The following is a 72089-nucleotide window of genomic DNA, read 5'->3' as shown; positions in this document are numbered from 1 at the left end:
TTACTTTTCTGAACAAGTATTATTTCTTATAAACACTCTCTTTGACAGATTTTTAACATTTCTTGAATGAGTATTTCAAATAGATGGTTTTATAAAGAAATTGCCATTTTTTAAAGCCGATTTTTTTATTTTACAAACAAATAAAAAAATGGTCTGTTTTTTAACTTAGAAAATTTGAAATGAGCTGTAGATAAACCATCTTACTTGCTTAGGGTAAATAAATTAGTTAATCAACTTGTTCCTAGAATTTCAGTATTTTTTTTTTAATTATTTATTGCCTTCAATGAGTAAACTGTAATTTAAAAAATGTCAAATATATAATTTAATGGGTTATATTTATGTAAGTATTTAATACGTTATATTTATATAGGTAGCTCATCTTTCAAAGGTTGGTGGGATTTCTTTAAAAGATAATCTTAAAAACATAATGGAAAGGTAATTTTAAAGTTGTTTACTTAAATGATTTAGCTTACTTCATGTAATAATGCTGTGTTATAGCCATTATTATTTCCACATGTTGTAGCCATTATTAGTTCCATATATAAGTAGACCAGATAATAGAAGATTTATTGGTCTATAAAGCAATTTTTATTTAACTTGTTGTGTACATTAACCTGTAAGCATGTTTTTTTCCATAGTGTGACGTCATACAAAGTGGTGATGAGATTCAACATGAAAGGGACCAACTGCAATGATAAGAAAAAAGAGTGACAGTAACAAAAAAGCAAAGCTTTGAAAATTTAAATCTTCTCGAACTTATTGTAGGTAAAAAAAATTTCCTAATTTTAAAAGAAAATTGACATTTGAAAATGATCACTACAAAGAACGTTGATCACTACAACTGACAAAGTTGACGTTGAAGAGGGTGGACGTCATTTAAAAATAGGAAGTTTTTAAAAATATAATTTCCTTATAATTGTTTGTTATTCTTTCTAATTTATCCCTACATATTCATATATCGCTCTATCAAAATATTAATTCGTACACATTTATATTTTGATAGAGCGATATGAATATATAAGAATTAACGATAATACTCAAAATAAACCTGCATGTATCTATGTATGTATGTGTATACAAAAGATTTTTCCCTAAATTTAACAAAAAATTAAATAAAGTTGAATAAACATCGCTCGAAGGTGACATCGTATTTACATCGAAATGTTGACGTCGTTTTAACTTAATTAGTTAGACGTCGACCAACATTTCCATTTCCAACCTAAATCCAAAATCATTTTAACGTTAAAGTCAACGTTGATCCAACGTTGTTCCGACGTAACTTTGCCCACTGGGATACCTCAAAAAAATTTCAGCGATTTTTGATGAAAAATGGTTTGCGGATTTGATTTTAAAGATTATTGCAATTTTACGAAAAACGCTATAAAAAGCGCGATAAGCGGAAATTAAAATTTTCAATTTTGAGAATATGTTAAAAAGTTTTCTAAACACCTTTTTTATAATCTATGATTCTAAATTTATAAAAAGTTGTTTATCTAATTAAGTAACTTTTTGAATTTATTCAAAAATATCATCAGATTAATTGGAATAATATCCTTTTGAAATAAATGCTTGACGCATCTTTCTGCTAAGCAATTTTGTCATGATGCAGCTATGCCGGTTCTCAAACCCGTAAACGTAATGGGATGCTTCCGATACTAGTTTAACAGTTCGCTCTACACTCAGGGAGTGAGATGGGAAGTCCGGATTATCTGGCTTAACAGAATTGTCGTATTGAGTTTCTTGAATTGTAAAATGTTGCGTAGTAGGAGGTTCCGTAACGTCTGGAGCAGTGAGGTCTATCAACTCATACCAGTAATTGGCATTAAAGTTTATTACAGGAATTTTTTTCAATTTATTTTGAAAACTGGTCAAGTTCATTTAGTTACTAAGTCAATCAAGTAGTTTAAAAAGATACCTTTCTCTAAGACTCAGTATTTATTGAAAACCATGATTTCATCACTTTTAATCATGGCATAGAGAATGTTTTCAGGTCTTAGGCAGAATGCATTATATTTTTAATGTTCTGCTTCACAATATGTATCACATCATTAAATGGGAGAATATTTAGTCGAACAATAGCAGAAAAAAGAAGACGAGGAGAGTCGTGCAGCTTAGTTATTTTAAAGACTGGTTTGGTTGATTACCTCTAGTATATAAACAGAAAATGCGAATAGCTAGAGTTTACCACATTGCATGGTTAAGTGAACCAATCTTATAAGCAGCCTATTTATCAGCAACTTTACCAGACCCTACTCCTTTGCAATACTCAAATAAAAGTCTTTGTTACTACTAAGGTCTTTTAGTACTTCTTTTGGAATATACCCATTAACTATAGGATTTGTGACAGGTTCAAACAAAACTTGATGTGAATCCTGAAAATTTTTAGCATAGCTTTTGCCAAGAAGGCCACTAAAGCTTCCTGGTCCAGTTGTTACACCATCTCGTTTTTTAAAAAGAGCTCTTAAACGAAGTTCATTTTAATGTAGCGCGCAACCAATGAGGTGCAGTTTTCGTTTTAACAACACATCAAGCTTTACCACGAAACCACTTTTGGGCCAGTATTTGTAGCAGTATTATCAAGAAGAACTGCCTGAATATTTTCAACACAGTTAAATTCTTGTTGAACACTGAACATCTCTTTTGCAAGTACTAAACCAGTTGCGCCAATTAAAGGAATTGTTCTATGAGCCAAATAGGTTCCAGTAGATTTTCCATCTTCATTAGCAAATGTGGGATGATGTTCAGGTTCAATATATTTTTTGAGGAATTCCCCTTCAGGTTAGTTTATTAGGCAAGAAGTTCGAGTGGTCTGATCAAGTTTTCTATCCACATCAAGGCAAATTAACTAATTTTTTTTTTCTAAATCTTTACCTTCACTATCTTTACTTGTGCTTTAGCCCCACCTAATTTGCACTTGTCAATCAAGATGTGATTGGTATCAACATCTTTTCTCAAAATATGTTTAATGCCATTTAGTAAAGCATTTGCAAGAGCTGCACCTAAGTTTGACGAAGACTCATTTCTGCCTAATTCCATAGCAAACCTGGGAAGTTTAATTAAGTTGTTGTCTCCAGGAAATTTCTTTATTTGTTCCCATTCAGCTTCTTCCTGAAAGAAATTTCAGCATACAAAATTTGTATGTACTTAAAATATATCAATAAAGTTACAATAAGTTTACCTCAGTTTTAGTTGAACAACTAGCTTCATCAGATGACATTGTTGTATGAGAGATTCTGCTTTATCAACTGCCCTTTGAGTTTTTGTGGCTCATTATCAATCCTCTTGTTTCTTTTGAAAGCTACTTTATCAACTGAAGAAAGTTGATAAGCTCCTTTTGGACCAGTTTTCTGCCTCTGATCTCGAAGATAAACTCTATCTTCAAGAGGTACTTTCACGTTTTGAGGGCAAATACATATAATATGTTCTTCTGAGCAATTTGCTTCATTGCATGATACTTTTCTTTCACTGCAAGGTAGCACATCCAATGAGCAAGAACAAGCAGAAATATTGAAAAGCTTATCCACACTTGCATCAAGATTTCGTTAGGTACTTGCTCTACCATGCTTGCGATTAATGTTTTTCACTAGAATGAGAAGATCCTTTACCTTTCTAGCAATAGATTTGTCTGTTATTAGATTAGGATTCACATTAGGATTCACTGCAGCCCAAGTTGGTTTTAAATTATCTTTAATTTGCTCAGTAACTTCTATGATACCTGAAGTAGGCTTTACGTGAATAAGTTTGTAGTAGTATTAATAACCTGTCTGGAAGTACTTGGCATTAATAATTCACATGGACCACCACCATACTTTTTTCCACTTGTTTTTCGTGTAATAGGTGTAACTATAATTTATGGCTTTTTTTTTTTGTTGATAATATTTGTAATTCTTGTTTAAGTTTTTGTTCACTATTTTATATTTATCTGTTTATACATTAAACAATTGCCAGATGCAATAAATTTGATTGGCTGCTGTAACTTAACAAACATTTTTATTGATTGCATTATATATTCAAAACGAGATATTTTGAAACGAAATATTTTAGAAACTTAAAAATTTAAGGCATAACTGAAAACTTTAAATACAAATCCATTTTAAATGCAGTATTCCTGAAATTTGGTGGAGTTGTTGTTATAACCTAGTTATAGTAACTGCATAATTACTTAATTTGATAATCGAAAAAAATGGTAAAATTGCCCTACCCCAATATATATATATATATATATATATATATATATATATATATATATATATATATATATATATATATATATATATATATATATATATATATATATATATATATATATATATATATATATATATATATATATATATATATATATATATATATATATATATATGTATGTATGTATATATGTATATATATATATATGTATATATGTATATATATATATATATATATATATATATATATATATATATATATATATATATATATATATATATATATATATATGTGTGTGTGTGTATATGTATATGTGTATATATGTATACATATATATGTATATATGTATACATGTATAAATGTATATATATATAAACACACACACTGTGTCAAAAAAGTTTTCATCCACCTGTCCTGTTCATTTTTCAGACGCGATAACGTTTTATTGAACAAAGATATAAGCAAAACTTCAACTAAATGATATCAGTTAACCATTTCACTCCCTGTGACCCGCACAGCGGGTCATAACAAACCTCGCGACTTTCGTCTTAAAATTGTGATAAATAATTTTTTTTTAGTTATTTTGTTAGATCAATGTATTAATAAAAAAGAGGCCAAGTTTTAGAGAGATTGGTTTATTATTTTAGTCACTACAAGGTCTCAAAGTTTTTGAGTCAGAATCAGGAGTTTTGACTCTGGGAATATTGGGGGAGAGAAAGGGTTAACCATTTAAGAAATATTGTAAAAAACGTTTTTACAAAATATAGAATAGAAAATTAAATATTGCATTTTAAACTACACAATGCCTGTTTTTTGCGCAAAAAAAGTTTTCATCCACCCTGCACTCCAACCACAATTTGTTATGTTATCAGTATTAAAGTAACATTTTTAAAATATAAATTAGATTTAGTAAGATTTTTGTATTATTTTTTCTTTAAATCTTTTATATTTTTCATTTTTGTTAGAATTATTAATAAAAATGAGAGTTGAAGAGGAAATTCGATCACTTATTGTTAGAATATGGAAGGAGGGAAAATCACAGCGAAATATAGAAAAAATAGTTAAGAAACCACGTTCAACTGTGCAGTCCATTATCAAGAAATACAAAACCAACAGAAAAATTGCTGATAAGCCACGTACAGGACGTCCAAAAAGATTCAAGTATTGCATCGACGAGCTATTCTGAGAACAGTCATCCAGAATCCTAAAGTAAGTGCTCCAAAACTTGCTGGGTTGCTGCAAAATGATTACAATTTAAAAGTGGATTCTGAAACTATTAGAATAACCTTAATAAGAGCTGGATACAATGGTAGAGTACCATTAAAAATGTCCTACATCAGCAAAGTAAACAAAGCTAAACGACTACACTTTGCAAAGCTTTATATTAATGAACCATAAATATTCCGGGAATCTGTCCTTTTCACTGATGAGTCAAAATTTAAGGTGTTTTTATCAGATGGAAGAGTTAAATTTTGGAGAAAACCAAATAAAGCATTTAAAAAACAAAGCTTGTGACCAAAGGTGAAGCACGGTAGAGGAAGTATTTAAATGTAGGGGTGTATGAGTGCTTCAGTTGTAGGAAACTTGGTTTTCATTGATGGAAATATGGATCAAAATGTGTATTCAAACATTCTAAAAAATAATCTGGAAGAAAGTGCCCACAAATTGGGATTTACTAAGTCATTTATTTTTCAGCAAGATAACGATCCAAAACATACAGCCAAACGTGTCAAGGAAAGGCTTACATTTAAAATAGCTAAGCAACTTCATACACCCCAACAATCTCCAGATTTAAATCCTATCGAACATCTGTGGGATGAATTGGGTAGAAGAATTAGGAACCATGGTGAGAGGAATCGGCAACAACTCCAATCAGAAATTATAACAGAGTGGGGCTCAATCACTCCAGAAAGTAACCAAAAAAATAGTTAATACTATGAAAAACAGACTGCATGAGGTAATAAAAGCTCGTGGTGGAAACACAAGATATTAAAACACTAGCAATTTGAGTTTGCAAAACAATTTTATTTGATTTTTGTAAAGTGGATGAAAACTTTTTTGGCGCAAAAAAAAAGCATTGTGTAGTTTAAAATGTGATATTTAATTTTCTATTCTGTATTTTTTAAAATCTTTTTTTGCAATATTTCATGAATGGTTAACTGATATCATTTAGTTGAAGATTTGCTTATATCTTTGTTCAATAAAATGTTATCGGGTCTGAAAAATTAACAGGACAGGTGGATGAAAACTTTTTTGACACAGTGTATATATATGTATGTATGTATGTATGTATGTATGTATGTATGTATGTATGTATGTATGTATGTATGTATGTATGTATGTATGTATGTATGTATGTATGTATGTATGTATGTATGTATGTATGTATGTATGTATGTATGTATGTATGTATGTATGTATGTATGTATGTATGTATGTATGTATGTATGTATGTATGTATGTATGTATGTATGTATGTATGTATGTATGTATGTATGTATGTATGTATGTATGTATGTATGTATGTATGTATGTATGTATGTATGTATGTATGTATGTATGTATTAATGTATGTATTTGTATATAGCAAAATAATGTTTTATACCATCTTGATGAAAAATTACTGAAAGCTTTTTCCAAGAGTTAACTTTTTTAACTCTATTTTTATATCCTTTTCAATTTGTGTCCCAGAGACGCCGAAATTGGCGAACAGCCTCAATAAACCTTTCTTTTTTAAATCCACCTCTATTTTGATCTTCATTTGGTTCGTTTTCTTTTTATTCTATCAATTCTATATCAGAAGTATCCATCTTTATTTTTATAATTTTTCATTTAAGTAATGTGATTGGTTTGTTTTAAAACGATAAATAGTGGAGGAGCAAAATGTCAACAAACTTTCGAAATTTGCGTAGCGGGTTTTTCCGCAGCGAAATTGTTGTCTCTATTGTTTATTAATCTGCGCTTGTGACTACAAGGGATTGCCGATTCTGGCCCATGAACCATCTGCCAACCTTGAATATTTTTTTTCCGTTTATGGAGCGTAAGCCAGCCATAATTTTTTTTATCCCCATGCAGGATTTCGTTCCGTGACGTAATGAAAAAGTAACACCTTTTTTTAGATTTTTCGCGTCTTCTTAATGATGTAATTTTTTTTTCAGTTTAACTCAATTTTTTTTTCTTCATCGTGCGCATCGTCATCAAGCTAATCATGCTCGTCATCGTGCGTGTGTGATCTGAAGCGCGCGAGTTGAATTTATTTTTTCAATTTGTAATGTCCGTAAGCAAGCATGTGTATTCCATCTTCCAAGATGATTCTTTTATTGTCATCGGCGCTGAGTGCGACTTTGTTTATTTCTTCTGTGTAAACTTCGTGTAAATTAGATCTAATCACGTTCATGCTCCTGACCTGCTCTTTTTTACTTACCAAACAGTTTATGTAATCTTCATGCGTGATGTATTTTTTAACAACATTCTTTTTCACTCCTTTGCATTTTTTGTAATCTTTTTCATGCAGTTTGTAAGAATATAATTTTGTACGGAGTCCAACAAATTCCTCAATTTGTTTTCCCGAGATTTCGTCTTTAAACAATCCAATCACCTTTTTGTTCACACCTACCTTGAACTCAACACTCTTAATGGCTGGATGGTTTTTATCAAATTCGCTCGTGCCGAATCTGCTCTCAAAGTCATTTGAAATGTCTTGGTAAAAATCATCCGTCTTGATTTCGTAAATCAACGACTCCATATCAGCCAACAACAGCTTTGCCCGATCAAAATACATTTTCCTTATGTAATCATAATGAAATTCAACCATTAAAATTTTGCTCAAATCCAAAATGCTCATTCCCAAGTAAGTCGGTTTGTCGTAAATTAATTTTGTTCTTTTCATGCGAATGGCGATCAAGTTTTCATCAAATATCGTGTGTCGGTCATAATTTGGTTTCAAAGACAATATCATGGGTTCATCTCTTTTTGTAACCAGTCTCATGTCCACTCGATTTTCAATGTTTTTCAAGGTTTTTTTAAACACCGTATTGTTCATCAGCTTGAAAAAATCTTTATTAAATTCGTTTGTGGCTTGAGTTCTTAAATTTGTGTTGAGATCGATGCTCTTTCAGCCAATCTCGCTCCTCAAATTTGATGCCTCTGTGCTCCTTTGCAACTTTTAATCCCAATCGCTCATACAATTTTAGATTCTCGCAAAGAACGACATAATTATTCTTATCGTTCAAGTTTTGAACGAGCTTGTCCACTTTGTTTATGGTCATTCTTTCAGGCGCCAGCGGGTAATTGTTGTGTACGTCATGAAGACTTTTCGGGTAAACCAAATCCTTTTCTAAAATGCATGACGAAGAATTCCAATGGGAAAGCTCATCTTCATTCATCTACCCAAACCTGCGTGTTGAGAGATGTTTGATCATGGCCCATCCGTACAAGTTGCTGGCATTCAAGTACTGGATGAATGTCGACTCTGCTTTGATCAAACGAATCTCCAATGTATTTATAGTTTGAATTTCCAAATCGGTTTGAACACATGCTAATTCCTCCACGTATCCCATTTTTAGCCATCAACATAATGTTGAAATCGCTCAACAGCTCCATTTTTATTTTTGTCACCTTGAGCGCAGCGTCCCATGCCAATCGTGGAGACGTGTAGAACCAGGCATAATTGAGCTGGTAATTTTTCATGCAAACGTTTCTAAAATTTTCAAACACATCAGTTAGCATCAGCACGTCGGACACATTGTAAAAGTCGTCACAAACCGTTTTGGCTTGCAAATAATTTTCATCGTTTATCCCCACGTCGTTGAGTTTGGAGAAGAACGACTCTTTGGATGGCCATTTTGTTTCAGAAAGTTTTTCAATTGAGTCCATCCAATCGTAAGGGTGAACACCTTTTTTGAGCAAGAAATCAAACTGCTTGCCGGAATGGTAATTGCCAATGTTTTTGCATTGGTCTTTTGTCAGATTTTTGGACAAGCTGTCCAAACTGCCATCAATTTGAAGCTGTCGATTAATCTCAGCTCTCGTTTAATTTTAGCGACCTTTTCCTCTTTTTTAAACTCTCCCACTTTGATCTCTTTGGTGAAGTTGATGTATTTTTCATCGTTGTTGGGGATGCAGCTTAATTTTCCACTTGACAATTTCTTGACGAACAAGTGGCTGTCATACCCTAGCAAGTTGTGAAAAACGACAGGGAAGAATTTAGGAACTTTAAAATTGCAGTTTTTATGAACGGCGCTCCTGTACTCTCCTGTAATTTTACAGTGGTCGCGCACTTTATCATTCCCGAGACTTTCTTCGCAAATGTGACACACTGTCGCCGAGTTGAAATCTTTTTTGTTGTCAAAAGTTCTCATTTTTCGGAAATTTAGTCATTTCGTAAATCTCCTTTATGTCTTTTTCGAGCATTTCCACAAATATTTTGGCGACGTCTTCTGCTTCGCTTGATGCCGTAAACGTGACCAGCTTTCTTTCATAAATTTTTTCATCAAAGCATTTGGTGAAGAAACAGTACGAACTCAGAGTGTGCTTTTGGTACTGCTTGGTGTAAGATTGGTTCGGATCAGGGTCGCACTTGTCGATCGGAGTGATGAAACTTTCAAAATCGGCATAAAACACAAACGGAACTCTCGTCGACCTCACTTTATGGTAAAACTTCATGGATGAATTTTTTTCAGGAAGCTTGATTCTGGCAGAACTATGCTTTTTGCAATATGACAAATGTTTGGAAAGCTCTTCCTCGCTGCTTATTTCCTGCAAGCAATTTCTGCAATAAAATGATTTGTACTGATGCGCGGATGCTTGCGAAGCGATAAACCGACTAAAACTTTTAATTAGACATAAATGGGAAGTCTCCTCGTCTGATATGAGCAGTTAGTCGATTTAATGCTTTCGATCCAAACATTTCGATATTCTCAAAAGATAAATGGACTCATTTTCACATCGAAAGACATTCACGCTAATGTCTTGATTACTTTTCTCAAATTTTTTAATTTGTGGCAAAAAGACTGGGATTTTTATCACTTCCCAATTCAACTCTTTTGAATTTTCAATGAGCTCTTGGTCAATCCTCTTGCAGTTTTTATTTTTCATACACAGCGCCCTGGTGACACACCACTTGAAGCACTCGTTGTCTTTGATGATCATGTTGATGATCGCTTTTTTGCTCGATAAAAAGGACCCGGAGGGATGTACAACCTAGCGGCGATGGGATTGTAATTAATCATGTTTATGTCCATCTTGACGATCGCAGAAACTCTGCAATTTGAGCCCATCTTGTTGTACTTGACCATGTTTTCCAGGATTTCTTCTTTCGCTCTGTCATAAAACTCTCTCAAATCCGTAGCCTCCAGCACAATTTCAGAGTTGGATGAAAAAGGGACAATTCGAGCTGTTTCTTCTCCAGTGGTGATGCTCATACATTTCATCTCACATGTCAAATTAATGCAAACATTTTTATTTCTGTTTTCTCCAATTATTCTTATCGCTTCCTCTCTCGCCAAGTTTAAGAATTCAGAGGCGTCTTGATGATTTCCTCTATTGCCGAGCGAAAATTGCTTGGCGACGCGATCCACCGCATGCTTGGTTAACTTAAAATAAATTTTTTTTTTTGTAAACTGGTGAGCGCACGATCGATTTGAGAGAGTATTTTTTTTTTGCAATTCGCTCTTAACGTCGCTCACTTTTTTATTCACGGGATCTGGGATGTAAGGTAATGAACATGTTTCGGAACATGTCTCGGACGGGACATATTTCTTCCTGTGGTATGCTTTGGACCACTTTTTTTTAATTGGTTTTTGTATTCCTGTGGCTTTTTTTTGACGTGCAGAATGAATTCAAATAAATTTCTCGAGTTAGTCGGTTTTGGAGGACGCGGAGTGGTAACCGGACTTTAAGATGATTCAGCACTTAATTCATGTGAGTGGAAATCACTTAACGCTCGCACAAGATCAGCCTAGCGCATCCTGTGATAATATTTTATCTTCACGCAATTCTTTAACCGTTGATTTCACGCAATTCTTTAACAATTTTGTTTTCCGTTCTATTTATTTAGCAAGATTTTATTTTAAGTCATTTCAATTTTTTAAATTTTCTTGTTAAAAAATTCATTTTGAAGTTTTCGACTTTGCTGTTTTTTTCACGTCATCGTTTTTTCACGTCAGAGTTTTCGACTTTGCCGTTTTTCAGAATTAAAAATTTCTACTTTAAAACCGTTGTCCACCTTTCCATCTCGATTCTCCAAGTAATTCCATCCGTGTCTTGTCTCTCTGATTGCTTTGTAAAGAGAGTTGTACTCTTTCACCTCACCAGTTTCAACATAGATCAGTCTCACAGTTACAGGCTTTTTTCTAATAAATTTTAACCCATCATACTTGGGGTCAATTTGTTTTTTTTTGTTTTACGCTTTTTTCATCTCTTTTCGGTCGACCCACAAGTCTATTTTCTTTTGAGTCTTTCAAAAGTAAATCTTTACTTATGAGATCGTTCTCAACCGCAATAATCACTAACTTCATAAAATTGTTTGACGTTTCAGAAACAACAATTTCTTTCAGCAACTTTTTTAAATATTTTTTTGTATATCTCATGATTTTCTTATGCTGAGAAAAAAAATTATTTAATTCATTTTTTGTCAAGATTTAATAAAGAGTATTCATAGTTGTTCCATTTGACGCGAATTTCATCAGACGGTCGGATATGACCACTGCAAATATGACGACATTTGCAGGCGTTGGTGTTCGGAATTGAACATTCACTAACAATGCAGCCGTCTCAGCAACTACCCTCTCCTTTTCCTTGCTAATGTCGACAAATAATAATGGGTATAACTTTGCGTAGTCCAGCAAAGACAATCTAGATTGACAAACAAATTCGTTTGAACCGTAATATTTTTCATCAATTGAGAATGCGTCTGAATGAGCCATTGTAATCTTCTTTTTTCCAAAATTCAAGTTGTAATTGTAGTTTGAATACTTTATTCCATTGACGGTTACGTAAAAATTGCTTTCATCGCAATGGTCGAATATGGATGGATCGACAGTTTGACAGATGGTTGGCAGGTTACTCCAGATGGAATAACCTGCCTTTCACACCTGTTTGATTTAAATGCTACTTCAACCCGCAACTTAACCTGCAAATCTACATTAATTTTTTTTTCTGCTCCAAATGGGGTAGTTATTGTGACACTTTTCACTTCTAGAGGCTCTTGGTTTGTTTGGATTTGCTTCAGATCCAATTGCACCCGTGTCTATAAGTATTTTTTTGAAATTTTTAAGATCTTCATCCGTATACTTCACTCAACATCTTCATATCGATTTATATGAAAAAAATTAATTTCCCCTTTTATCTTTTTTGCCAGCCGTAATTAGAAATAACAGAAAAATGCGCGCGCAAAAAAAGTACAAGCCAAGTAAAATTAAATTAGATTATCATTTTAAAGAACGCATATCCCACTTTCGTACACATACAGTCCTTCAAAACCCAAAACCCATTACGAAAGCCTTATAAAAAGAAGATGAGAAAAATATATATTCGAAAAAAGGAAAAAGAGAAGTCACACAAATATATTGTTCGAGTCGCTTATTTCGCATAAATAGAGAGAATAAGAGAGGTCAAATACATAAACATTTATATTCTGTTCAATTTGAGAGAAAAGTTAAAAATTTCAGTATATGAAAAAACATAAGATAAAATGCGAGTGGCTAAACAAAATACAAAATTTTAATGAAGAAATTTGGAAAAGAAATTAAAGACGAAAGGAAACGAAAATATGAAAAGGCGAATTTTTTTATATTTGATTATAAAAAAATTTATATAAAAAGTTTAAAGAACAAAATTTTATGAAAATAGTTTACAGAAAAATCAATTATAAGAAATATTAACCAGAAAATAAAAATAGAAAGTTATATGAGAAAATCAAATAAGTAGTTTTAATTGAAATTTTGAATTAAAAGTATAAATTAGCAGCTTAAACCAAGCTAAAAGTTAAATAAAAAATTTAACAAGGAAATTTAAATTAAAAATTTAAAGTTGAGTGTAAAAACTAAATTTAAAAGAGAAATTTAAAGAAATAATCTATAGCAGATATTTAGAGAAGAAATATAAATTATAAACTTCAATAAGAAAATCGATAAACTTTAATTAGAAACTCGATAAAAAATTTATAATTACTTAACTTAAACATTTCATCTTTTTACAATGTTTATTTAAATTAAAAAATTGAAACAGAAATTATGAAAAGATTAAATGTTTAATTCAAGCAATTAGAGCTTTTTTAATTAGAAATTTTAATTAGAAAATTTAACTAGAAATTTACTTTAGAAATTTAAACTAGAAAGTCAAAGAATTTTAAATCAAAAACTTAAATTCAAAGTTCTTGTTAGAAATTTTAAATTAGGACTTAAAATAAAAAAGTTATATTAGAAATTTAAACTTTGTATAATAATTATAAACTAGAGTAAAAAAAAAAATTATTAGAAAGTCGAATTATAAGTTTAATATTATAATATTAAATTTGAAAGTAAATTTTAAGCAATAATTTTAAATTAGAAATTTAAATAACAATGTTAAGTTTGAATTTCAAATTAGAAATTTTAATTTCAAGTCAAAATTTAAATTAGAAAATTAAATTAAAAATTTAAGTTTAAAATTTAAAATAAAAGTTTTTATAACAATGAGTTTAAAAATTATTATAGAAAATAAAAGAAATTTAATTTAGAAACTTAATGTAAAATAAGAAAGAAGAATTTTAAAGGTTAAATTCATGTTAGAAATTTAAGTTAGAGATTAAAACTATAATGCTAAATTAGATATCAAAATTAGAAATTTAAATTTTGAGACAATCCCCTCCCCGTAGAACATAGTTTCTAAAAACACTGTTTTGTTTTTTTACTTTCAGCTAAATAAATATTCATCGACAGAATTCAAATTTCTTTAAAAAAGATTTACTCGCCTAAAAGTTACAACCTCTTAAATTACTTTAGGGGGTGGGAATTTTAAACTTTTAATGGTCAAATCGGTATCTGTTGAGGTATTTGAATATTGTTTATGAAAGAAAAAAAAATTGATTTCAATAGGCGTTCTAAGTTGAGGGGAGTTTGAAGTGGAGGCGCGGTAGGGTTAGCTCCAATTGCCTTAATTTTTTGCAAGTCATTCTTATTCCGCACCTGTTTTGTTTATCCAAAAACTCTTCAACCAAAAAGATTCTGTCTCTTTCTAAAAGCTCTTCTTAAAAAACCGTTAAAGATTCCTTTTAAAATTTCAAAGTCTTGCTTCTGTAGAACTCCATCTCCCTTATTAGAAAGTTAAAAAACTATTAGGACCTTGAATAAGTTTTTGCCACTTTTTTGACAAAACAAGTACTTTATTTAAAATATAAAATGCATACCATTTTATTCGAAGTACTGCCCTTCATTTGACACTACTTTACCCCATCTTTCAAGTAGCATTTGAATCCCACGCCAATAAAATGATACCTCTTTTGATGATGTTCACGTATTGATCCAGCTTTTAGTGTCTGCATATGTTTGGAAGTGTTGTTTAGCCAGGCCATGTGCCATCGAACGAAATAAGTTGTAATCACTTAGAGCTATGCCTGGTGAATATGGCAGGTGGGGTAAGGCTTCCTCATTCGCCGTAGTTTTTTGAGTGATTCCAAATAACTTTTTACATATTTTGAAACATGTGGCCGAGCAATATTGTGAAATAAAATTACCTTATCATGTCTACGTTGCTATTCCGGCCGTTTATCCCTTAGAGCTTAACTCAAATGCTCTAATCGGTAAAGATCTGCCGGAATGGTTTCATTTGGTTTTAGAAGCTTGAAATGAATTTCACCCTGGTGATCTCACCAATTACACAAAAGAACCATCGGTATTCGGTTTTGCTTAAGATGTCAATGCATGACCTGGCTTACTCCACTTTCATCTCCAGTGACTATCCGATGCAAAAAACCTTTCTTTTTTGCATCAGTTCACTCATTTAGTGTCGCCGTTCAAAGTCTCTTTGCTTTAACTAGTAGGGCACCCTATGACCTTGCTTTTGGGCCATCCCTATAGCTTTTAAACGTTTCGAAACTGTTCTATCATCAACTTTTAACAATTTTCCAAATTCAGTTAATGTCTGACAAGGATCTTCATCAAGCAACTCCTGCAACTCCTTATCTTCAAACCTTTTTGGTGCCCCAGAACGTTCTATACTGTCCAGATCAAAATCATTAGTTTTGAAGCATCAAAACCAGTTTCTGCGTGACTTTTACGATAGAGAATGCTAACCATACGTCTCAACAAGAATTCAGTGCACATTTGAAACTTGAAGCCGTGTTATTTATTTATGCTATTTATATGCGCATATTTAAAAATTAAAACTGCAACCCAAAAAAAAAATTTCCAAGATAAAATACTGCATTGATTGGGTTATTACAACACAACTAAAATCTGACTTTGATTTACGTTCAGATAAAAAAAAAAGTTTGAATGAAGTTTACCCATAGTAATAGTTATCATTATTAGGACGAGAGAAATATCACTCTTAAAGATTTAAAAAAAAAAATTGATCATGGATGACAAAAGACTTCAGTTGTGCAAAAACCAAATTTGTACTTTTACGAGTACAAGTAATAATTCACTTGTGAGTTCGACAGAAGTAAAGAAAATGTACGAAGCTTTGAAAGTGATATTTTATAGAGAGTGTTAAAATGAAAGTTTGTTTTGTGCAAATGTAACTGCATTTTTAACGTTACGCAATATTCGATATTCAGGTTGTTTGAGAAAAATGAATGAAATTAATGCTTTAACGAATAATTTTTGTTTGTAAACTATTCTTTAGCACTTTGTTTTCCCTTAGATCTCATAAAGTTACTAAGTCTCAGGATTCACTGCTTTTTTTTTCTTTGAGACATTAAGTTTAACATCCTTAGCATTGATATGAAATGAAAAAAATGAGATTTGTGTAACGTAAAGGTAATCTAGATCGATAACCTAAAAGTTGCTTTCTTTATCGAAAAAAAATTGTTTCTAAAATTTAAGAAAAATGAGTTTTTATTTTATGAAAGTTCAAAACTATCCGAAATATTTTACGGTAATTTTAAGGAATGTAATATAAATAAAAAAAAACTACATTTTTATATATAGAGGTGACCCTGTTCGCAGAAAACTTGGCTGCACCCTTTTCTTTAATAGGAATAATTTATCAAAATTACTAAAACACTATTTTTAAATTTTTTTACTTTTTTACATTATATATTTCTAAAGTCGATTGAAATCAAAGCAAAATCAATCTTTGTCTGAAATATAATAATAAAATGGCAGATAAGTGAATTAAATATTTTTAAAAACTAGGACTAATATAGAACTCTTGGTAATATAAAGATAAAACAAAGGAAAGAGAAAATTTATAAATTTAAGGATGTGAAGTAAAGCAGAAATGAAAAATATCAGAGTAATTTTTAACATTAAACTTTAACAAGTTTTAATATTTTAAAATATATCTAAAAGAGTATTATTTGAATTAAATTTAAATAATTATTTTTAAATTGTTTTGTATTTTTAATCTCGGGTATATCAAAAATAATTGTCAAATTTCCTTTCAAGTTTTAAGAATAATATTTTCATCATATACAGGGCGATCAGACCAAGTGTAGACAATTTTTTTAAAAGTTTGTTATCTAATAAATCTTATAAAATTTCTAGTCATATTTTGTTGAATAAAACTTCACAACCATGTTTTATTTTTTTATATGTTTTGCAGATCTAATTTACAAAACATAATCCACTAATGAATGAAAAAGTTCGACAGTGTCTGAGCTGTTTAAAACTGGAAAAACGCCCTTTTTAAAGATTTTGAAACCTCGTTTAGTCAATCTAAAAAATCTTAAAGCGTCACAGAGAAACTAGATCATCTTCTAATGGTAGGAATCTCTGATTCACTCCGATTAATAAAAAAGCCCGAACACTCAGCTTCATCAAGAACATTTGAAAAAAGAAATCTAAGTGAATGAGCGAATGAGCACCAAAAACCAACATCTCTAATGGTTTGGGTAGCTGTAACTACAAAAGGTGAAAAATCACCCCTTATCTTTTTTGAAGAGATAGTTATAGTAAACCAACATATTTACTTGAAATTTTTAAAGAGGAAATGATTCCTAGGATCATTAAGACGTTTAAAGAGACCGGCATCACTCTCTAACAAGGCAGAGCCACATCTCATACTGCAAACATTGTTCAAGATTGGTGCAAGGAGAAGATGGCAAGATTCTGGGAAAAGAATTTAAGGCCTCCCTCTTACCAGATTTAAATCCAATGGATTTTGTAATTTGGATTATTTTGAAAAGCAATCTATGTTTATCATCTCACCAAAGTGCAACATCGCTGAAAGCTAAATTAAGGGATTGCTAGGACAAAATTTCAGCGGAAGCCATCCGTGCTTCATGTGATCAGATTACTGATAGATTAAGGCAAGTTGTTAAAACTAAAGCAGGTTACATTTAAAAATGACTTGTCTTTTGGATTTATATTTTTTGATAAAATGAAATTTTGTCGACACTTGTTCTGTATATATGATGAAAATGTTACTCTTAAAACTTGAACCACTAAACTGGTGTTCGTATACGAATGTCCGAAGTTTGGCAAAAATTTAAAAGTTTAAAATTTTAAAGTTAATACTTTTTTTCTTCTGTACTTTTTAAGCGTTAACCAAAGGGAAAGACTGGGGCACTACAATCTTAAAATGTTAGCTGTAAAAAATCGATTCCCACATGGAATTAATTAGTAATGCTCTTACCAACAATGAATATAGTTCCAAAAATGACGAAAAGTATTACTACTTTTCGCCAGCAGGTCAACCGGACTTGGTGAATTGCATATTTATGGGAATAATTACAAAAGTGGATTAGGTTCGGGTAAGGAAAGATAAATCTATAAAGATTATACTCAACTAATATTCTTCAACTCTGTAAAATCTAAAAAAATTTAAAAAAACACTTTTCGTTTCTGAATAAAATGAAAAAAACTTTTCAAGGTTTTCTTCAACTAAAAGTTACATAAGGTCAGCTTAGTGCCAAGCATAACTTATGAATTTTTTTTTTTTTTAGAATTTGTAGCAAACGAAAAAGAGGAATTTTTTTTTAAAAGTCTATAAATATAGTTAACTCTCATTAGACTCTAAATTTTCGTAACTTTTTGTCGAGTTCGGCTTTAAAGTACTCTCACACAAGTATTTGTCACGGAAATCTTTAGGATATTTGATATTTTTCCTTTTAGCAGAGAAAGTATCAACTTTAAAATTAAAGTCTGCAGTAGGTAAATGTTGTGCGGAAACTAAAAAATTAGACCGTTTTCAGTTTTAAAGTGAAATCAAAATCATGTTTTTTTAGGGAACTAAAAATTTTGGACTATTATACCCCATTCACACAAACATAACGAGTTTTAGCAACACTCGCTTTTATAACGGTGTTCAGTTAAAAACTTTTTTAATTATTACCCATGTCAAAGCAGAATAAATCAGGATTATTGTAATGAAACCGAATAAAACTTAAATTTGCTAATTCAAGTAAATATTCTTTTATAAAATACTTCGGTCACGTCTACTTTGAAGTATTTTTTAAAAACAAAAAGAAATGGAAAATTTACAAAACGAAGAGATATCAATTTTCGAAGATATTGAAGAAAGAGTTGCTTTTTAAACACAAATCATATTACTTTTATTCATAATACATATAAATATATCCTTAAATGCATCATATATGACGTAAGAGAGATAAAAGAGAAATTGTTAATATAATACGTATATAAACAATTTCTTTCGATTTATATATATATATATATATATATATATATATATATATATATATATATATATATATATTATTCTCAATTTTTGATTACAACTTGTTATTCTTCGGAGACTTATAAAACCACTCGGCTTCTAAACCAAATTTTTTAATAAAATAACCTCGCGATGTTATCTTATTTAGCTACAGTTTTTAAAACTCATTTATTTGAAATAAGGTTTTAAAAAGCAGTGTGAATAGAAAAATGCGTCACTAGTTTAAATTAACACGGTTAAAACAGGTTTCATTATTGGTGTGAATGGGTTATAAGATGACGCATTTTAAACGAATTTAAATCAGTCTACACTAGGTTGGCTTCACTAACAGTGAAACCATCGAGCGCAAACTTCGTATATGCGCAACATTTCAGAGAACTATAGTAAACTCGATTCAACGAAGATAAGAAGTATAAACTTTACATGAGTTAAAATCGAGTTTAAATATTTCTCTCACAGACTCAAACAAGCTAATTTTATAAACAGTCTATCAAAACTAGTAAAAACGAAATTTTAAAACATTATATTATTATATCAAAACATTATAAAGCATGTTACCTACCATTCCAATTTCAATACAAAAAAGTTATGATTTAGATATTAAAAAGAGATTACATAGCAAAAAAAAAAAAAAAAAAAAAAAAAAAAAAACTTTGCAAGAAAAAATAAATTATCGTTTCAATTCCAAAATCAATGAAGCTTTTCAGATTAAGTAATCAAATAATGTTAGATGAGTAATTGACGTTGTAGCATTGTTCTTAGGGCATTGTTGCCAGCCCATTTGCCGAGATCTCGACGTCGTCCTTTTTCAACTTAATTTTATTTTGCGTTTATATGAGTAAACGAACTAGCGCGGATCGCTATCCGGGCCAGTTTGTTTATTCACGTAAACCCAAAATAAAATTAAGTTAAAATATTGATGACGTCGATATCTCGGTAAACGGGATATCAATATTTTAACTTTACTCTATTTTGCGTTTATATAAATAAACGAGCTAGCCCGGATAGCGAGATCTCACTGTTTTTTGCCGAGATCTTAGCAAACGGGCTGGTTAATTTCTTATATAAATTTGTGCGCATGCGTACAAATTCTTACATTTTTTAAATTTGAAAGCTTCCGCGTAAAATAACAAATTTAATAATAAAACTGGCAACTTACTTGTACTTAAAATTTTAGTTGTTTTGCTGTTATAATTTACCAAAGATCCAGTATTTTTTAAGTAATATAAAGTAATAGCTTCTTTTTTATCTGCTGATAAAACTCTAGAGTTAGGCGAAAAAGGGTCAGGAGATAAATAAAGGCTTAACTCTGAAACCAAATTCATGAAAAGAGACTGTGAAAGCCTTCAATTTGTTTTCCATACATCAAGCGGAGCTACACCAGTTATTATATTATGCCACCATAAATCAGTTCTGCCAGTTTTAAACCAGCAACTACGATTTTTTCTTTTAAGGCGCCTCTCTCTTGCTTGTTTCATCTTTTGAAGTGATTGTGATCGTTTTCGTAAAAGAATAATATTTAAAAAGTTATCAAATTTAAATTGAGAAGCTTATATAATACAATTAGGCTTTTAAGAAGCATTATTTGTGTTGTAACCCTAACCCTAACCCTAACCAGTTAAACATATTGTTAAAGTGCAATGTGTATTTTTGTCGCTAGCCGCCATCTTTAAAGTTATTACTTTACCGATGAAGAGGCCAGCCCTGCTAGAAAAAGCCAGGCTGAAAAAGCCAGGCTATCATTTTTTATTTTTTTGGCAAAAATTCATATAAACGCAATTTAAAAACTGGCTCGTTTTCCGGGCTAGCTCGGCAAACAGACTAGCCCTTGTCCAGATAAACAGGCTCTTATTTCTACTACGCAGAAATAAGGCTGACAAGCAACGAAAACACATTGGAATCAACTTCTAAGAAGCCTAGTGCTGCTTTTTTACTCTTCCCTGGGGCCCTAACCCTTATTCCTGGAACAAAAAAACCTGTAAATGTAGTTACTGGTTTTTAGAGTTGCAGTTTTCTATGTACCTGCAATTTAAAACAATGCATTTATTTGTTGTTGTGTAAATCAATTCCTTTAAATAAATTATGTTATCTGATTTTTTTAGGATTTAAAACATACTTAAAAAACTTATACAAAGAAATGAGTACTGATTGATGTTGTAAATCCTTGATACATTCTATGACAAAATTTTACTATAAACTACTTAAAGATTTAACTTTTTTTAATTTAGTAGGCTTTCGTTTTATTATTTTATCTGCTCGTGTTTTAAAAATATCAGTCAAAAATAGCAATTTGAAAGCATTCAGGACTATAATCTTTTAACCCTAACCGCAACCTTAAATTCAAGTGTTTGAATGTCTCAGAACGAACATACAAAATATTTCAATTATAACTACACTTAGATAAATTTACATTATATTTTCGCTACGATAAGTTTCTTCCATCGCTCGCATGTTATTGATCGCTCAACCTCAGCAATTCTGCATATAATTAAATCCATAAACTTCGATGAGCTTATATAATATTGAATGCAGCGCTAAAGTGTAGTTAGAGTTGCTGGTACAGTTTTATATGTTTATAAAATTTTGAAGTATTAATTTGATGCTATGCAACTAAGTTTCTTTCAAAAAACTAAGTTTGCAGATTACTTTTAGGACTTCTTATGCACATATTAAAAAATTGTTTTAAGAAAAATAAATGTTGATTGACGTCATGTATAATCTTAAACTTCCGAAACATTCTTGCAATAAACCCTTTATACATTCTACAATACAAGTATTTTAACTCTAAGCAGTTGTCATTAGCAATAAATTATATTTGAGTAGTATTTCAAAATTGATTCACTACGCGCAATAATACATCTGAACTTTTGCCATTTATGGGAAAAGTGTGGGTAGTTTTAAATTTCCTCGTAGCACAGACATGGCAAGGATTAGTAAATTATGAAAGTTGATTTGGAACTTTTTGCTTGAAAAGATTACAAAGTCAAGTGTAAAATCTCCAGGGAAAAGTGATTTAAAATGTATTCGGTAGGTAAATATAAAAAATCTATGAGATAAACAACAATTTAGCTGATTATAATATTAAAACTTTTACTGTTAGTTTATTGCGTGTTTAGAGACTTACTTGTCATATGGATAATATAAATTGTTGGCACTTCGGACACAATCTATACTATAAACAATTTGATTAACTTTATTAGTTAGCTCTGAGCACTTTATCAAAATAATGTTAATGGAAATATAAATAATGAATATTTTAGTTTGTTTTTGAAAAAACTGCACACAGATTAAAAGAACTGCCGCCACAAAAAACTATTCTGTTGATATAATTAACTTTTATATTAATTCTTTTTCCAGTTTCTTTTTTTTCTTTGTCGTAATCATAAAATGAAATAATAAATAAACATCGTTAGCTTTCCCAAAAATTTTTAGGAATTATTTAGATTCAAAGTTGAATAGCAAAGTTGCTTAACTTAAAGATTATACCAAATAGGAAGAATGGGCGACATATATTCTGGCAGCATTACAAAATGCTGCGAAAAACAATGACTAACTTTAATTAAGCAATTAAAGATATTTGGAAAAGGCGAAGGTGTGGCTACGCAAGAAGAACAGTTGACATTGAGGCTAAATAAATGGTTTAATAACAGATTACAATTGATCTATTGTGTTTCAATATTGAACTGTAAACAGCATCTAAGAGTCGAAAAAATCCCGTTCCTCTCTGGATGAATAATTATTCTATTAAGACAATTAGAACTATCTATTCGTGAGCCAGACGCTGTTTCAATTAAGGACACTTTAAAGCTTAATAAGGCCAAAGTTCAAAAGTATTACGATGCACTGCCATCAACATTGTTTGATAACAATGGAGTGCGAAAGATCCCAGCCGTTAACATTTATAAGGTTAATGACAATGTGAATGGCAGTTGTACAAACGACAAAGAAAATTATTTCAAAGAAATTAAAGAAGTACAAGAAATATAGTAAGTACATTTTAACATATATCTGCCTCCAATGTCGATATTTCCACATCAAAAGCTGACCAAAAGTTTTAGAACAAAACACCTGACGGATAAAAAGGAGTTAGTTCATCGACGTGATAAGTGTGTAGCTGTTTATTGATCAGATTCACTTTCTTTACTAAAGGACGCTCATAAAAATTAAACCAGGATTCTAGGCTCCATTCTTCTTCTATAATTAAAAAAATGAAGCTCTTAACTTTTTTAAGCCATTTCAGTGATATGCTGAAACCAACTGAAGTTTTTGTGTTTCCTTAACTTAAATTCAAATTATAATTAGGAGACAAACGTGATGTAAATTAAATTGGTGTAGCTGAGCTCTTTGTGAATTCATATACAGTGAAGAAAATAGAATTAGCCTCACCATGTACTGATCCGATATTTTGTAAATCTGTAGACAAGTTTGTACGGTGCATCTTTTGTATCCACACACATATAACTATTGTTACAAACAACAACTTTATAGATTATAATATAGCATAATTAAATTGCGGTACATTTAATAAAATCATAAAATGTATAATACTTGAAATTTGCAGTAAAAATAGAATTAGCTTCATCAATATTTATTTTCAGTTTACTTGTATATTTTGATCTGGTGATACGCATTTGTGACTTAGTTTTTTATTATTATTTGTAAGTTAAACAAAGACTGTGAAATCAGTGCTCATAATGTTTTTAAAATTTGGTTTTTGATACCTTAATTTGAAATGGGACTTGGTAAGCGTTTAACGAAGGAAGAATTAGCAGTTATCAAAACATTCAAAGATACAAGCTTATCTAATCGGGAAATTGCAAAGAAAATTAAAAGATCTCCAAAAGTGGTTAATAATTACTTCAAGATTGGCGTTAATAATGCAGCTTATAAGGGAAGTGGTGGCAAACGTAAATTTGATAATCGTACTAAACGAGTTATTGTACATCGTGCTGCTGCTCAGCACATGACTACATCTCAAACTCGTGCTGATTTACAATTACCTGCATCTGTTCAACGTGTGAGACAAATCTTACATGAAGATCCAAACACAGTTTGGAAAAAGCGTAAACCAAAATCAAAACTTACTGCTCATCATAGAGAAGTTAGATTACAATTTTCAAAAGAATACATGTCTTGGCAAGAAGAGTGGCATCAGGTTCTCTTTAGTGATGAAAAAAAGTTCAATCTAGATGGTCCTGATGGCTATCAATATTACTGGCACGATCCTCAAAAAGAGAAAGAAACTCGAATGAGTCGTAACTTTGGTGGTGGAAATGTTATGGTTTGGGGGGCTTTTTCCTTTGCTGGAAAACATCAACTGGCATGGATTTAAACAAAATTGAATTCACAGGACTATATTGACTTATTAGAATTAAGTTTGCTTGAACATGGTAGGAAATGGATGGGTGAAAATTTCACTTTCCATCAAGATAATGCTATTATCCATAATTCAAAGCTTACAAAAGCTTGGTTTAGAGAGAAAAATATTCACGTAATGGAATGGGCCGCATGTAGTCCAGATCTTAACCCAGTTGAAAATCTATGGGGAATACTTTCTAGAAAAGTTTATGAAAATGGTAAGCAATTTGAATACACCTTGGAGCTGAAAACTCGTATCAGAGAAGCTTGGAATGAAATATCTATAGAAACTATCCATAATCTTGTGACTTGTATGTCAAGTCGCATGTTTGAAGTCATTAAAAATTCAGGAAGCAATGCTAAATATTTAATGAGCGTAAAAACAAAATATTTTCTTAATTTTTTTGTATATAACGTTAATGAGACTAATTCAATTTTCTCCTCAAATTGAATACTTTTAATTTTTTTTCCATTTGTAATTAGTTAAACATACCAATTTATAAACTTTTTAGTTCTAGAAGAAGATAATAAGAAATAAAGTAGATTTAGTAATTGTTTTACTGCGATTTTTGTAAAATTAGAACAAAAAGTAAAGGTGAGGCTATTTCTATTTTCTCCGCTGTAATAAGACGGAAAATTTACAATGAAAACAGACAATTGTTCATTCAAAACTGATACTATTTTAGCGGAAGGTTTAATGATTGTAGCTGCAATTAGTTGTGACTTACTTGTACCAGTGGCTACTGCTGTACTATTGATCACTAAAAGAGGACTAGTAAATTTGACGTAGCAAAACAGTGAAACAACATGATATTGCATAATTGGTTAGCATCTGCAAGATTTAAAGGAAAGTTAGGCCTTGTAGATGTCTACTATGAAAAAATAGAAGATCATGCTCCTTGTGATGGATGTGAAGATTGTTGGGTAATAAAAAGTGTTTCTATAAAAACTGAAGAATAGCTGTGTCTCTTGTGATCAATGGTTTTATGAGAGCTGTGCTAAAGAAAATGGGAATGTCTATGAAGAGGATATATTTACATGTAAAGACTGTGTTGAGCAATATTGCATTTTTTAACTAATGCTACTAACAGTAGCTTGTTAATCAATTGTCGGTGCTGTTTTAATCGCAAAAAAAGTAACTTTTTTTGTTTTGGTTTTGTCAAATAAATCATGAAATGTCTTATTTTCACAAAACTCATCTGGCTTAATATGATTTATACTTGTCTATATCTGTAAACTATTATTATGAAACTTGCATTCACTATGCTTCAAAAAAATATATTTGGGTGTCCATTTCAGGCCCACTTTCCCTTTTATTAAAGCATGACCCAGCAGGCAAAAGACGTCTATAGATCATTTAAAACTACTCTAATTTGCATCTTTCGTAGATGCGTATATTTTAGACGTATATTATTCATCGAAAAAAGGTCTAATTTCAGTGATTCTATTTTTTTCCAATTGTAGACGCATATTAGATGTATAAACGAGATTAAAGCATAGATATCTCTTTTCGGTTACATATAGATGCATTTAAAATGTCTTCTATAGATCAGTTGAAGAAAAAGAAGAAATTTTAACTGAAGACAGTCGATTTTACAGAACGGTTATTATAAATGACCGCCATTAAAGAAATGTGCATGGCGGAAACTTGTTTCTAGAAAGGAAGAAAAATTTATACGTTGCTAAGTTTATACTAAACTATGAAGAACATAAATCATAATGATAATAATTTTGAATGAGTTTTAAATAAATAAAATTACATGCTATTACAAATTACTTGCTAATATAACGACGAAATATTTTCATGGTTTCAGTGCATAACATTTTACTAAAATCACTTCATGATCTGAAAGATAAGAACGTTATTCTTAAGTTGATATTTTTATTTGTAGATTAAAATGTAATTTTAATATAAATGTGTGTTTTTATAAAAATATATGGCGTTTTTAATAACGCCAAAAACTGCTTTATTGGTTGGCTGTGCACATAACGTTTCCATTGAGAAAAATAGTTAAAAACAACAGTGAGAGGAAGGAGTTTTTAGAAGTTTGACTGGTGTGATTTATTTGCCTTTTTTTTGTCTTGAAATAAAAACATTTTTATCTAGATACAATTATGCCCTTTACAAAAAGTTCATACCAACAGTGACGTCGCAGATTCAAAATGAATACAAGAAATTACTAGAATCCTCATTTGTATCTTTAAACAGTATACTTAATGTTGGAATCTTAGGAGGAGATAGTATGAGAATGAAAGGACATTTGAGGAATATTCTAACTATGTTAAGTATTTGTTTTCTGACAATGAATACACTGATAACCATGAGCTTAATGAGTACGAACATAGCTCAACTTTGAAGAAAAGTTTGTTTGGGTGTTTTAGCATTTGACCAGGTTTAAGTATTGTATAAATAGTTAAACAAATCTCTTTGATAGCCAAACTTTTTACAGGAGGAAAGATCAAGAATTGCTCTTAAGCCACACCCTAAGAAAAGTAAGAGGAAGTTATCAATAATTGTATGTAATAAAGCAGAGTAGTATATGACTTTTTAGTTTTTTATCTGTCAAAGTAAGGTTCTCTTTTGCACCTGAATTTTTATTTTCATTTTAGCCTTTTTAACTGATAATTTGCATGTATTAAGTTTTTTTGTAAATATAATATTGCAAAGTAGTTTATTTACAGTCCAGACTGTTTTTATTAGGATTCCAGTCTGCATCTTTTGCCGCTGTCTGATTCTTTGCAAGAAGTTACCACTGATATATAAAGTAAGTTTTTTAAATATGTTATGCCAACTACTGGGAGTGAATAAAATAACAAATGATATGCTTTTTTGGGGTTTATTTTTATTCATTCCTTTCTTTTGCATTTGTATAATATTGGTGGTCAGTGATGTATCTAGAAGTTATTTAGGGACACAGGTAAAAAGAATTTCAGCTTCTATTTTGAGGACCTTTTTTTTTTTTTTTAAAAAAAAAAAAAACAGTCAGTGCTCAGCTGTATGGATATTTTTAAAAAAATCATTTTTCCAAAAAACAGTATTTGCAGAAAAAAAAGGTCTTGATTTCTGAATTTGAGAATCAGTGTCCAAATACTTTGAATGCTGTCAGAACAGTCTACATTACCCTCTAAATAGAACTTATATATGAATTATGTTTATTTTAACTAATTTGATTTGGAATTATGGCAGAGTATTTTGGGTCCCCAAACTGGTATACCAGTGTCAAAATCAGCCTGGATATGTCACTAGGGGGTATGTACCCAAACATTGTTAGGATCAATTAGTAAACAACTAATAGGATATTTTTGCTATTTGGTTTCATGTGCTAAATAATAACTTTGAGGTAACTACTGACCTTTATTCACAAATTCACAAATATTTATAGAGGTGCAACATCTTATTCTCAAAGAGCTGGCTGAAATAAAACTTATTTTAAAGGAGCTTGTTGAAGTAAAGTTTCATGAAACTGCGGTGAAGTTGCTAGAACCAGTTGACCAATTGGTAGCACCTAATAATAATCAAAAGGACAAATCAGAATATAATAACTTGGTATGATCTAATTATCTTGTTTTTGTCTGGGTTATTTGAAGGTTCAGGATTAACTCTAAATGTTTTATATTTTAGCTTGATAGTTTGAAAATAGTTGGTGGCAGAAAGCCAAGAGAGAATGTTTTCATGATCATGCGAAGGTAAATGACAATTCCAATCTTATTTCAGTTAATCAGAAATTTAATTAAATAGCAGTAAAAAACAAATAATTTTGACCATTTGACTAACAATTACTTGTGACTTGAAAATAATAAAACTTTTGAGTAATTTACTGTAGGTATTTAACTAGTATCTACATGAAAAAGTAATTTTGTTCGGAGTTTAAATATAATGATTGCAAAATTTTACAATTTATAGTTCATTCAAATAGTTTATTTCATGTATTCAAATATGTCATTTCATTTAAATATTCAAATATATATATCAGTTTATTGTAAAAATATCTATTAGGTCAATTTCCAATCAGCTACAATCTAAATTAAATCGAAAAGGTGATGGGGAAAAAATAAGTCTTGAAAACCTTGTAAATATCTGGAGTGTTTTACGAGGTATAGTTTTAATGTGTATATAACTGCTCTTTGAATTAAAAATATACTCTTTAGCTCATTTTTGTGCCATACTAGTATTTTTGTCTCCATAACCTTTCTTTATCTATACCAAAGTAAATTATGTTGAATACTTTAAAATTTTTTCGTTTTGACAGGCTCCTGTGAATTCAATGTTGAATCAATAAAAGATCTAGAAAAATGTTTTTGCAAAATGCTCCTGCTCGCAATCAGAAAAAAAAAGACTTTACATGTAAATTGGTGACACATAATTGTTAAAATAAATAAAATTATATTTTCAAATTAACTATTATTATATATTATATTTTCTTCAGATAATTGAAGATGAAGAGGTTAATAAATAGAAAAAAACAGCTTAATAAGGTTACTTTGTACCAGAAAGACGTGTTATATCTCATATCTTTGATGTTTTTATGAAATTTGGCAACAAGTCGAGTGAAAGTTTATATATGTTTCATGTAAACAGATTTTTTTCAATCATTCTACATGTCTTTTAAAGAATTAGTGCATTATTTACATGCTATTATATTATATTTTTGATACCGATGCCGAGGAACAGCGAGTTGGCGGACTCAGTAAAGAATTATAGTTTTCTTATTGTAAACATTTGTTTTATAATCTTGGTAAATAAATTTCAACAACTTGAACCTAATTGTTTCTTTACTTGTGTAATTTTTTAAAGACTTTTTAATCTTAACTCAGTCGGCAAAAGATATCTAAACTGCATCTAACATGCATCTGAAAACTAGTCTAAAAGATGTCTGAAATCACGTCGTGAATGAACGCTAAATAGATGTCTATCTTATAGATGTCTTTTAGATGCATTTTATTTGATAAAAGTGCATCTTTTAGATGCATAAAAGATGTCAAATATACGTCTACTTGATTAATTTTTTATCGAATAAAATGCATCTAAAAGATGTCTATAAGATAGACGTCTATTTAGCGTTCATTCACGACGTGATTTCAGACATCTTTTAGACCAGTTCTCAGATGCATATTAGATGCATTTTAGACATCTTTTTGCCTGCTGGGGAGAAGTTTTATATCCGTAGGAAGGTTAATAAAACAACTTGGTTTGATGAGAGTTTTGGTATAAGTTTTCGATGATTATTGTTTAATTAAATATAATTTTAATTGATTAAAAAAACTCTTGCATTTATCATGTTCTTTATTAATATATATTTAATTACATTTACGTTAACAATATATTCTTGATTTGTTTGAATGCCATCAGGGATATATTTAACACATCTTAAAAATACACATTAAAATTTACAGAGAACTTCATAGGAAATTATATTATTAATATGCAACTAGAAATATATCCAAAAAAATATGTCATTATTTTTCTTTTCTATATCTTAGATTTCTAATTTTCAAAATAGAATTAAATAATTCGTAACATTTTCACCACTTTTTGAAACTGGAAATGACCACAGAAAATGAACGATGGGACATAATGGTGTCATATAATTGGGAAACGGGTAAAGAATGTGCTGATGTTTTATATAAATGTTTAACTGAAGCTGGTTACAATGTTTGGATTGATGAAGAGTATATTGGAGGTGATTTAGAAAGTGAAATGGCAAAAGCTGTTGCCTTCTCTGAAATTATTATATTACTAATTTCAGAAAAATATGAGAAATCGTACAACTGTAGCAGAGAATATACACATGCAAATACATGTAGGAAGGTAATTATACCTATTCAAGTGGAAAATTACCTGCCTCACATTAGCTCCAAATTGGCCCTTATTATTTCGGGAAAGATTTATTACAAACTTTATGAAGATAAGGAGAAGAATTTGAAGAAAATATTGAGAGCAATAGAGAGCATTATCGGAACAAAAAAACCAAGTATGTAAAATTGTTTTAACCCGGACTCTTTTACGCCATTTTGCTTTACCTCTTAGTACAAGTTTTGTTCTTTTTTATTGTTTTTATTTTCAATTATTTCTCATTTTACTATTTTACATATTTTCAATTTCTTAAAGTGTTAGAAATAAAATTTACCAGTTCTAAGCAAACTTGACTTGCTAAATTCAAAGTATAACAACGAAGTTTGCTAGTTGGTTCTTGTTTTTATGCTAGAGGAATGTTTACGTTTACCAGCTATAAATAATTAGCAAATAATGCACCAAAGCATATACTTATCATGTACACAAAAGCAGCTTTATTTGAAATAAGATCAAACCTCTCATTAGATTACACTATTGTATTTGAGCTTTAAGGTTTGGCCAAGCGGACGGAGATGTTGGAAAATCCGGGTCACATAAGACTTGGTTTATCACTAAAAACTTTTATTGGGTTTTTTCACTGTAATCAAATGCAAAAAGTGCTTGTGTTTTAGGAATCGGTAGTCCTTCTCCATAAGGTACTGGATGCATTTTAAAATGATCCAGAAACTGTCTGCTTTAGTTAAGCATACTCAAGGCATAGCAAGCATAAATCATAAAGCAAGCATAAATGGCTATTTAAGGAAATTGAATTTTCTTAAAGAAACAGTTTTTATGTAATCTTATATAATAACTTTTTCATTTAGTGAGTGAAAAAATTTTGTTTAAAAGTTGTTTTACAATTAACACAAAACTTCAAGCGCAATTTCATTTCAATACTTGGTTTTTCAAAATACCCAACTTTTGCCCCACTTACCACTTTTTATAAACTTAGCATTCTTTCTGTCAGTTATTAAAGGTTATTGGTTTTATCTTACTCGTAGCATTTCCCAAAAATCAGACTTTGATGTTGAGTTCGCGGGTGGTTTGATCAAGATAATTTCAAAACAGTTCAATGACATTTAAAACCGGCTGTAGAGGCGGCCAGAGAATGCAATATGTAATCTGCAGAAAATGCGTTATGCACTAAGGGTTCATGAAACATAATTATTCTTCAAAGTGCAATCAAAAACATTGCAAAACGAACAGTTTTTTCAATTTGCATTTTGCTATTTCAGTTTCGTTGTGGCGAACTTAAATTCTCATTAACAATAAAACTCAAGATAATAATTTACCACTTCACTTTACTTAAAACGTTCATTTGCTTTTCAATAGGCTAAACAATAATTCAAACAACAAGATTACATTTACCGAACTTCAACTAATATTTTGATTAAAACTTTAAAAGAAAATTAGGTGTATATTATATGTAAAGGTAAATGTCACATCTAAAACAATATTTAATGAAATGCTTTTTGTATATTTAAAAATATAAAAATATCAGCCATTATAAGTGTAATGTTTAGCAAGCATTTTAATTTGTTTTAGATTGCAATAATAGCGAAGATCGTAATTTATTCATCAAATGCTCAACTAACGATTCACAATTAGAGTCCTCGATAAATAAAGAAGAAAAAGAAGAAAGTATTAAAGAACTTCAGAAAAATTTCAAGTACGCAATGTCATTTTATGCAAAAAGTCAATTTGATGATGCAGAAAAAATGTGGAGAGATGTTGAGCACACTCAAAAAGCAGTTATAGGGGAGACACATGATGACACAATAAAAACTAAGTACTGGATTGGAATGTGTTTGTATGCGAAAAAGCAATTTGATAATGCAGAAAAGATGTGGAAAGATGTTGAGAAAATTCAAAAAGAAGTTCATGGAGAGAAACATGTTGATACAATAAAAACTAAATACTGGATTGGAATGTGTTTGTATTCAATAAAGCAATTTGATAACGCAGAAAAGATATGGAAAGATGTTGAGAACCTTCGAAAAGAGGTTCTTGGAGAGAAACATGAGGACAGAATAAAAGCTATGTACTGGATTGGAATGTGTTTGTATGAAAAAAAGCAGTTAGATAACGCAGAAAAGACATGGAATGATGTTGAAAAACTTCAAAAAGAAGTTTTTGGAGAGAAATATGTTGACACAATGAAAACTAAGTACTGGATTGGAATGATCTTGTATGCAAAAAAGCAGTATGATAACGCAGAAAAGTTTTGGAAAGATGTCGAGAATCTTCAAAAAGAAGTTCTAGGAGAGAAACATGTTGACACAGTGAAAACGAAGTACTGGATTGGAATGTGTTTATATGAAAAAAAACAGTTAGAAAACGCAGAAAAGATATGGAATGATGTTGAAAAACTTCAAAAAGAAATTTTCGGAGAGAAACATGTTGACACAATTAAAACTAAGTACTGGATTGGAATGTGTTTGTATGCAAAAAAGCAATCTGACAAAGCAGAAAAGATATGGAAAGATGTCGAGAATCTTCAAAAAGAAGTTCTTGGAGAGAAACATGTTGATACAGCGAAAACAAAATTCTGGATTGGAACATGTTTATATGAAAAAAAGCAGTTTGATAACGCAGAAAAAACATGGAAAGATTTAGAGACTCTTCAAAAAGAAGCTCTTGAAGAGAAACATGAAGACACAATAAAAACTAAGTACTGGATTGGAATGTGTTTTTATGAAAAAAAGCAATTTGATAACGCAGAAAAGAAATGGAATGATGTAGAGAGTCTTCAAAAAGAAGTTTTTGGAGAGAAGCATGTTGACACAATAAAAACTAAGTACTGGATTGGAATGAGTTTGTACGCAAAAACGCAATATGATAACGCAGAAAAGAAATGGAATGATGTTGAGTGTCTTCAAAAAGAAGTGTTTGGAGAGAAACATGATGACACAATAAAAACTAAGTACTGGATTGGAATGTGTTTGTATTCAAAGAAGCAATTTGATAACGCAGAAAAGATATGGAAAGATGTTGAGAATCTTCGAAAAGAAGTTCTTGGAGAGAAACACGAGGAAACAATAAAAACTATGTACTGGATTGGAATGTGTTTGTATGAAAAAAAGCAGTTAGATAACGCAGAAAAAACATGGAAGAATGTTGAGTGTCTTCAAAAAGAAGTGTTTGGAGAGAAACATGTTGACACAATCAAAACAAAATACTGGATTGGAATGTGTTTCTATGCAAAAAGGGAATATGATAATGCAGAAAAGATCTGGAAAAATCTTGAGAATCTTCAAAAGGAAGTTCTTGGAGAAAAACATGCTGATACAATAAAAACTAAGTATTGGATCGGAATGAGCTTGTATGCAAAAACGGAGTTTGCGGAAGCAGAAAGTAAATTAAAAGAGGTAGAAAGTTTGCAAAGTGTTGTTTTAGGAAAAACACATGTAGATACACTGAAAACGATAGACTGGATTGAAAAATGCAAAAAGAAAACTCTGTCAATAGTCTAATGATAATATCGAAAGAGGCCTAAAGTAAACAAAAAAGTAAACTTATCCGACAAGCATGAGTATAAAATATATACACAGGATTTGATTTATATGCAAAAGTATAAATATCATTAGTTTTATCAAATTATAGTTGTTACTTTGAAGCAGCAAGAAAACATTTATTCTAGTGGATGTAGTATTTTTATTCGGAATTTTTGTGTTTAAATCCTCGAAACATATAAAAGATAAGATATTTTGCTGTTGAAGTAAAGCATAAAAGTATTTTGGTTTTTAATGGGCTTTAAACTTATCCTCATCTTTGTTTACAATTACTGCCAATAAAGTTTTGTATTTAATATTAATGTTTGTAAAGTTTTAGGAATAAACAACTTTGTTGCCTTCTCTCACTATATATATAGCCCATTCACAGAGGAAAAAAGCAGCGTAGTGGTTCGAAATGTTTATTCTCCCACAGGTTATATGAATGGCTTTAGAATTGTCGTAAACTTGTTTAATGTTTATGTTTTAGTGTGTCGATTTTTTTTATGGAGATTTAGAATATTTTTTTTGGTATTTCTAAATCGCTTTGTTTTTGTGGCGATGTCATTATTGCTTTTCTTTGGCAGTCTCTTTTTGATTAGAAAGCTGTGCATCTCTTGGTCGACTTTTAATGAATCATCTCAAGTACCTCGACGTCTAAAAACAGTTTTATTTCTAAATCCCTTCACTTTTTACACTCCGTCTCATTTTATTTTTAACTCCAGCTTTCGTTTACCGTGTAATGACCTTCAATTTCCGAATCTGTTTTTCTCTTACTGGGATGTAAATGCTCTTTTTTTTAAAAAAAAAAAAACCTTTTACACACGTTTTGACAATCATTGTACTCCTCTTAAAATTGTTAAAAATGTTGTTGAGCGCTCTGATTTTTACAGATGAAATTGGTCTTTTTTTTTTTTTTTGTATTGTTCAGGCAGCCTCTTTTTTAACTTCTTGCTGTAGATAGTTCACTACTTGGGAAGCAACACAGATGAAACTACTGGCAATGATAACACTTGATATCAGCTTTTACAACTCTTCTTTATTGGGAAGTACTACCGTATGCTACCGTAAAGTTTGAAGTTAAGGTGATCCGAACAACAGCCTAACCAGATTAAGAGAAAGAAACTGGGGATCAAATTTATTTTAAATAAAAGACCCTTAATACATATTCTAAAAGAACTACTTGACGTGCGAGTCATTATTAGTTATAACTTCAGTAATTCTCTATCTGAAGTTGGCGAACATCTTCCTAAAGTACTCCGTTGAGACATTGTTCCACTCTCAAGTTATGGACACCTTCATGGCCCTAATGTTGTTTGAGATGCTTTATCTCAGCAATTTCTGTATCTTCCGTAAAGTATGAGGCAGAATACAGTCATTCTGAATGATCATATTCCCTACTGGAATACAGTTAGCCTTCAAATAAAGCTTGATATACTTTTAAAGAAAATTCAGGTATATATTTATACCCACTTTTGATCATCAGAGCTATGATCGCCATCAGAGCTCAAAGACCATCACAGACGCTAGATCTTTGGTCTGAAACTTGTACTTATATTCAAATGCATTTGATTGACTTTCAAAGGGTACTACAAGATATCTTATCGATTGTTTATAAACACGGTTTACGTGACCTCAATGCTTTAAATCAGAATTCTAACTAACCAAATAGGAATCACTTTTTAAATGCCAATAAGATTGCAGATTAAGGCTATGATTAAGTGTAACTGTATCAATATTATATATATTTTCATCCACTTTCGCGACAGCAGCAGGGTTCTTTGATACTTTAGGCTTAAATGCATTTTATAAAGAGCATGGTGCGCATTCAATTTACTTGTTTCAGCCACCCAGTAATTACCATGCGTTTTGGAATAATATAGATTTGATTAATTTTGATTTTTAAATTAACATATTCATCCACTTTCTAGATTGCATTAATGTGCTCGGCGATAGCTTGTCTTAACGTATCCTTGTATTTAAGTTAAGTTATATAATCGATAATTACTGACTTGTAGGGAATATGATCAGCAGGGTTTTATCCGTTAAATTCTTTTTGGCAATTTTGTGATGTTTCAGAGAAACATTGCGTTTGTTTTTCAAAAACTTCTTAATGTTGAGATGATTTAATTTTGCACTGTCAAGATAACGAAAAATTAGTTTTCAAAGCCAATCGAGTGCGCTCATGGCGAAATAACATCAGTACTACTAACTCCAGGTAAACCAGCAATAGTTCTGCAAGAAACTAGCAAATACGTTTTTTAAGTAAATCGTTAGCCGTTCTCTTCCATACACTCATTGATATACAAGTTAATATTAGGCGATGCTCACATATGCGTGCAACATCTTAAATATTTATTGAGTTAGAAATGCATAGTTTGTCAGATTTAACTTGAAAGGAAATCTTTTTCTAAAGACCAAGATAAATTTCAGGAAAATTTAAGAAAAAGAACATAAAGTAAGACAAAAGCTTTGATTATATAGTTATGATTTATTACTTAAGTCATTCTACAAGAAAAAAAAGGAGAAATTAAGCAACCTGCATGTTCTGAACATCATGAAAAAACTTCATTTTCGAAGGTTTGCACTCGATGGCCACCGCAATAAAATAGGAGAATGTCTGATCAAATGCACAGAAATCAGGGGAGCTTCAATTTAAAACGGAACAGAAACTTCCAATTCCTTTAGAAACCTCCAAATAGTCAAAACTAGCTTGTGGAAAGATACTCTCCTGAATGAAGAAGCAAAAATCCTCAGTTCGAATTTTTTTAAATAAAAAATTTTGGATTGTTAACCAGTCTAGAAATTTTCAAAATGACAGGTTTATTTTATTTAATCTTTCAGAAGTGCATCACATTCATACCACGAAGTATCCACCATCAGCAATGATGGTTGGGGTTGTGGGCTATGATGGTAAGCAAATGCCTCCTTACTGTTCCTCGGGGTCTAAAAATTGCCCAGAATTGGTAAGAACCTGGAAGTTCTGAAAACTGTTGGAAGCAAAGGATTGATACCAATTTCAAAAATGTTGACTATACATGGGAAAAGGACTAAGTTCCTGGACACAAGACCAATATAACCCAGGCCTAGTGCAAAGAGAATCTCTGGTTAACTTCCATATGGCCCAAAACTCACCCAACATGACACCATTGGACTATGGACAACTACACGAATATCATTTTTGGCTAATACTTACTATGACTTCAAAAATGAACTGGAACTAAATATTAAAATGAAATCACGAGCTTATTATGAGCTTGGTGGATAAATTATGAAAACTTTGAAAAACTTTTAAAGGCTTCATCAACAATTAAATCAACATTAAAGGAGCCAGAGAGATTATTTTCAACTGTGAGATTTTTTCCACAAAAATTTGAAATATATTGGTTGATGATACGCATACAGCTTTAATCTGCCAATTCTATCAAAAAGAGATTATAAACATGTAACTGTAAGATAAAAGTATAATATGGAGCTCTTTTTTTAGTTTGCTAATTACTTTTCTAAAAACCTAAAAGAATGTAAAAAGAATAAAACCACGCTCCGCAGCTTATTTGGTGTCTTGGTTTTGTTGTTAAAATATTTAGTAAAAATTATTGATAAGTTTCCTGAGTGATGCACGGGTAAATATTAAAACATTTATTGTCCTTTAAGACAAAACAAGCAATAAGAGCATTAACTTTATCATTTAGAAAAGTTAGAAAATACAAAGATAAAAAAGAGGTTGCTGTTTCTCTTCATACTTCATCGTCAGATTCAACTTTCAGTTCAATTTCAAAAATCAATTTAAAACTCAACTTTCAACTGTCACTAGATTTTCAAAGAAAGATTCTTCGGAACTTGTTTTGACTTGAATGGTTGCTGATTTTCTTATTCGTATTTATAAACTGTAGTAAGGTATTTATATTCAAAAACGATGGGTTGCTAAAGGTCTTAAAATTCCAAGTAAATCTATGACTTCAATATTTTTGGAGTCAAATCTTCAACAACGTTTGAAGATTTTGGGTTCAAACTTAATAATCTTTGTTTTTCCTAATATCGATTTTCAATATCGATCGATATAGATTGAGCTAATGTAATGAATAAACCGAAATATTGATTTACATTACTCATCAACAAAATCTTCCTTATTGAATTAACTAGGCAGTAGATGCGCATTAAATAAAGACTTTTGTAATAACAACGTTGAAAAGGACACTGAAGAAGTTGATGATAATGATAATGAAACTAATCATCAAACTTCAGTTGAATGGAAAATTTACCACTTAACAAAGAAGCTAGAGATTCAGAAGATTGTTTGGAAATTATTGAAGCTGGTGATAAAGTCTTTTTTAAAAGAGATTATTTTTTTTTTGAGCTAAAATAATTTGTGAGTTTGATAAATTTAACAACATGATTAAAACAAAAAAATATATATATACAGCAAAACCTAATTTTTTATTTTTGAGGCAATGATGAAAAGAATTCTTAAAAGAAGAAATAGTGGAACTGCAGGGCTTTTAAGATAAGTATGATGATACTATATTGACGATTTAGTTAAACCTTGATAACATTAAAGTTTGACCCTTTAATCATTCAAATTGTTGGCATGACATAAAGCAAAAGAATTTTTAAAAAAAATTGTGAAGGCGATAATGAAAAGTACTTCAGCCAAGGGTAGAAATATACTTTTCAGGAGGGGTGCTATACTGCTCATTTGTGCATTAGATGCAGAATTTTTTTTTTTTTTTGCTTGATTTTTTAAAACCTTTCCTTCTATTCAATAAACACTAATGGCAAAACTGATAATTAACCTAGAGGTTTCCACCAAATATTGATGTTGTTTTTTAATTATGCGAAGAGAGTTTTTAAGCATTAAGCTTGTAAATAAGTTAAAGTTAGTGACAATAAAGACGTTCTCAACTGGTATTAACTTTTAACTGATTGCTTCAAATCTTAAATCCAAATATCGTCAAGTCCTTTTTTTAGTAATAAATAACGTCCTTAACTATGGCCATTACACGTCTTTTAGACCATCTAAGACTACTCCAATTTGTATCTATCATGTATGCATCTATTTTAGATGTATATCAGACTCGAAAAAACGTCTAATTACGCATATTAAATGTATAAAGTAGATTAATACATATATACCTTTTTTTCGGTTAAGTATGTATGTCTTTATTCATATTATAGGTAAGTTTTAACTAAAAGAAAATACTTTAACTCATGACAAAAACAATTTTACAGAACGATCATTATTAATGACTGCCATTAAACACATGTGCATATAAAATGGCGAAAACTTATTAGAAAGTAATAAAAATTCTTACATAGCAAAATTTATACTAACATATCCGGCAGACGATATCTAAAACGCATCGAATATCCATCTGAAAACTGATCTAAAAGACGTCTGAATTCATGTCGTAAATGAACGCTATCTAATAGACGTCTTTCTAATAGACGTGTTTTAGATGCATTTGTTCGATGAAAAATAAATGAAATAGATATATATGGCATATCTTATATGCATCTAAAATGATGCACCTTTTATTAAATAAAATGTATCTATAAGACATCTATAAGAATAGATATTAATTTAGCGTTCACTCACGACTTGAATTCAGACATCTTTTGTACCATTTTTAGATATATATTTGATAGACTTTAGATATCATTTGGCAAACTGAGTTAAGTTTAAATAGTTTTTAAAAAATTACTCAAGTAAAAAAACAATTTGGTTCAAGTTGTTGAAATTTATTTAGCACGATTAAAAAAGCAATAAAAGTTTACAAAAGAAAATTATAGTTCTATATTGAGTCCACAAACTTGCTCTGCCACGTCAAAGGTATCTAAAATATAATATAAAGTGATAGCATGTAACTAAATGCACTAATGCTTATGAAGACCAATAAAAAATCTGTTTACATGAAATATATATTTTTCACTCGGTTTATTGCTAAATTTCATAAAAAAATCAAAGATGTGAGATATGGCAAGTTTTTTTGGTACAAAATAACCTTATTAAGCTGTTTTTTTCAATTAATTGACCTCGTCATCTTCAATTATCAAAAGAAGGTAAAATATATAATAATAATTACAATAAGAACAATATAAAAAATAATAAAAATAATATTAGAAATATAAGTAATTTTACATAAACTACTACTACAACTACTACTACTACTACTACTACTACTACTACTACTACTACTACTACTACTACTACTACTACTACTACTACTACTACTGCTACTACTACTACTACTACTTCTACAACAACTACTACTATTAATAATAATAATAGTAATATATAATAATAATAATAATAATATTAATAATAATAATAATATTAATAATAATAATAATAATAATAATAATAATAATAATAATAATAACAATAATAATAATAATAACAATAATAATAATAACAATAATAATAATAACAATAATAATAATAATAATTATTATTATTATTATTATTATTATTGTTGTTGTTGTTGTTGTTGTTGTTATTATTATTATTATATTAAAAGAGAAATATTAAGTTGAATTTAAGCTAGAAGAAGCTGATAGAAAAAAAAGTTACTTTCCAATTTGAAGTTGAAGGCGTTTTTAATGAAAAGTGAGACGATGAATGGAACATGTAAGAAAGAAAACTTCGTCCAAAGTTTTACTGATTAAAAAAAAATGATTCTGAAGAAATTAAAGTTGTTCCTGATAAACAAATACTAAACGACTTTCAAACTTCAGGCTCTTCGCTTTAAAATTCTAATATCTAAAGCTCCACCAATTTCATTCTTGATGGCATAATATCGAATGCTATTCCTATTGCACAAAGATTTAACAATCTTTCTTCATTTAGTAACTCAAGTTCACCAGTTGAAAACTGCCTAATTGGTCGTTCAACACTGCATGATAAACATCCTCTTGAAGAGCAAACCGCCATTGGGAAAGAACCAAGTGTACGATATTAAGGATTAAGTTGGTTTAAATGTTCATTATAAACCGTAAGCTATGACTTTCTGCTCATAAGCTCTAACAACTCAAATCATTCGAGCAGTTTATTAAAGATGCTTACTGATTAGATCAGTTATGCAGCACAACAATCTTTCTTTGTGCTCTGGATGATTATTGTTTCGCTTATACCTTGAGCAATCTTTATAAAAATCTTGATGAGCAGTATCGACATTTTATTCACTATAGGGTTCCAGGGGGGATCCTTTATGACTAATGAAATCCTTGATGTCGTAAAAGACGGTGTAAACTTTAGATGTTGCGCTTGAACCAGTTATCATTATCAGCTTTTGAAGTTTTCTATTTTTTCAGTGAAGTCCGGCTGTAGGATAAATCCATGTTTTGACAACTTTATTGAAACTTTAAAATGCTTCAATAATGTGAAAGATGTTTGTATCAGCAAGTTGCTGCAGCACATCCACATTTTTAAGAAGCCCTCTACATTTGTTTCCGTTGTACTTGCCTTTATGATATGGGCTAAGTTGAATGTGGAGGGCAGCTGGCCACTTAACAGCTACTATCAAAGCAGTTTTAAGGATCTTGAAAAGATGATTGACAACTTCTAAGAGGAGATGCAATTCTATCGGTGGGATGATTTCTCAAATCAAAGCATTGTCAGGCACGCTGATGATTGGTATTCGAATGACATTGCCGAACAGCTTTGCATGAGCTACAACCCCTCCCCATAGATCGTTGAAAAGACTTGAGGCTAGATTTGATTGAGCCCAGTGTTCGCAAAATTCCAGAATCGGAAAGACACTTTGATTTCACGTTACACCATATGCAAGGGTGCATACTTGAATGGGTTTGAAGACCACAAATTAAATTCGAAACCTTCATATCACAGGCCAAAACTAGTTTAAGTCCATTTGCATTAATCAGTGACCAGATTTGTTCAATATTAGAGTGAGCTTCTGACAAATCATCAGATACCGCAAGAAGAATTTGTCTCGTGACTCCAGTGTCTTTACCAGCCCTTTGAGTGAGAGGTTATTTTGAGGCGGTGAACTGGTTTCATCCCTGAACGCAGTATCGGCAATGCTTAGACAGAACTTGAGAAAACCTTTACCACCATCAATTCCGAGCTTGGCAAAATATCCACCAGATATTTTGCGAGATTGAATAACATGATTTGCAACACTTCATAAATCATTGCAATGAGCTTTGGTAAAAATCAGTAAATGTATCAAGTAGAAAAGCTTTTCAATCATTTTTTAGCATTTTTATGCGTTTTGGCAGTAGTTTATACCTTAGGTAATGCCGAGATTTTCAAGCTATGCATTTGCCAAGCCAAACCACGCTTTAAATGGCAAACCTATATTTTGGTCTATAAAATAAAAATGGTACCTGTAGCAATTACACAATTATAATAAAAATTTTTGGTATGACATAGTAGAGCAATCATGTAACCATAATTTTGAAAATAGTGACCAAATACCACAGTAATCGGTAACGTTTTGAGGTATAAGTAGCAAAAAACTAACAAAATTTAAACTAAAGCTGCCATAAATCCGTAACCAGTAAACCAATCTGACTGAAATTTTAAGTAAAGTTTGGTGTGGTTATAGGCAACATTTAAACCAAATTTTATCAAATTATATAGAGTGGTTCTCATTCTAGAGGTGTTTTTATTGGCTCATTATAAAGTCAAAGTTTCTTTCAATTTGAACATTCAAATGAAGTTATTTCTGCGGACAAAATAAAATGATATCAAAATTTGCATCACAGGGTACCTTAATGTATACGCCCATGAAAGTGGCGTTCTTGGGTCAGCTAGGTTGGCATTATCGTTATCCATAATAACCGCGTCTAATTTATTTCCTGCTGAAAAAAGCTCTGGGGATTTGTGAAATTTTTTTGCTTCGCTCAACTAAAAAAACTTCAAGAAATCAACAGCAACAAATTTTTGAAACAAAAAATAAACATTTTCGTAGCAAAAACATTTTCATCCAATAAACAAAAATCAACTAAATTGGTTATTTGAACTCAATTCCTTAACGTTTCAATAACTTGTTTGTTCATCAAGAGCTTTCATTACCTTTTGTCGTCTGTTTTTCGTAGTACAAACTAGTTTTTTAGTAATTTCTAATACTAATTGTAGTTGCTGCTAGTTCTAATTGTAGACTACTAATTACAATTGTCGCTGATCTTTTACACCATGGTCTTAATTCCTCAACTCAATTCATCCCACCGGTATTCGATGGGATTTAAATCTGGAGATTGTGGGGGTGTATCAAGTTGATTAGCTATTGATTTTTATCAATTATCTTGATTATGTGCCAATCCTTGGCCAATTTGGTTGTATGTCTTGAGTCATCGTCTTGTTGAAAAATAAATGACCCATTAAGTCCTAACTTGTAAGCATTTTCTTTTGGATTGCTTTTCATAATTTTTAAATAGATATGTTGATCCATATTTCAATCAATGAATACCAAGTTTCATACATCTGCAGCACTCATATACCCCCTCACTAAAACACTTCCTCCAAAATGCTTCACTGTTGGACACAATTATTGTGTCTTAAAACAATTCATTTTGTCATTGGATTATGATTGATACAAGCGGCACGGTGGTGCCGTTAGGGTTGATACAAGTGGCACGGTGGTGCCGTTCATAATCCAATGCTTAATCACGATTGTTTTATGATCAGCACCACCGTGCCGATTTTGCCAATCTTGAACCAATCTTAATCCCCTTGCGACGAAAAATAAGCTTTGCAATTTCGCATGCGTTACTTTCATAAAAAATTTGTTCGAAATTTTACAAGTATGGGCTCTTATTTTTGATTTTGTTTAAATTATAAGTACATATTTTTTTGTTTTAGTATAATCTATGTGTATTATTTAGATTTTTATATTAATTACATTTATTTATAATTATTTACATTTTGCTGTTAAAAATATTATAATAAAACAATAGGTAGTAATAAATGTCTATTATTTATATTAACTTTAACTAATATACACTTATTGTAATTTTTTTAATAAGTGACAATAATAATAAAATGTGTGTCTATATATATATATATATATATATATATATATATATATATATATATATATATATATATATATATATATATATATATATATATATATATATATATAGACACACACACATAACATTAGATAATAGTTTAAAAAAACTAATACTATTTTATCATTTAGATAAAAAAAATTCTTTTTTATACTTTATTCATGAGCATCAAAAGCAAATATGAATGTTCATCCTGACAAAAAGAAGAAAAGCTATAGTTGAAATAAATAAAGTAAACAATATGATATATGAACAGTTAACTTTGAAGAATCTTGGAAGCAAAGAGTTTGAAGAAAACAAAAATAAAATGGGTTTAAATAACTTTCAGAATACTTAATTAAAATTGTCACATGTTCGTCCATCATGCAACAGTTCCATTACAGATGTAATTCAAGATCAAAATAATACCACATGCAATCAAAATTCCAAAGTAGAATATTTTTTAACGAGCAAATCAAATTCAAATTTAGAATCAAATGAAGAAAGCAGTTATTTTAGTTCTCAACTGGATGATTAAGAAATATTCTTTAAAAAGAAGTCAACTATACATGATGATTCTTTCAGCCTTGGTGACTGGATTTGACCATAAAAGATGGAAAGAGTTCTTCTGCTATTTTGGTTAGCTAGAAAAGTTTGTTTTAAAATATCCATTTAGAATTGTATTTAGAATTTTTACTTGAGAGAAGAAATATTTTTTGGTTACAAAATTTTTAATATCTGAATTCTAAAACTTAATGTCAATGAGGAATGTAAACTTATATTTAATCATTGTGTTTATATATATATATATATATATATATATATATATATATATATATATATATATATATATATATATATATATATATGTATGATGTATGTATGTATGATGTATGTATATAAAATATTATTATTAGTCAAAATTGCTTGGTGTAATTGGTGGGAGCAATTTAAAATCAACCACATATAACATCATGAGTGAACTAGTATGTCATGACCTTGCGCTAAAAATGAATTGGCAATACAAATATAAAAAATAAAAATGCCTTTGGAAAAATAAAACAAGTTCCTGGCATTGTCAACAGTAAGTATTATAATTGACATTTATTTTGAGTTAATTAAGTGGATCACATCTAAATATCTTGTTTTAATTTTAACAGTTGCGTTCGAAATTATGAGAAAGGTGCAAGTGATGCAGGTGGTGAGAGGTGTATCAAATGCTGCCTGATTTAAGCTCAAGATAGAAATAATGGTCATGCAAAAGCATTGGATTGGCTCTGTACAAGTGGATGGCAATTAATTTTTGTGTTTATTCAGTAAGTGCTCCAAAATTTAGAAAACTCATGCCATTAGTCAGTAGTGTAGTTGTATATTTAGTACATTAGTTTATAACAATTTATAACAAGGGGAGCTCTCTATTTTTTTGTTTTTGTTTTGTTTATTGAACTGCGCCTAGAACTCTCTATGACTACACCACTGCCATTTGTTTATTATGGTTTTCCATATGCTTTTATATAATATTATTTTATGTATTGTTTACAACATGCTTAACTAATACCTAGAAATCTTTTCTTTATGGAAAACTTATCTCGTCTTCTCTTTTTTTTTTTTAAGGAATGTAAATTTGTTTAATTCGTTTATTTGGTAGAAACGATGTAAAGTCGATCAGGCTACACTTACTTTTTAAAAACTAACTCACTCATCGATCTATGAGTGAGTTAGTTTTTAAAAAGTAAGTGTAGTACTTCAATATGCATTTATTTGGTTGTAATTATGTGATGAATGGTTTAAATATTTTATTTAAAATTTATCAGATGCCGTTTAAATGACGAAAAGGATTACAGTAAATTTTGATATTAAGAAGTATCAATCGTTAGTTCGCTTAAGCACCGAATGGAAATGATGGTCGAGTTTTAACCCTTCTCAAATCTTAAACTTTTATATGTATATTTTAATGAACTGATTGAAATATAAAATATTTGCTAACTTACAACGTGTTGTTAAATCCACAATATATTTGGAGTATTTGACTCAGTCTAAGTACAATGTTAAATTATTTTAAAATAATCCCGTCAAATTTATAATTTCAGCTCAGTTTGAAATGTTGCGTTTGCTTAGTTTGTCATTAACAAAAATAATAATAGATGAGAAAAACAAGAAGTAGTTAACCCATTAAATGATCAACTGCTTAACACTCGATAAACGCCGTTCGAAAAACGGCTGCCATGCATGGACCATGCATTATACGGTGAGCAAGACCAAGCTTTCTCCATGCTCGTTTGCCGATGGTGGGCCAATCGTGGTGCCAATGGTGGGCATTGCATGGCCCAAGCACGGAGAGTTTGCTGGGATGCTAACTGAAATGTTGTCCAAGTACTCTACATTCCTGGCAGTTTGCAGCTTGCATTTCTGAAGAAAAGAATAGGGAATATCATTGGGTTCTATTCGGCTGCCGAACTGGTAATTTCAAAAAATCTAACCGAACCCGCTCCGGTATAGACCCGTTAAATACCCGATAGCTCGAGAACTCTAAACAATGACCGAACGGGTTAACCAGCAAAAACAGTTAATGAAATGAAACCCATAAACTATCGGGTAGCCGTTCGATTATTGAACTTTTAAATACTCGAAAACCCGTTTCCGTTCGGTTTTTGGCTTCATCACCGTTCGGGTCCCGAATATTAGTTAAAGATTTGTAAAAATTTAAAAAATCGCAAATATCGCTACGAGATGCCGTGAAAGGGTAATTTTAGTATCTTTAGGTAAAAACTAACTTCCTTAACACATTTGTTGCCTTTGCAATTATAGAAATAAGACATTGGCAAATATAGCATTTTCATCTTTGAACTTTTACCTAACACTGACTACAAAATAAATATTTAAAATTCAGAGGTGTATTGATTTGGAGACTGTTTGCATGAGTTTCTTAGCATGAAATAAGTTGAAAGAAAATTTGAACCAAGGTTTAAAAAATCATTTTCGACAAATTCTTAGTCTTCTTCATCAACAATGGGGCTTCCTCGATGTCATCATCCGGCTCCTCATTTCGAGATGATGAAGAGCTTTTACTCTCTGAGCAGAATTCGAGCAACATTTTTCTATCAAGCAGAGACTAGTTGAACTTGCAGGAATGCTCAGGATATCAAAGGCAGCCTTTTTCTATCCATGCAGAAACTGCCTCAACATCATTTTCATAAGCAAAAGGTTCTCCTTTCATTTCAATTGAGCACTTCTTCTTCTTTTTTGGCTGGATAAAGCTCAAAGATAAGATTCGATATTGTTGAATGCTGTCGTTAACAGGAAATGGTTCAGTCTTGAAGTGTTCTTGACCACTTTTTCCGAACAAAATTGACAAAAACTCAAGATTTCTTCAAGACTTCTTCTAGATTCTTAGCCATAAGACTTCTTCAAGATTCTTAGCCATATTCTGGAGACTGAATTTTGTTTGTTTGAACTTGGTTTTCAAGAACTTAGTGTAAAAATTTTAAAAATGTAAAGAAGAATCAAGAAAGTCTGACTTTTATGTGCAAAAAGACTGACTTTAAGGCTCGTCAGACTTTTTTGTACTTTAACTTATTTTTAGTTTGTGTCCCAATAATAACAACAATATGCGCTTTTGGAATTATTTGCAACTATTCCCAATTACTCGCATTTCTTTTAAGCATTCGCTACAGATTGCATTACTTCAGATTATTTGTAGCACTTAATAATATTAGCAACTTTAGATATTAAGTTTGACAATAGGAGCCTCTGATAGTGGATTGGGAACTTGCACCTCACTAGATTGCAGCCATTTAAATTGCAACTTTAAACTAATAATAATTTTAAACGATTTTTCACTCATTTGTAACAAGGGTGCAAGTAGTTGGTAACCAGCTAGACGACTTGTCTGGAACTAAACATTCTAATTTCGGAGCTGACTTCTGTGTTGAATTGAAGAGCGAACTTTGTTTCCAGACCACTTTGCGTGTAAAAGGAAAATCATTGAAGATATTGAAGTTGTAAAACCACAAGGTGAATGGTGAGGGGGAGGCATTGTCTGTAAGTATTTTTTCGCTGATTTGTCGAACTTCTTTCAAGAACTTGTAGATCTCCAGTTTTTCGAACTGGAGTCTGGTGTCGGAATTAACTTCTGAAAATTTTCAGTTCTGGCCCTTGTTAGTGACGCAAAACAGGTGAAGGTTTTGACTTATCAATTATGCTAGGCCAAGTGAAGATTTGATTTTCAAAGGCACATCTAATTTGAATTTCAAAGTTTTAAAATTACAAACTTTCTAGCATCGTTTCAAAGAAAGGTAAAGGAAACAAGTCTAAAAACACACAATGATGCTTTACGATCGCTTTTGCTGGTTTTGGCTTGCTTTGTAATTTTTGTAACAACCAATCAGAGTTGAGCGTTTTAAATAAAGGAAGACATAAAGTAATTTTTCAAATAGGATTACGTGAATAGTAATTTTGTTTAACTGCCAAAATGCCTAGTAAAAAAGTGATTATTTCGGTTAAAATCCACTTTCGTCAAATTTTTTAGAAATATCAATTATTTTTGAACAAAATGGACCTTTTTCACCAAATACCCGACAGAGTCGCTCGGGAAATATTTTTTTAACGGGTAATTGGGTTTGGATGCCGATTGGATCAATAACGTTTGGGTACCGATAGTTTAAATTACCCCAAAGATTGAGTCGGATCGAGTATGAAACATTTCAACTTCTCAATTTATCAGTGTAAAAATTATTTTTAGCTTTTATCGGTGTCCGATACCAGTTCAGGTTGGGTCTCGTTTGGTTCCCATTGAAAACGGGGTTTTGCTTAATACAGAATTCAATTAACTGTTTATTGACTCGTCACGTACCAAAATGTATTTTAGTAGTTAACATTATTTGTCAAATATTAACATTACTGTGGGAAGTTGCATCTGGCCACGTGTCTGACTTAGTAATGATTTCCCGAAAAGAAAAAACAAGATAGCTTGGAAAACTGGGAAGCTGTAGATCAATTTGATATTCGGTAGTCAAATGCAAATCGGTGACACAATATAATATTCAGCAAGATTTTGAAAATCAAGACTAGGTGTAACATTTTGCCAATGGCTCGATACTATTGTTAAAGTCTCTATTGCGTTTATGGCTCCGTTCCATTTTAGAATGTACAAAACTTTGAAACGGACATTTTAGAAGAGCTGAATTTTAGGAAAAGTATTTATATTTATTTGAACTTTGGCAACTACTGTAAAACGTTACTTCAATGTTAAAAAATAAAGGGGACGGCAATAAAACGTTACAAAATAAAAGAAAAAAAAAGTTTAGGTATAAAAAGTTCAAGCTTTTGTAGCATGTCAGGCCTATTTCGATGCATGTCAGGCCTATTTCGATGCATGTCAAGCTTATTTCTACCATACATCAACTTCTGAGAAGACGCACTTTTTTAATTCTTTGGTTTTCGTTTTATTATCTTATATAGTCGTGAAAGCATTAAGGACCATAGTCTTCAAACCCTTACCGCAACCTTAAATTCAAGTGTTTAAATGTCTCAGAACAAACATATAAAATATTTCAATGATAAATACACTTACATAAATTTGAATTATATTTTCGCTACAATAAGTTGCTTCACTCGCTCGCACGTTATTGATCGCTCAACCTAAGAAATTCTGTATATAATTAGATCCATAAACTTCGATGAGCCTATGTAATATCGAATGCATCGCTAAAGTGTGGTTAGAGTTACTGATACAGTTTTATATGTATATGAAAATTTTAAGTATTTATTTGATGATATGCAATTACGTTTCTTTCAAAAAATTAAGTTTGCAGATTACTTTTAGGACTTCTTATGCACATATTAAAAAATTGTTTTAAAAAAAATTAATGTTGATTGACGTCATGTATAATCGGAAATTTCTAAAAGTTTCTTGTAATAAGACTTCGATACATTCTACGACGAACATTATTTGTCAAATATTATTGTTACTTTGGGATCAATAATAAGAGAAAATTTTTTCGGTTCAATAACCAAATAGTTGTATTGAGCTTCCTTAAGAGAACAATATTGTAACTCTAAGCAGTTGTAGCAATAAACTATACTTGAGTAACATTTAAAACAGATTCGCTGGGTCCCCCCAAACTGCCCCCACAAAAAAGTTTTACCGTAAATATTATTAACTTTTAATTTAATTCTCTTTACAAATCTTTTTTTTTTTGTTTGATTTAAAGTGTTTCCAAGTTTTGTTTAAGGAATTATTTTAATTTATGCTTGAATTTAGTTTCTAGTAATTATTTTAATTTATGCTTGAACTTTGTAGATATTTTTGTCAATAAAATTGACAAAAATATCTACAAAGACATCATTAAGGATGTTATGCTACCACATGCTAAAGATAAAATGCCTCGAGGATGGAAATTTCAGTACCACAATGAGCCAAAGCACACTTCAACTCTTGTGAAAGAATTTTTCAAGACTAAAAAAAATCGATTAATGGAATGACCTTTGCAAAGACCCAATTTTAATCCTATTGAGCATCTATCCAATTTTAGGTCGAAAACCAACAAGTTAACATGATTTATTTAAAATTCTGAAACAAGAATGGGAAAATATTGACAATAATATGATTATGAAGCTGGTGGACTCAATGTCTTGTCGCTATCAAGCAGTAGTAAATGCCAAGGTTTTCCCAACGAAGTATTAAAGAAATCTACTTTAAATTACATTTTTAAGTAAAACATGTTTAAAAAAAAAAATCTACTTCAAGTATTTTTTTCTGCACGGATACTTTTGCACGCGCATATTTCAATAAAATGAACTTTTAAGATTAGATTGCTTAGATTTAGTAGAAATTGTCTGTACATCTTATAATTGTAATCAATTTTTTGACATTCCAGTGAAATTTTATAGAAATTGGAATTTTCATTCAAAAGTTATCTCAAGTTATGCGCTTGTCCGGTTACTATTGCACGCTACTGTATATGGTTTAACAACAGATTTCATTAGATCTTCGACAAGTTTAATACTTTACTGCAAATAGTATCTTAGATGATTTAAAATAAAAAACGCTGATCCTCTGTGGATAAATAACTTTCTGTAGAGACAGCTTGGATTATCCATTCGTAAGTCAGGCGCAATTTCAATTTAGCGAGCTGCAGGGTTTGATGAGGCTAAAATTCAAAAGTATTATGATACACTACCATCAACATTATTTGATAATGATAGAGTGCGAAAGATCCTAGCCCTTAAAATTTACAAGTTTAATGACTCTGACTATTCAAGTTGTATAAACAATAAAGAAAATTGTTACAAAATATGAAAGAAGCACAAGAAAGTCAAGAACTACATTGTAATTTATATGCGCCTCCAGTGTTGGTGTTTCCATATGAAAAACTGACCGAAGACTTTAATGAACAAAGAGCTTGAAGGATCAAAGGGATTTTGTTAATTGGCTGGATAGATATGTTGCTGTTACTTGATTAAATTAACTTTTTTTTATTAACGGCGCCCATACCAGTTAAACTAGGATTCTAGGCTCCATTCATATTCCAAACGAGAAAAAATAAAAAGTGATGCAAAAGTCATAATATTTCCTTCCTATCGTCCTCCCGGTTTTGCTGGTGTGGTTGACTTGACGCAGTGATCTGTGATAAATCTCAGTATCCTGTCTTCCCAAGTCTGTTCCCACCTCAATATCAACCGGTATAGCCGACGCATTGACAAAGTTTCCGTTAGTGGAGATGTTAATTTTGAATTCTTCGTCGACCCCAACGTCAATCAGGACGTCGTAAATCGTAATTAGGATGGAGGTATCTCCCAATTCAGAGTCACTGTGCTCCTCGTTTAGAAACCTATCTCTAGGCCCAGCATGGGCTATGGCCCCACTTCGTGCGTTGTGCCGTCTTACTTCCTCCGAAATAACTTTGCACCTTGTACCCAGCCGAATTTTCTGAATCGCGTAGAGCAATCATGCTTTACCTCGTTGCTCTCCCCTTTCCGACAAGGGACACATAATTCTGTTTTCTAGCTGCTGCAATAATCAAAGTGTCCATCAGCACTGTTGGATTTTTATCCCAACAGCGCCTAAAGATAGCTTTCGGGTGAGATCTTTATTCTCCTTACCATAAGAGTTCCACTATACCTTCCCAATATAATTGTTTCGTTTCTTCATTTTTGTGTATGATGTAAAAGTTTTAAATAAAAGGATTATGCTATGCAATTTTTTTTTGTTTACAATAACTTAAAAAGGTTTATTTCTGCATGTTTTTCATAAGAAAAACATTCCAAAATTAATTCCAAACTTTTTTCTTCGATCACTTCTTCTTTATCCAAAAACTTATAAATCACAAAAACTCTCTCTCTCTTTAAAACTTATTTCCTAAAAACTTAGTTTAATTTTTTCTTTTTTTTTTTTTTTGTTCAATTAAAGAGAAAAAGTCCTTCCTTACTCTGTTTTTGAGCTTTTATAGTTCTCCATTATTATTTGCTTTGTTTCCATGCCTACTTATCATTTATTTACTTTTCAGGTAAAAAGTCTCTGTGTGTACGTCTTTTCTTAATCACTGTTTTTAACTTTTCTCCCTCCTCACAACACACTTAGCAACAGAACAATAAAGCAAAATACTTTACATCAAAATACTGAACAATCATTAACAATGCAGCATAAAAACAATATAGCTCTACTGACCCAATTTATACGTTTTTGCTTGTAAATAAAAGGTATTTTGAGTTCAGGTATCTTTAATTGGCTTGCATTCAAACCATTTTTACTTTTTTCCAAATAAAGTTCGTTTTCTGTTTAATTGACGACCTGCGTATTACTTGCAAAAATAAATCAATCAATTTAACCCAAAAAGGTTAAAATTTTTTCAGTTTTTATGAAATAAAACAACTGAAACCATTTATTTTTCCAGTCTATAGACAAAATATTTAGTTTACAATATTCACCCATTGCTTAGTTCTCATACACCTCTAGCTTGTTCAAGCATTTTTGAAGGTAATGGTGATTTTCAGAACTCTTTGGTTTTGGCACAGTCTAGAATTCTACAAAGCCAGCATTAAAGTTTGAAAAGTGAATCTGTTAAATCTTAACTCAAGACAGCTTTCAAAACTTCTGAGTTTTGCCGCCAAAATCGGTTTTCAAGGGATTGTTTTATTTGCTAAATCACTGATTGGTTCATCATCTTTATTTTCAGGACCCTCTTTTTAATACCTCGTCTGATTTGATTGCTCTCTTAAAGCATTTGATTTAAAGTTTTACTAAAAACGGCATTTCAGGCTTTATTAGCATGATCATGGCAGATGAAAAGGAAATTTATGGAACTGCTGATTTTTTCTTATAGGTAAATAACAGTTTTACAACAACGAATAAAATATTTATAGCTTTTTTAGAACAAATTGTGTCGTGATCCAAATCTTAACTCTTATTTAGTAAACATTAGTAAATTAGGTCAAATCAAAGATGTACATAATATTGGAAAAAAATTGTCGGCAAACTAGCTTCAGTCCAGGGACGTGTTATTTTGTCAGTGACAGCTTTTGTCTCTGCTGCAATAGATACTCTAAGTAAGTGCAGATTTCTTTTTCAAAAAGTATATTCAAGCTAGCCTATGCAGACGGGTCCCGTACGGTATTGAACCGGAGATCTGGTATGGTTATCATCCAGGTTTTTGCACCGGGAGTCAAACGGGAACCGTACGGTTTTCCCGTGTGTAACGCCACCTATCGATTGTATTAGAATTTACCTCATGCGCGAAGTTTGAAATAGCCATTTATTGTGTGAAAGTTTTTGCGATATTTTGTTAATATTAAATTTCTTTTACGTTTTATAGTTGTTTCTTTTTCAAATAGTGGTATATATGTTTTTGCATATATTTTTCAAATAATTCGTTAAAGTTTTCCGTTTTTAAATTACGATTGTCGGATAAGAACAATTTTTTTTACTGTTTGATTATATTAAAATCTTTTTTGAGGATAATTTTTTTAATAACAGTATTTGAGGTATTGGAGTTTCATTATAATGTTTTGGCTAAGTTTGTAATAACTATTTATCTATAATTCTATGTTGATTTTTGCAAATTGATTGAAACATTAAGTTAAAAACACTGGTTTTAAGTTGTCTGAATGGGATGTTGTAATTACACGCGCGGAAGCAATTACTAAGAGTGGACATTTCGCAATTTCCTTAAAATCCTATAAACCCATTAAAAATTTTTTTTTATATTTTTGTCATTATATTATTATCTATTTATTGTTTATTAACTAATTAATTTGTTAAGTTAGAGAAAAACATTTTGTAAATTTAGCAAGATGCAAGTAACCTTACTATGAGTTCAGACAGAACAAAACGTAGAAAAATTGCTGCTGATATAGCAAGAATTGTGAAAGAAGAATCATGCAATGAATTCAAGTCGCTGAATAATATTTTAGTATTTATTTTTCTAGTTCTCTAAGTAGTTGTCGATCATGTCCTATTGTCAACAATACTTTGTTACCCGAGTCTTCTCCTAAGATTCCCAAAAATTCATGCAGGTCGGAAGCTGGTAACAATCTAAATTTACCTTTTACTAACTCTATCTTTATTTTAGGATAATCTTGTGATAGCATCGAATGGAAAGCTTGTTTGCATGATGATTTACACAGTGATAATATTGATGGCAACAGTTCCGTAACAAAAGTGAATGAAAGTATATCATTAATTAAAGCAATCGGCGATTGCACTTAACATATCTTACAGTGCTATAGATAAATTGCTTCAGATTTTGCAAAAATCAAATTTAGATTTGTCTAAAGAAGCTTGAACACTTCTTAGAACTGATCGAAATATTATTACTGATTCTGTAGCTGGTGGTGAATATTTTTATATAAGATTAAAAAACTGGTTATCTTTGCTCCTAAATAAATCATCAATTTCATCTGATATTACACAGCTTACAATTCACATAAATATTGATGGTATTCCTTTATTTAACCGCTCAAGCATTTCTTTCAGGGCAATTCTTGGTTCGGTTGCAGAACTTGAAGGTGACATTGTCTTTTCTCTATCTTGTCAGTAATAGTGGAGGCAGCTTGACACAATTTATCAAGCGAAATATGGCCTATTTAATGACACCTAAGCTAGCGCGACAGTGTAACTTGACTGGCCAACGAAGCAAAATTAAATTTTGAGCCACACTTTCAGATTTTTTTTAGTAAGTATTCACTTCAAATTTGTATGGCCACATTTAACAGCAACATATTAATTTTGATTTATTTATCTAGATCACAACATTTAATCCAGAAAAGTAATACTTGCTAAGTGGTGTAATAATAATAATAATTCATGCATACTGCGGCATCAATATTGTTGTTTTACAATTATTTAGTTGCTGCTAAATAAAATTTTGCCACTAAAGACACAACCAAGGAGATGCTTAAGAAGGAACTTTCTACATGATTTGGAATATCACGGGACCGTGAGGAAGGGAGCCGAAAACGGAAAGGGAAGAATGCAACAGAGGTCAATAATGCAATACAAGTGCGTGATGGTGTAGCTACAAATGTTGAACAGTGAACAATTTTTTGTGATCTAGCATCAGTTAAGAGCTTACAAACTGTTTGCGATGGTCTAAGTTATGATTGATTGAAAATAGTATACAATTTTATCTGTTTTTCAACCGCTGTAAACATTATTCTGGTTTGTCCATGCCTGTAAATACATTTTGCCTTATAGCATACAGAATCCGATTTCAAATACTTTTATTTGTTTATTTCAGCTATGCTCGTTGAAAATTTAGTTAACTAACTGTTATTACCTGTAAGCATTCATATGTATTTCTTGGTATGTTTTCAATCAGTTATGACTTGCAGTGATGCAGTATTGCAACTTGCATCATTTGTATGCTATATGATAGTATTGGTGCATTTTTTAAAAACTTGATAGTTTACGACTTGCATATTGCTTTTTTTTTTTTTAAATAGACTCTTGCGTATAGTTAATCGCTTATCTGTTTTAGCAATTACTTTTGGCAGTGTTATTGTTTTCATTTATAAAATGCATCTTATCTACCAGCAATATTGCTAAAGGACGAAGTGATGTGACATAGTGATAATTATAATAAAGTGATGTGACATAGTGATAATTATAATAATAATAAAAATATTGATAATAATAAAAATAATGATAATAATAAAAATATATTAATAATAATAATGATAATAATAAAAATAATGATAATATTAAAAATGATACTGATTGTAATAATAGTAGTATTAATAAAAACAATAATAATGATAATAATAATAATGATTACAATAATTATAATAATAATTATTATTATTATATATTTATACATATACATACATACATACATGTATATATATATATATATATATATATATATATATATATATATATATATATATATATATATATATATATATATATATATATATATATATAAATTAAAATTTAATTTATATAAAATTTAAGCTTTTTACTAGAACCAATAGAAAGTCATAGTTTTGTTAAAATAATTGAAAAATATGACGAAAAACTTCCCATAAAAAATCTGTCGATTTGAAAATCAATGTGAGAATCTTCAAAAATATATATATATATATATATGCTTACTTATATATGTATGTATGTATGTATGTATGTATGTATGTATGTATGTATGTATGTATGTATGTATGTATGTATGTATGTATGTATGTATGTATGTATGTATGTATGTATGTATGTATATTCAGTAGTGCACTTTCAGATATATTATGGACGATTTGAAATGAGATGATGTGAAAAATGCTTTGTTCTAAATCACCTTCAGAATCTTGAGGTGGGTGACAAAAATTTAAGCTTTTTACTAGAACCAATAGAAAGTCATAGTTTTGTTAAAATAATTGAAAAATATGACGAAAAACTTCCCATAAAAAATCTGTCGATTTGAAAATCAATGTGAGAATCTTCAAAAAAAGGATCTTGGAAAAATAATTTTGAGTGTAAGATACGAGGATGTAAGGATTGTTGCTACTCAAACCATTCTTGAAATGCACAGGAATAATGCTTTGGGAATCCCAACTTATAGAGTCTGTTCCTGACTTTTATCTGGCCTCGATATGAAGATAGTGATGAATAAAAACTGTAAAATAAAAGAATTGACAAAAGTAGTGCTAATAATTAAAGAATGACATAAAACAACAACAAAAATTAAGTAATTCTGTAGATTTGGTGACCAAAATCCTATAAACTTTAATTTTATAGCGATAAAAATTTAAACCAAAAAGTTGCAAAAAAATCAGGAAAAAAAACAAAAAAACTCCATTATTAAGATAGCGTTGACATTGGCGATGAGGCCAAATCTACCAAATTTACTAAATATCTCACTGATATTTTACTAAATATAATATTAAACCTAAAAAGTACACAAAGTGGTTAAAAATGTAGCAAGAAATTTGTCAAAAAAGTGCAGCCATTTTAGAATAATCAGCAGCCAAACAAATACATTTGTTAATGCCTACCGAATATTTTATTTGTTAAGTGAATATTTTTTACGAATATTTTTATACTAATATGAACGAATGTTCTTTAAACAAATATTTGTAAATGGAGCGAATATTCGTTGTTCAAATATGGAACAAAAATTATTCGTTAAACGAATATTTGTAAAGAGAACGAATATGATTCATACAACATTCGTTTAACAAACATCCGACCCAGCCTAGTTCCAACTTCATTTAGAAGTTTTTCGCACTTTTCAGCGGCAATTTAAAACTAATAAGCCACCGTTTAACTTAATTTCACATTAGTGATAACAAACGTGAAATCATCACAAAGGTTGAGTTTTTACCGAGAATTTACCGGTAGCCGGTAAAACTGTTTTACTGATTTACTGGTAAAATGACGTTGGTAAATTTCTGAAAAAAATGATTTTTTAATAAGGTTCAAGAAAGGTGGAAAATATTTTATAATACTTGAAATAACTTAAATGTAGTTATAACCAACTTATTGTCAGATGCTTTTTAGAATCCTTCTGTGTTTGTAAAAGCTTTTGCGAAGTTTGATTTTTTAAGTTGGATTAATTACTATGTACTCTATATACAACCCATTGTGTCCGGTAACTAAAGCTGTTAGGAAAATAATTTTGCGGAAATTATTAACATAATTTTAGTTTTTACTCGACTTAAAAAGGGAACATTTTTAAGATGTTTGGAATTATTCCATTAATTTTGGAGTTCAGATGATGAGAGAGCATATTTTTGTGAATGTTTTATGATTTGATAGCGTATTTATAAAGCATTAAAATGATATATTTCGGTTTAGCTTTCGTAGTTTTTATTTGTTACTGTAAAAAACGAGACTAGTAGTTACTATTATATGCTCTTTTCGAGTCGGGAGTAAGCATTATTTTATTATTTACGTTATCCTTTTATTGCTAAAGGTTTAAGTTAATATAATGTGTTAGAAGTTAACGAGTCTAGCATTCCACGAAAGATACACGAATACCATTCGACGAGACACTCACTCCCACATACACCCACACGCACTCTGAGGCCAAGTAAAAACAATCATAAACACCCATAAACCTGACAAATATTAATAATTTAAACCTAAACTGGTACACAGCCCTCTCTTATGTTAAAAAATATTACGAACCAAGTTATGAGAAGTTCGATGGGCAATTTGGTCTTCAGTTTGAAAAGTCTTTTATTACCGCTTAAGAATACATATGTATTCTTAAGCGGTAATAAGCGGTAATTAAGAATACATATGTATTCTTCAGCGGTATTAATATGTATTAAGCGGTAATGCATATGTGTTCTTAAGCGGCAATAAATGGCTTTTCAAACTGAAGACCAAATTGCCCCATCGAACTTCTTATAACTTGGTTCGTAATAATGTACATTAGAACAAGTAAGTTAGTATGGTGCGTGATGACAGACCGCTTTCGTTATGCTTTAAGGTTATTTTGTGCGTTTGCTTTTTTCTACGTTTATAAGGAAGACTTTCAGTATATCTTTTTATCTAACTGCATTACCGACAATGGGTTTCATTTAAATTATGTTAGGTAATTCGATTACGTAATAGTGAGGGTTAGTTATACCATGTAGCATTTTGAAAACATCTCGCATGATTTTCGATGAAGAATATACTTACTTTTTGTTTTTACTGAACCTACAGATTTTGTGGTTGTTAAAAAAAGAAAAACTTAGTTATTATTCATAAAACATTTCAACATGAACAACTAGGGCAGGTGTTTGTCTCCATCACCACCTTGTGCATTAAAGTCTGTTCCCATCCCCATTCCATTATCGTAAAGGCAGTCCCAATACCATCTAATCCCCCACAGTCTATTTAGATCTCTCCTAAATGCTCCCGTATGCATATGTTTCCAAAGTTGTTGTATGAATGTAATAACTGATATATAAAATAATTGAAAATAAAAAAACAAATTCAAATGAGGTACGTTAGGGTTACTTAATATACTCATGATTTTTTTTTTTTTTTTTTTTTTTTTTTTTAACAGTTTGATTCATTGGTAATTAATCTTTTATCTGATTAAAGCGAACTTTAGTTGTAAAGAGGTAAAAAAGAAATAAAAAGTTCAGCATGCAACAATTTTTCTTTTTTCACTCCTTATTTGTTAACGAAAAATAAATATAAAAGAAAAATGTATTTTTTTTTGCTTTTTTTTAAGTTATTTTCTTTATTCTTAAATGAATCTAACGACTTTGTGCTGAAAACCGTAATGAAAATGACCCATGGGTTATTCAAAATATTTTAAGAACCACTTAATTGATTTTGATCATTTTTTATTGTTTTAAAGCAAATTTATCTCCAAAAAACAGTAAACCCTTTAGAAAGTATCATCTTAGAGTTAATCACAACGGTTTCTCAATTTAGTGCAGACACCTCGTACCAGCTTTTGCATGACAGTTTTCATAAAAACGATGGATATAATTGATGTCTGCTGCAAATACGCCCTTCTTACAAAGCTCCGGTTTCATCTTTTACCAAAGTTTTTCGATTAGACGAATTTGTGGGGTATCTGTTAAATTAATTTCTTTTTTTGAGACAAAATCAATCTCATTTTGTTGATGCCATTCAAATACACTTTTTGAGTAATGGTGTGATGGAAGATCGGGCCTGAAGTCGGGCACATTATCATGCTTTGGGATTATAGACATAAGTTGCCTTTTTAATTTTTCTTTTTTTTTTTTTACACGGCTGATTTTTGTATTGAATATCTCTGTATGACTATTAGTCGTATCTCTTTTTGCGTTTAAAAAGAAATGCTTTTATTCTCAATCATTTGAATTTTTTTTTAAAAAGAATAAAATTGTGTCTAGGTTTAAACAAATGTTAAATAAAAAATGGTGGATACTTCTTCAAGTACTCAATGTGATCGAAAATTTTTATTTGTTTCACTTATTGTTAGAAAAGTTAATTTTTAGAAACATTATTAAAGGTAATTACATTTTTTCTCTGATGTCCCAGTAAAAATTTCGCGCATGCTTGTTAGACTTTTTATCAACTTTATGTTTAATACAAATTCATTAGAGCTTTTAGTAGCAAGATTTTCACATTTAAACGTACTGCAGACATCCACCTTTTCAAAATTTGATCATCACTCGTTTGAGAATTGTTAACAAAAATTATTCGATGCGGTTTTATAAATATTGGCTTTACTGTATGTTTTTTATATAAAAAAAATAGTCATTCTAAAAACTATAATGATTGATTATTCATAACGTTTAAGCAAAAGATTTTATCTGCGTAAAGTTAAGATGTAAAATGTATTTTTCAAATACGCAGTATTTTAAGCATATGGCTTAGTTTTTATGGTGTTATCGCAAACATCTTCCCCATTACTTTCTCATTTAAAAACAGTCCTCAATACTGAGGCTTTTTTACTGTAAAACGAGTTCTAACCTTGACGTCATTAATTCGCAGTGCATCTTGGTAAATCATCTTTCTCGGAATTGTTTTGCAGAAATTTAAAGAATTTAGACAGAATTAAGTTTTTCCGAGAAACTGGTAGCTTTTCTTTTAAAAAAAAAGATTTGATTTCAAAACATTTAAATAAAAAAAAATTCGGATAGCATCAGGTAAAACCTATGAATCTTATATTCTAGCAACAATTCGAAAACATCGTAAAACCATTTTTTTTTTTTTTCTGAATTTTTTTTTAAACTTTAATAATACTTTTTTATCTTTGACACAAAAAAAGTATAGAAAAATCAAGTTTGGAGAAGAAGAAAAATAAAGGTTATTCTAAGTTTAGAACAATGAAAAAGAGTTACAAATTTTCAATTTCTGATTTTCAAAAACTTTTCAAAAAACTAGTTTTCACAATTTTAAATATCTTAATGAATTCATGGCAAAGACTTGGAAGAGATAAGAAATTAACAGAAAACACTGAGAGCAAGAGCTTTGATGATTTTCTCAGGTAAAAGTTTGTCAAATATTATAACTTAAAAATCATACTGCGTGAAAAATATTTTAGGAACAAATATTATGAAAAAAGTAAACAACAAATTATATATACATGACAAACCTATAGCACTGTGGTTGTCATGCATTTTTTTAAATATGTAAAATCCATATACATTATGTATAATTAGTAGTTTATTTCTGACGGCTAAATTGTGTTGTTAAATTTCTACTGTTCAATATATTATTTTGCTGTGTCTCGGCAGAAAACTCCGCATGAAATATTCTCCACAGTTCCTTGTCGAGGATATTTCATGAATTGTGGAAAAAAATTCTTTGGAAGTGGAAAGCTGTGCCCAAAAGCAACACATCAAAACAAAATATCAACTAACTAAAAAAGTCATAAAATTATTGCTTTATTATTTCTATGATTAACAAAAATAAGTTTGCAATAAAAATCCAGGTATTGGTATACACAAAGGAGGTAATGAAAATTTTTTGCTTTTAGGCCTTTGAGTGTTAACTATCACTTTTTAAGAACTTGCAACTACTCTTGCGGATTTTGTTTTCACACAGCAAAGTCCTCATTTGTGCTCCCTCTTGAGAAAGTAAGTGTTTGTTACATGTTTAGTAAAACTGTAAAACTACAATAATTTTAGTAAAACTTTTTATATTTTTGGAAAAACTGTTGGCTTTTTTTAAATTTCACAGTAGCTTTTTTTAGGCTAAGCATGGACTTAGTTTGTTAGTAGATGCTGGTATGGAAAAAATTAACTTTTCAGGAGGTGAACCTTTTCTACACCAGGTTTGTAAATATGTTTATTACAGCCTTTATGTACTTCTTCTTTATTCATAGAATTCTCAACTGTAAATACCAGTACTTCTTTTATTGAAAATGAAAAAAAAATCTTCTTTGAACAAGCTTTTTTTCAGATGGTTTTTGGTTTGTTTGTTGTGTTTTTCATTTATTTTCAATCAATTTGAGGAAAATGAAAAAATTTTGGATTATTCAAGATGAACTTTTGATTAATTTAAATTGAATATGAAAACCTTGTTGCTGTTTTGTGTGTGTGTGTGTGTGTGTGTGTGTGTGTGTGTGTGTGTGTGTGTGTGTGTGTGTGTGTATGTGTGTGTGCGTTGTGTGTGTGTGTGTTGTGTGTCTGTGTAATTTAAAGTCTTTTGAACTGAAAAAATATTTTTATGAAGAGCTTTAAAATGATAGCAATAACAAACTTATTTTCTAAACCTCATAATTTGATGTTTAAAGATTTTTAAAAATCAAAATAATAATTTTATAAATTGGTTTTAGACCCTAACGTGCATGGAACTAATTTATACTAAATAAATGTAACTGTTCAATGCCATAACTGCTTAATTTATGTGATAATGCTTAATTTATGTCACAACTTTTTCTAAGACAAACCTAAGACAGTCAAATACAAAAGTTTCAAACACTCAAACCTTAAAATAAACAGCAAGCTTATTCAACAGCACTTCTTGCCCTTTATGACTTTGATGGTTTTTTAACATCAGAAAATCTTTTGACTACTTTGTTTGTAATCAAAATTTATTTGAATCCCTGCGGCTCTGAGAATCAAAGTACACTTCAATTTCAATCCAATATTTGTTGATTTTGTTGTAATGAAAGATATTAAGAAGTAGTTTGATCAATTAAGTTTTTGCTGTTAAAAATAGCATACCTTTTTATGAAACTGAATGCAGCAATTGTGATATCAGCTCATAAACAATACTGCGTAGAGCAATTGTTTAGCATGACCCTCCAGTAAGATGTAAAATTTGGAATTTTTTTATGGTACTGAGCAGTGACATGATTATATAATAGCTACATGTACATGGCACATTTGTTATGAGTTATAGAAATATCACTAGAATTATTTGGCCTGAATAATACTACCCATAAATATTATTTCACCAGTTTTCAATTGAAACAAATTTTGTTTGCTGAACATTTTATGTTGAGTGACCACTCCACACCAAGATTCATTAGTATGGACTTCTATGTGACATTCTCTCTGCTTTATACTTGCAAAGGGTTTATTTGTATGAATTTCTGCATCTGTGTTTGGAATAGTATTTCTTCCAACATCTGGAGTTCCAATACCTGCTTTTGAAAACCATCACTAAATTCCCACTTTTCCAAAATAGGAATAGGAAAAGTAATTGCCATAAAATGTGTACATTTTGATCCCCCAAAAACTTAAACCTGTGCGAATTATCCTAAAATAGTTTGATATGATTAGTAAACCTCTCCTGTTTTAACCAATTCTGTACAGTGAATCATTTAAGGTGTGATTTTTGATAAATTAAGTTCAGGATATTAATTATTTCAAGCATTTATAACTTCAAATGATTTTTTAGAGTGGAAAGTTTTTGGGAGAACTAATACGATACTGCAAAGAAGAACTAGTAATTTTTTTTTTCTAATTTTAAATAAAATTCCTTAATTTTTATTTTTTATCAAGAGATCTAAGTTTTATATAAATTTCTTATACTTTTCATATATAAATTTTAGAGTGTTACATTTTTTTGATAGAATTTTTAAATGTATTTACACTTTTAAATATATTTATCTGATTAATTTTTTTACTTTTTTTAGAATATTAGAAGCGTGAGCGTGGTTACCAATGGTAGCAAAGTTACAAAACAGGTTCATTTCTTTAAGGATGCAAAAAATTATAATTGTTTTCAGATTTCAATTGACATTCAAACTTCTCCTTACCTAAACTTTTAAATATTTTCTAATTTATTATATACATTATATACATATATATATATATATATATATATATATATATATATATATATATATATATATATATATATATATATATATATATATATATATATATATATATATATATATATATATATATCAAGGGCATGAACAATATTATATATATCAAGGGCATGAACAATATGCAGAAATTATTAATTGAGCAAATATAATTAGTTGATCAAACTGAACGAGAATAATTTTGTGGTTTTCAGCATAGTCAACTTTACTTTCCACTATCTAAAAGTTCCTCTCATTTGTAGCTTTTGATCAACTAGAAGTTATTTGTAGGGAAAAAAATTATGCAATAGATAAAATGTGCAAGTTATTTTGGAATGGAATAATTTCTTCCTGTTTAATGTTCTCTTTACAAATAAAATTTAACCATATTTGTTTAACAGTGGATGATAAAATATGGATGTTATTTGGATATAATGGCAGTCAGCTGCGATTCCTTTAATCATGATGTCAACAAGAAAATTGGACGTCATGCTAAGGTTACTTAAATGCTTCATTTGTTAATGCAAGATAAGTATTTTAATTACTTTAACTATTTACAGGTTATGAATAACAAAAAACTATTTATTTAAAAAGTTCGTTTCTACTGCTATTACCTTTTTTTAAATGAAGTTAAAAAAACAAATATTCAAACGAAATAGTTATTAAATAACTTAGAATGGAAAAGAACAGTTTGATATTCTATACCAAATTCGGGACTGGTGCTCAGAGTACAACATCATGTTCAAGCTAAATACAGTTGTTAATTGGTTTAACTTTGAAGAAGATATGACTGAGCAGGTTAAAAAGATCAATCCAATCAGGTTCGCAACTTCTTTTTTCTTTTTTACTTTTTTTATAGACACACTTTTGACTTTTTTATTTTGTTAGCAGCTATTTTTTGTTGCTCTTTATGCAATATACCTGAAAAAGATCATAACCACGTTGATTATAAATCTTAAAATTCAGCTCGACACTTTGTGAGTAATGAGTTGTCCCGAACAACTTGCAGCTTACAAACTGATATTTAACTCTTTGACAGTTTTTCAAGATATAACCGTTTAGGTTAGTTGTAAATAATTTTTAAAATTTCACATTCACCAGGTGGAAGGTGTTTCAGTGTTTGGCGATCGAGGCAGAAAATACTGGAGAGAAAGCATTAAGACAAGTAAAGTTTGTTCAAATTTTTGTAAAATATTATAGCAAATAAAAGTATAAAAGTTTAATGTTGGCGAGTAATATCAAATATATTTATTTCTGTCAATAATTATATTAAAATTTTAAATTTAGGTTGAGCCTTTTTTAATCTCTGACAACGATTTTAATACTTTTTTGATTCGGCACAAGTCTGTTGAAAATTTGGTTCCTGAAAACAATACAGCTATGCGAAACTCTTATCTTATTCTGGTAATTTATGACATAATTTCATTAAGTAATAAATTCTTAGATGTTGTTGAGTTTTTTTTATGACTATGATTTTTACTTTATGGTTAGAATAACGCTTTTAAATTTATAAAATAAGTCACAAAAGTTAATATTACAATCGATAGGATGAGTACATGCGGTTCTTGGATAATACTAGTGGATCCAAAGTTCCATCCAGAAGGTATTTTATATATATAGACTTCAACGTAAAATTAATTTTATCATCATTACTATAATTATTGATATTATGATACTATTATATTGCTATTTATTTTTTATTACTTATCATTTTTATTATTATCATTTATTTATGCATACTTTATAAGATTTTTTTTTTTCTGTTTTAAGTTTTTGAAATAATGTTTTTATTGCATTTATTGTCATGTCTTACGGCATTCTGCGGTATTTAAATATAAAGCATTGGTGCTGCATTTTACTAAACGAGCGCTAAAAGCAACTCTTTTAAATTTTTTAGATTATTTTATATATTCTGTGATAAAATTTTTGCGTTTAAATGTTTTTTGATAGTTACATCTTTAAGAAAATTGAAACGTGGAAAATGTTCTTCAGTTTAAAAAAAGATTTTACTTAGCGCTAGGAGAGAAATTCAGTATTCAAAATGCAGGTTTCAATGGATGCAATAAAACATACCAAGTTTTAATGCTGCAGAATGCCGCAAATCACAATGACAGTTGGTCAACAAAGTAAAAATCACCTTGATTTTTGTTTAAAAAATGTTTTAAGTTAAAAATCTAAGTTAAAAAAGCTAAGTTAGATGCACCGTACAAACTAAAAGTTGTGTTGTTGTATGATGAAAAAGTTTTGTTGTTCAATCGGTGAACTAGAGATGTTAACTCTATTTTTTGTTTTTCACTAAATAAGAAATATTATGCCTAATATGTCTGAAAAACTTAATTTTAAGTTTGCTAGACGTTGGTGTCCAGAATGCCCTCAATAAAAGTGGATTCGACGAAAAAATGTTTTTAAAACGCGGAGGGAAGTATCGATGGAGTAAAGCAGATCAGTTATTAGAGTGGTAATGTTCTGTTTCTATGGAGAAAAAAAAATCCAATTATATCGTTTTTTTAATGTTTTATTTAAATTTATTTATTAGTTATTATTGTAAATGACATGGAGAAAAAGCTAAAATTTATTTAATAATGCTCTAATTGACGCACTTCACAATTAAGTAAAGAAAAGTTATGATACTCGGAGTTTTTCTTATTTCTTCTTAAGTAATCCGTTTATTTATTCAGTATTATTATATGAATAAAACGTATGGCGTTATGAAAATGTAAAACGTGTTATCGACTTTCTATTTGCAAGGGAAAGATTTTTTCTTGTGATTTTTTATTTGAAGTTCGAAAAAAGGTCTTTTATTACATACATACATATGTATGTATGTATGTATGTATGTATGTATGTATGTATGTATGTATGTATGTATGTATGTATGTATGTATGTTTTGTATTGTATTGTATTGTATTATATTGTATTGTGTGTATGCATGTATTTTGTATCTATGTAAGTATGTTAATATGTATATTTTATATAAATGATTATTTTAATGTATTTTTATTCAATTAATGTATAAATATTAATAATTTTGTAAATATTCATAACCACAGTAAGCACTCTTTATTTATAAATTTATATCGCTTATAGTAAACTGGTTATTATTTAAAGATAGGCGTTCTTTATGTTTTTCATCTTTGAGCATGCGCCCCTAATCTTTTTATAACAGTTTTATTTCTCGCCAAAGGTTTTTCAGGGTTGCAGTTTTCACTTTAATCGCAAAAACATTCTGTTATATGCAACCAATCAAATTTCAAGAAAAAAACGTGTTTATTTTCGCTATTTTCAAACCGCGTGAAAAAGATGTGTTTCACCGTAAAAAAGATTATCGATTAAAAGTTTTACATTTTTCTTTCTTTAAGGAAAATATTTTATGTGAATTTCTTGGTTTTTTCTCCGAGACTAACACTACAACTTCTTCCACAAAACAAAAAACATTTTGTAAATAATTGTTCGTATAAATAAATCACTTCGTATAGCAAATTTAGAGAGAAAAAGAAATCATACTTTATATTTTAGTCATTTGCGCGACCATTATCTGTAATAACTATTCGTCAGTCAATAAAACTATACATATTTTCCAATGATTATGAGAGAAAGTTAATTTGAAAAACCGATATTTTTAGCTCAAAGAGTCACGTCTTCAGACTTTGCGAAAGCTCAACCTCCGTAAATACGGCTTGTTGCTTTGATTTTTGGAAAAAGGTGTCTAAAAACGTTGATATTAACAATGCGAGTGGTTTCGCGTTTTTATAAGATAAATGCTTTGACGACGTCAATCTTTAAACATTTTTAACCATAAGTCGGTCTAAAAAGACTTCTTTTGTATCAAGTACTAATTTTAGAGACTGGTAAGGAGTCGGTGAAGGCTTTGAGCTTAAAGTTTTCAAATAGAACATCTTAATAAAGTAAGTAATTTTTAACAAACAGATAAAAAAAAAAAAAAAGAACTTTATCGATCTCCTAGGCCAGCCCTTTTTAAAACCAACAGACGCTCAGAGAATATTGCTGGATAAAGGAAGTGGGGGAGGTGGAGAGGCCGCCGCGGGCGACAATTTTCTAGAAACGAAATTTCAGATAAACATTTAAGAAAAAAAATATATTTTTGTTTATTCCTGTGTAAGAATAACATGCGCAGACTTAACGAGAAATAGTACTATCATAAAAAAGTCTTTTCTTTTGTTATACATTTTTTCTTTCTTTTTTTTTTTTTTTTTCATTACTTTTATTGTAATTATTTTAATTACGTAGAAAACGGTTTTATGTAAAATGGTATAACTTTGTTATCAATATCATCAAATTCATTATCAATATCCTAACGATAATTGTTTACGCTATTCATGTAGTGTTTTTCATTTTATCTTAACTGCTATATTTTATTGTTTAATATCAGCAATCGATGCTGATATTCAAGAATATATTATACAACTTATATAACTTATATGGAAAATAAGATGATATTAGATGTTGGTATTTTAAATGTAATTGAATTATGTTACATATTAACACGTGATAGACATTTACTCCATTAGTAGTTTTGTCCAAAACCAATTTAACAAAAAGAAGAGTTTGATTGAAACCAATTCCTCAGAGACTTGAAATATATTAGAACAAATTAAGTTAACTTTCGGCGTGCTGTTTTTTGTTGCGGACGAAGTTTCAAACGATAAAAAAGAATAAGGTAATTACTTATGCATATATTTTGTAAAATGTTATTTTTAAAGTTAGACGCAAAAAACTTGTTTATCCCCCATTTTATTTTGTTTAAATGATAGATAGCTTTACACATGAGATGTATATGTACGTTATTACGTAATATATATTATGTGCATGTAATATATAACTATAAATAAATGTAACTATATTTATGATCTAAATATACCTTAACTTTTGACTACGCGGCGTAAATGGCGATGCTAAAATTTATTATATTTACCTACTTAACGTATGAACTTTAGTTTAATTGTAAATTTTTCTTTGTTTTGAAATATTTGCTCGTTTATACTTCTGCAAAAGTATTTTCGAGGTAACAGCATTTCGTAGTATTAAATATTTTATTGGGTGGAAATATCATTAATCCTAAATTTGCAGTAATAACGACAAAGTTGGGATGATAAAGTTATAGTTTTAAACATTGATTTTCTAATTCAATTTGCTTTTATCAACAGCCAACAGTATATTGACTTTAAAACTAACCTTTTTAATTTAATTTCAACGTTTTGAAGTTAAATTATAAAAGAACACAGAAACAAGACTCATGAGCAATAAGCTTCTGTTTTGCGATTTTTTGTAACTCTTCTATTTCGAAGAGTTACAAAAAATCGCAAAACAGAAGCTTATTGCTCATGACTTAAAGCTCATTTTAAATTTCAGTAAAATTACGTATGTAAAACACAAGCCACCAACATACAAAAAAAAAAAAAAAAAAAAGAGCAGAGAAGTGATAATTGACATCATTTAAATTCTGATATCAATATGCATAATAATAGCACGTAAACTAAGCATGACTAATGCCTGAAAATTTAATGTAAAATTAAAAATTCAATATGCAAATCCTGTTTTAATATCTCTGTCAAAATGTTAAAATTTGTGCATCATTAATCACAAATTTTAGCAGATAAAAAAAGCTTTGTAATCAGTTTTGATCTGGTCGATGTTAGTTGGTATAATCTATCAATTAATTTTTAAAATATGAATTATTACAGTTTTATTAAAAAATCTATTTCAAAAATCTTTTATGACTTGAAGACGTTGCAATCTGAGCTCATTTCTTAAGCATTTCCTCCGAATATAAAGAAATTGCGCTCTAAAAATTTTATAATTAAGTTTGTATAATAGATACTAAGTTATATTTATGGCATATTGATGTAACAATAACATATATATATATATATATATATATATATATATATATATATATATATATATATATATATATATATATATATATATATATATATATTGATATAATTGACTTGCTGATGTATTTATTAATTTAGCTTGAATATATAAAATAGCTTGTCCTTCCCTCAAAAAAAAACTTTTTTTAAAAGTTGCAAAAAGATGAAATACCGTCTCCAAGTGCTTCATTGTTACTTAACATTTAATACATGCCATTAAAAGGATAAATAATAATCATTTATTCTTCTACATACATACATACATACATACATACATACATACATACATACATACATACATACATACATACATACATACATACATACATACATACATACATACATACATACATACATACATGCATACATGCATACATTTGTAGATGCATTGTGTGTGTGTGTGTGTGTGTGTGTGTGTGTGTGTGTGTGTGTGTGTGTGTGTGTGTGTGTGTGTGTGTGTGTGTGTGTGTGTGTGTGTGTGTGTGTGTGTGTGTGTGTAATGTAAGTTTTTTTTATATTTATCTAAATATTAAACGCACATTTGTAACATTTTATTACTCCTTCAGCTTTTTTCAATTCTGAATTCTAAACTCTAAGATTTTAAAATAAAGAGTGACTAATGTTTACAAAAACTTTTCTTTGCAATTTTAATTAGATGATCTGGATCCTAATTTTTTATCTGGAGTCCGATTTTTGAGAAGCAACGTCTACATATTTAAAAAAAGTGTTAATTAAATCTTAGTATACCTAACCAACTCAGACATTTTATTTAAAGAAGTCGATGAAAGAACACCTGTTTTTTATAATCAGGCTTTATCCGTCGTTGTCATTGTCATAAATATATTCACAATATAAAATGGAAATGTATTAGCTTTATTCGGAATATTTACTTGTGACTTATTAGTTACTGTGTTATATACAAGAACTTCTTAGTTTGACTTAAGCGGCACAATAATTAATGAAACTCTAAAAAACCGGAAGAAACGAACAAGTCTACATGATAACAAGCTCTAACTTAATTTCAACCCATAGCAAATTTAAAAAGATAACCCGCAGTTCATATTTTCGATGTGTTGTGTATTGATCAATCACCATGGAGATAAAACATTTTATGAAAATGCAAGTACAAAAAGTTACGATTGTTTTACAAAATTAAATTTAAAAACTAACGTTTGCAAAGAAAAAAAATTAAAAATGTAAAATTGATTTTTCGTAGGTTCAGCTTTTAGCGTTTCTAAGCTTATTATTCAAAATAAAAGATGTGGGAAGATAAGATATTTATGTTACTTTGTAATTATTAATCGTCAGTTAAACTGCAAAAACGAAAAGCAAATTTCAGAAGGAGAATTAATGTCGATATTTCTTTTTATCTACTGCTAAAAAAGATTTCATCTAAATTTAATTTTTTTTTAAAAAATTGTGCTTAGTATGTCCATGCATAATAAGATCAGTTTGTTAAAAAAAAAATCGTTTACATTTCTTGTTCATCAATAAAATCAACTTTCTTCCTTTAAAAAAACCGACATTTTTAAAGTAAACTTGGAAAATCAAGGACAATATCACTTGAGCAACGCTGGATAATCAAGGATAATCTTATGTTAGCAAAATTGAATTAAGCTGGATTAGTAAGAATTACGAAGGCAAGTTAACAAAACAAGCTTGTTCTTTTTAGTTATTAAATCTTCTTCACAAATCTTGCGACATTTACTTAGGATTGACTAACTATATTTTTGTTTCCAATCCTTAGAATAAAGATTCGGAACGCAACAATCGCTGGTTTGAAAAATATATGGTCACGGTTTAGAATTTTGAAGAAACCGAAATGCTTACATGAAATCCCCTCAAACAAATCATGAAAAACGAAATGTGGTTTTGGAGAGTTATCGAAGTTTAAAAAAAAAGAAAAACAAGACAAGCAATTGAAACTCATTGAAGCCACAGTTTTCATTTCATGTTCTTACGCCTCTTCTTCATGTTATCTGTGTTCGTAAATTTAAAGATCCATAAAAGTATATTATTACAAATAAAACTCATTATCAATGATATTGTGAAACTTTTATCTTTTTAAATAATCTCTTCGTCGTATTCTTGAGGAAATAGAAAAACTCATTTTAAAGTAAATAAACATTGAAATAAATCTCCCCTGTCATGCAGAGATAATAAGTTGTTTTCTTTCATAAGATGTTAAAAATTTTTTATAAGATGTCATAAACTTTAATTCTACTTAAAATACAAATAATGGTAAACAAAGAATTGTACAATGGAAACGTAATCGAGATTGAACTGCAAACGTCA

The 72089-nt window shown here is 29.9% G+C and overlaps 2 protein-coding genes, 2 long non-coding RNA genes and 1 pseudogene across 6 annotated transcripts; all 5 read left to right on the top strand.

The window, feature by feature from the left end:
• Positions 1–21943: 21943 nt before the first annotated feature.
• LOC149895048 (uncharacterized) lies at positions 21944–29126 on the top strand. The gene is made up of 8 exons (XR_016448304.1): positions 21944–22997; positions 26477–26862; positions 27071–27134; positions 27753–27916; positions 27992–28056; positions 28367–28464; positions 28620–28714; positions 28797–29126. It is a non-coding gene; the product is annotated as an uncharacterized LOC149895048 (long non-coding RNA).
• Positions 29127–29703: 577 nt separating this feature from the next.
• On the top strand, positions 29704–33682 carry LOC149895047 (uncharacterized). Its single transcript, XM_090071060.1, has 2 exons — positions 29704–30341; positions 31748–33682. The coding sequence occupies exons 1-2, from the start codon at positions 29915–29917 to the stop codon at positions 33673–33675; spliced, it is 2355 nt and encodes a 784-aa protein (XP_089927186.1). The 5' UTR covers positions 29704–29914; the 3' UTR covers positions 33676–33682.
• A 20332-nt stretch (positions 33683–54014) lies between these two features.
• LOC149895046 (uncharacterized) lies at positions 54015–54743 on the top strand (annotated as a pseudogene).
• A 6137-nt stretch (positions 54744–60880) lies between these two features.
• Positions 60881–66683, top strand: LOC145192512 (S-adenosylmethionine-dependent nucleotide dehydratase RSAD2-like). 2 transcript variants are annotated; one of them, XM_090076719.1, is made up of 11 exons: positions 60881–61118; positions 61611–61710; positions 61827–61907; positions 63482–63529; positions 63720–63770; positions 64298–64393; positions 64572–64717; positions 64998–65061; positions 65184–65300; positions 65444–65499; positions 66241–66683. In XM_090076719.1, exons 1-11 carry the CDS (start codon positions 60958–60960, stop codon positions 66356–66358), a joined length of 1038 nt encoding a protein of 345 aa, XP_089932845.1. In that variant the 5' UTR covers positions 60881–60957; the 3' UTR covers positions 66359–66683. The 2 variants fall into 2 exon arrangements, with proteins under 2 accessions (XP_089932845.1, XP_089932846.1); XM_090076720.1 differs by having other exon boundaries at positions 60882–61118; positions 61817–61907.
• A 1752-nt stretch (positions 66684–68435) lies between these two features.
• LOC149895045 (uncharacterized) lies at positions 68436–71700 on the top strand. Of its 2 annotated transcripts, none has more exons than XR_016448316.1 (2): positions 68436–68575; positions 71542–71700. It is a non-coding gene; the product is annotated as an uncharacterized LOC149895045 (long non-coding RNA). The 2 variants fall into 2 exon arrangements; XR_016448317.1 differs by lacking the exon at positions 68436–68575 and adding an exon at positions 71265–71434.
• Positions 71701–72089: the final 389 nt, after the last annotated feature.

Source organism: Hydra viridissima, unplaced genomic scaffold, assembly GCF_058129835.1.
Source record: "Hydra viridissima isolate aposymbiotic clone 2 unplaced genomic scaffold, HvirCarnegie_v1 scaffold_1, whole genome shotgun sequence".
Classification (NCBI taxonomy): domain Eukaryota; kingdom Metazoa; phylum Cnidaria; class Hydrozoa; order Anthoathecata; family Hydridae; genus Hydra; species Hydra viridissima.
The sequence above is the reverse complement of the archived record's forward strand: the minus strand, read 5'-3'. Positions and strand labels throughout refer to the sequence as shown.

What these genes read in the sequence shown, in the direction of transcription:
- LOC149895047 (XM_090071060.1), top strand. Translation starts at nt 29,915, where the DNA reads ATGACCACAGAAAATGAACGATGGGACATAATGGTGTCATATAATTGG. An exon ending in TATCGGAACAAAAAAACCAA is followed by an intron (nt 30,342 to 31,747) that starts GTATGTAAAATT and finishes AATTTGTTTTAG; the next exon opens with ATTGCAATAATAGCGAAGAT.
- LOC145192512 (XM_090076719.1), top strand. Translation starts at nt 60,958, where the DNA reads ATGAAAAAGAGTTACAAATTTTCAATTTCTGATTTTCAAAAACTTTTC. An exon ending in GATACTGCAAAGAAGAACTA is followed by an intron (nt 63,530 to 63,719) that starts GTAATTTTTTTT and finishes TACTTTTTTTAG; the next exon opens with AATATTAGAAGCGTGAGCGT. An exon ending in AAAAAGATCAATCCAATCAG is followed by an intron (nt 64,718 to 64,997) that starts GTTCGCAACTTC and finishes CACATTCACCAG; the next exon opens with GTGGAAGGTGTTTCAGTGTT.